This window comes from Chiloscyllium plagiosum, chromosome 33 (assembly GCF_004010195.1).
Source record: "Chiloscyllium plagiosum isolate BGI_BamShark_2017 chromosome 33, ASM401019v2, whole genome shotgun sequence".
NCBI classification, from domain to species: Eukaryota; Metazoa; Chordata; class Chondrichthyes; order Orectolobiformes; family Hemiscylliidae; genus Chiloscyllium; species Chiloscyllium plagiosum.
In genome coordinates this window covers 31,034,234-31,106,322 of record NC_057742.1, presented here as the reverse complement: position 1 = coordinate 31,106,322, position 72,089 = coordinate 31,034,234, and the positions used below count along the sequence as shown (strand labels likewise).

Here is a 72,089-nt window from a genome sequence, read left to right as displayed (position 1 = left end):
CCATTCTACAGCCTTTGATTCTGTTGAAAGACTAATGCAGGCATATGGAGGGGAGTAATGGAAGACCCTCTCTACAAGTACAAGTCAGCCTTGGGGCTCCATTCGAGGAGGCAACAGCTCAGGCTGGTACTTTCCTTATGCATAACGCATATTCCAGACCGCATCTTTCTAAGGTAAGGAATTGATGATACCGCAACAGGTTCTCTATCATTCCTAGTAGTGTTTAACATCTCTTTTAGCCCCAAGGAGAGCCTTGTAATTGAACATGTTTGGTTTCAACCAGCAGCTGCAGAAACCAGAAGGCTCGTTTGACTCCTTTACTAATGATTTATATAAATTGACCAATTCTTGCAGCTAAGTCATGCTAAAAGATGAGTTTATTCAAGATAGAATAATGGACAGTGCCCTCAATCACAAACTCTATATTTTTTGTGATCTAAACAGATGTTTTGAGCAGGTGGTCCATATGCTAGGCAGGTAAAACAAAGATGCTGAATCTTGGATGTGATTAGAGGCAAATTTAAGGCTCTGTCCAGGCCTCTTAGTTATTTAGACCCAAAAATGCCTACCCATTCACCAGAAAGGTCTGCCAAAATGGGAGAGAAGGCAGGGGGTGCTATTTTGAAATGTTGGTATTGCAGCACAAGATGGCAACACAGATAGCAAGATTGTCCAACAGGGAATGCACAGTGATCTCACCGTGGTCGAATTGTCATTTTCAGTAATTCTATAAGTCAAGATCACTTTTGAAAGGCAAATTAACTCAATTAGTTCCTGGTCAGCAGGAAATCTAACAAATTGAATAGAATAAGAAAGGAATATAGCATACACACAGTTTTTAATTAGATGGAAATACATGACTCTTGAAGTAATCAAGATTTGTTGTCAAATAATCTTATAAGAATTTTGATGCAAAGTTTTGTCTTGACTCAGAAGCAGTCATTCCTATTGATATAAGCAGTATTAGATGAGTATATTGTTGCTGTAGTCCCACTACTCTGAGACTATGAGTCACAACGTGAAATAAACTATTTTACCCAAGTTCCAATATGGCCAATTGGATGCTTTATCTGTATTAAATTTCAAATGGAAAGATCCAACAACCAGATTTCCATTATAATTACAAGATGATTCACTTATTATAATACAAAATTCAATTGGTTAAGATGCAGAATTGGTTAAAATACACAATTTGTAATATGAAAGTATAAATTTTTACCCATCTAGATAAACAATGAAAACAATACACTACAGGAAAATGGGAAAAGTAAATGAAATTTTGTCAGACTCTGCTGTGAGGAAATCTAATATTGAGGAGTTCCTTCAGTCAATCTTCCAAAAGAAGAATCAAGTTTCATATTGATCTCACAACACAGGTGTTTCAGGAACAGGAGTGTTGAGCTGGGAATCTGCTTTCCTTTCTTCTAACCTCTTTGTAACTGATTCCAAACAATTAAACACTTTTCAAACTCAAAGTACTTGAAACAAATTCATTTTCCACAATCCTTCGAAACTCAGGTCTTCAAAGAAATGATCAATTTGAGCCAGCTTCAATGCTCTGGCAGATATTTCACAATGGAAGGAACTGTACACCTTCAATCATCAGATAGCAAGACCCAGGGTCTAGATTGCAATACCTTTTCACTTAAAGGTTGTTTTGTATCAACCCTTACTTACAAAGGCAAAGTTATTAATGAGTTTAATTACATCACAATCTCTCTGAAATTCTGCCAGACCAGACTGCGATAGAATTCTTCATCTACTCTGACACTGATGCCAGTTTCTATGCTAACAAAGAATGGTCAAATGCCACTACAGTAATACACGTTTTTTCAATGCGAATTGGCTATAACGTGATTGAAGAATCTAGACCATTATTTGTAGAATGCAAACTTTCCTTACCTGTATTGGCTACAATGTGATTCCGGTCCCATTGCTTTATATCGTGCTGCTAATTCGCGTTTTTCTTATAATGTGGGATCGCACGGAAACAGAACTAACGTATTATATCAGAACAAACTGTACTAAATATGCAAAGGAAGTATAAATGTCTTCAACAGTACAAGGCAGTTACAATGATTTCCTAACTATAGACAGACAGAGTAAACCAGCTTTACATTCACAGAGTACAACAAACACTGCCGATCCTTTGCAACACTGAAGCAAAATATCTTTGTTTTTAACTTTTCCATATAAGCCTAGTACAATTTTTGATCATGACCAACTTTCTTGGGGTTCTGTCAGATCTTTGGGGTGGAGGAACACCCACAGTGCTGTGAGGAAGGGAGTTTCACAATTTTGGCCAAGCGATAGTGAAGGAACGGATGATACAGTTCCATGTCAGGATAGAGTGTGATTTGGAGAGGAACTTACAGCTGGTGGCGGTTCCATGCACCTACTGACTTACCTTTGAGCTGATAGTGGTCACGGATTTGGAATATGCTGTTAGAGGAATTGATAGTTACTGCGGTGCATCTTGCAGATAGTACATACTGCTGCCCCTCTGCGTTGATGATGAGGGCGTTGAATGTCGAAGGTGCATTGGGTGCCAGTAAAGTTGACCGCTTTGATCTGGATGGTGCAAAACTTCTTCATTATTGAGGGAACTGCACTCATCCAGGTAAGTGGATCGAATTCCATCTCACTCTGACGTGTGTCTTGTGGCTTATGGTTAGGCATTGGGGAGACAGGAGGTCAGCTACTTGCTGCAGAATATAACCTCAGACCTGCTCTTGTAGCCATAACATTTAGATTAGATTAGATTACTTACAGTGTGGAAACAGGCCCTTCGGCCTAACAAGACCCGCCGAAGCGCAACCCACGCATTCCCCTACATTTACCCCTATACCTAATACTACGGGCAATTTAGCGTGGCCACTTCACCTGACCTGCACATCTTTGGACTGTGGGAGGAAACCAGAGCACCCAGAGGAAACCCACGCAGACACGGGGAGAACGTGCAAACTCCACACAGTCAGTCGCCTGAGTCGGGAATTGAACCTGGGTCTCTGGCGGTGTGAGGCAGCAGTGCTAACCACTGTTTATGATGCTTGTCCTATTCAGATATTGGTTAATGTTAAAACCCTAGATGTCAATAATGGGGGAGTCAGCAATCGTATTACAATTGAATGCAGTTCCCTCAACAATGAAGAGGTTTTGCACCATCCAGGTCATTGGTTAGATTCTCTCTTGTTGAAGATTGTTATTCCCTGGCATTTACATGGCATACATTTTAGTTACCATTTATCATCATAAGCTTGGATATTGTCCAGGTCTTCTATGTTTGGAGATGGACTGTTTCAGGAGTTGTGTCTGAGGAGTTGTGAACAGTGCTGAATATTGTGCCATCAACACTTTTGACATTATGATGGAGGGAAGGTCATTGATGAAGCTTTTGAAGATGATCGGGCCATGGTTTCTACCCTGAAGAACTCCTGGAGTTGAGATGATGGACCTCCAATAGCCACAATCATCTTCCTTTGTGCCAGATATGACCCCAACCAGTAGAGAGTTTCCCCCTCATTTGAACATTTGAAGAAATACCTGTTTAAAACAATAACTTGACTTCTGATCTGAGCTTATCTGAACAGACAAACCCATTACTAAAACATATCTGTGTCATCAACTTCAATGAGAAGCATTGACATATTTACAGGCTCCAGGCACAGAAGTCATGAAAATCCAGTAGATAGTTAAAAGGATGTAAAAAGCTCATTGAATTGTGGTTTCTATTTCATGAGAGCTGGAACAGAAAGGGATGAAAGTGATAGAGTCATAGAGATGTACAGCACGAAAACAGAGCCTTTGTTCCAACTTGTCCATGCCGAACAGATATCCTAACCTAATCTAGTCCCATTTGCCAGCACGTGGCCCATATCCCTCTAAACCCCACCTATTTATATACCCATCTAGTTGCCTTTTAAATGTTAAAAATCACACAATATCATGTTATAGTCCAACAGGTTTATTCAGGAGCACTAGTTTTCAGAATGCCACTCCTTCATCAGGTGGTTGTGGAGGTTAAGATCATGCTCACAGAATTTGTAGCCAAAGGAGTCCAGTGTCATGGCAATGTGATACAGTAAACAATCTTAGATTAAAACTTCCATCTTTTATAATGGGATATGCTGGTTTCTGTTCTTTGATACAATAATCCCAGAAATTATTTTAAATTACATTCTCAAGTTAGCTCAGCTGTCTTGAGAAAAACGTGTATTAGCAGCACCATTTAAACTAAAGGGACCGGAATCACATTGTAGCCAATATAGGTAAGGAAAGTTCGCATTCTACAAATAATGGTCTAGAGTCATCAATCACTTTTAAATGTTATAATTGTACCAGTCCTCTTACACTTGTTTATAACTCTGGGTACACTGTAGCTGTGATATTGCAGTCATTTCTAGTCATTCCACCTCAGGAAAGATATATTGACAGTGAAGAGGATAGTTTTAGATTCACCAGAGTGATGCCAGGGCTAAAACTGTTAAATAATGAGGCTAAGTTGGATAGTGTAGGGGTGCATTCTTTTGAATATAAATGTTGAAGTACTGATCTAATTGATATCTTTTAATATCATTTTACAATTTGGTAAGATGGATAAGGAGAAACTGTGTCCTCTGCTGGAGAAGTCCCGAACAGGGGATTTCAGATTAAAATTAGAGTTAGGCTGTTCAGGCATGATGTTAGGGAGCATTTCCTGAAACAAAAAATGGGGCTTCTTGAAACAAAAAATGGGGCAGAACAACTGAAAGTTTCTCCCCCAAAAAATTTCTGACATTTGGTCAGTTTCTATTCGGAAAACTGAGATTGGTAAGTTTTAGTTCGGTAAGGGTGTTGAGGGTTATGGAAACAAGGCAGATAATGAGGTGTGAAATATGGTTCCGCGAGATCTAATTTATTTGTGGTAGAGACTTGAGCGACTAAATTATTGATCCGTGTTCTTAAGGGGGGATTGAGAAGCATGCTGAGTTTTTCCTTCTTTTATATTTTGTTGAGATGACATGCAGAGACATTTTGTGACACATCTTCATCAAAGATTGAAAGGGTTCAGTTAAGAGGCTAAAAATCAGAAATTGTACTCCGTGTTCCAGGAACGGGGAAGAGCTGATGGATCAGCTATTGTTTACTGTTCCTACCCACCAATATCTGCCAAGTATGGCAGCTACTGGGACATGGAATTAGAATAGAAGCTAAATCAATTATGATGCCATGTGATCAAATAAGCTGCCTGCACATGTCATACTGAACAAAAAGAAGAAGAGACTTGCATTAGTGTAAATCCTTTCATTATCTGCAGCCAATTTAGTGTTGTTATAATATAGGAAATTGTCAAACCAGAAACATAGCTGATAGGATAAGGTACCAGAACACTGCTGTCAATGACAGAATGATAACAGTTAGTGACTCCAGGAGTAAGGATGAATGTTGACTTACTCTCATCGCAAAGTGATAATTAAATGCATTGATTGAATATCACATGCAGTCATTAAAATATGCAGTGAAAGTATTTTTTCCCTCAGTTTTCACAGTGAAAAGAGTTAAAGACAGACAAATTCAAGCCTCTGCAAGTTGCAGGTGACAGCTGTATTTATTCATTTTTGCTCTTTGACACCACAGAGCTGACTTCATCTCCTGTGTCCAATGTAGCCTTTCTTCTTTTTAGTTTGAGATTTAATGAAATTTATCTTCTCATCTTTGTTTAATAGTAACATGAGTGTCGACATGTGTAGAGACACATTTATCGACTGACTGCTCTTATAGTTAAAAGGAGCTGTGAGTCAGCTTTTTAATAGCCAACCTCTGACACAGTCATGTTCTTGATCTACACAGTAAATCATTGAGAATGGGGAGGCATGAGTTATCTGCCACCAAATACTGCAGGCAGAACCCATGCAGTTGAGAAACAAGATGAGTAAGTAAGCTCAGGAAGTAGAGACTGACTCATCGTTTTACTTTTGGTGTCTCTGAGGGTATTTTGGAAATCTAAAAGAAAACAGAAAAAGCTGAATATATTCAGCAAGTCTGGCAGCATCTGTGGAGGAAGTAACAAAGTTCACTTCTTAGATTAATGATCTTACAGAACTTTTCAGACCTTTCCTGGAAACGCACCTGGAATGAAAAGAAACCGGAAATGTGTTAATTGTTGATCCTCCCAACTTTTGTCCCCATGCTATTTAGTATTCTAAATAGTTCCACTGTCCTGCGTGCCATCATCACAATTGAACCTAACCACCCCCACATGCATACATTTCCCCAAAGGAGGGATCAGCTGTAGGAACATTGGTTTAGTTTCCTGTACTTCCTTAGCTCAGGGATGGTGAAATTAGCAGTAGCACAGCGGTCTGCACATCAGTTTGGCTTAGACAAATGACCAGAGACTGAGAATGAAGCAGTGGGACATCGATGACTTGCATATTAAAACTTTTGGCTAAGTTCCGGTTTATACTGGGGGGGGTGGGAATATTGTCATAGTCATAGAATTGTGCATCACTGAACACATTAGAACAAATCATCCTGTTTGCAGAGTTTATGCTCAACATAAAATTAACTTACACTTTATAATTTGGAGAACTATGTCTTAAATAATCTGAAGAGATGAAATATAAATGTATTTAGTCAAATTAAACTATTGGGGAACGCAGCATTTTGAGGTTAACTATCAATCTCTAAGTGCAAGGAAAGTCTGTGAATAATTTAGTGAACAATTAACTTTTTTAACACACTGCACATACCCTTCTCTTATCTTTCTATCTTACTGAGATACATAGAATTACTAATTAAATACTGAAAACAACCGTTTTAAAAGCAAATTTACAATATATATATTTCTGCTTTTTCTTTAAAAAATGAAAGCGGTCATTAGAATTCACAGAGTAATGTAGGTTCCTCTGCCAGGCCTCCCTGTTTGAAACACAGCCAGTGTTAGGGGAGACTGTAACTAGGCATTATCACCCTGGTGTGACCTGACCTAATTTCTCTGGTAAAGTTTGTAGAGAGGCAAATGAAATAGGATTCATTAAATATGCATTATTCTGGATAAAGATAGAGGGTGAGAATGTCACTACCATCAACTAATAATCAGGTTAATATTGGTATTAATTAATGTTAATAGACAGACATCAGACATTGACTACTTGTGATTCCCAAAGCACTGTTTCCCATCAGTGGTAATCTGTCTTGGAAACACAGCAGGAAGGAATTAACTCTCTCATACTAACTCAATAGGGAAGGATCACACAAAAACCCCGAGTAGTATTCATTCTAACAAACTAAACATTGCTGTCATCTTTTCAAATAATATTGAGAAAACATGCATGCAATTGTGGTTATTATTTTGTCTTGGCCACAAAACTTCTGACCAATGTTGACCAGCAATAGTTAATGAAATAAAATTGTATTTTTCTTCATGTAGTTGATTTTACAGTAGTAACTAATTTTACAGAGTTTATCAATTGTAAAGGAATCAGTTGTAATTTTCCTCTTTAATAAGAAATACTCGGCCATACAACTTGGTGACCCTTGACCTGGAAGCAGTACGAATATGTTATTGCGCTTATTTGATTTATTTATTGTCACATGTAACCTATTACAAAATGCAGTGAAAAGTCTTGTGCAGTGTCATCTCTGTCCAACACCATCTTAAAACACAGAAAAATAAAACAAAACATGGAATATAAAGGCAGAAAAAGGAAAAAATAAAGAAAGTATTCAACTTTGTGGTCATTCTTGCTAAGTCATGGGCCATGGGCCTGGTGGCCAGGTACTAGTGCCCATTACCATGCTGCCATCACTGGATTGAAAGTTGCCACCCTTCAGTGCCATCTCATCTCCGCCAATGCCCTCACCACTAAGCGTCCTCACTGGACCTCACCAATGAAGATGCCACCAATACTGCTGGGTATCACACTGGCCCAAACTTGACCGTGCCAACACCATGAGTCTGCTTCAGGCCCACCTTGCCGCTGCAGCCGCTGTTGATGCATCGGGTCTCATACTTGGGCCCAAACCCGCCACTGCCACTGCCTCCATGAATCTGTGCTGGGAACAGAAGCTGCTGGAAACCAAACCCACCTTCAATATGCCGACTTGCCGATGCTGTCACTGCAATCGAACTCTTCACCAAGAGGCATGAAAAATAAAATAAAGAAGAATAAAAATGAAAGAAGAGAGGAAAAAAAAGTTAAACATGCACAAGAGGACAATGAAGATATGGAAGCTAAGCTGTAGCTATTAGACACAAAGGGGAGGCTATTGATGCAAGGATGAGCTACAAGCAGAGAAGCTGAAGGGTGAAGGTGATCAGTGCAGAGCCTTTGGAACAAAAGAAAAACAAAAGAAAGACAAACACAGAGAATTCCTGTGAGGAAGCAAAGAAAATCTCTCTCAGAAAGAGGTCTAGGATTGCTTATAAGTAAAAAAAAATCACACAACACCAGGTTATAGTCGAAGACGTTTAATTGGAAGCACTAGCTTTCGGTTGACAACCACCTGATGAAGGAGCAGTGCTCCGAAAGCTAGTGCTTCCAATTAAACGTGTCGGAGTATAACCTGGTGTTGTGTGATGTTTATCTTTGTACACCTCAGTCCAACACCGGCATCTCTAAATCATGACTCTTAGAAGTAGCGTGTCATCCGGCTGTAAAGATCTAAAATTTGGAATAAAGGTTTAAAAGCTCTGTGAATAGTTTGAAGGTGCAGCTGGGTGTTTCCCAAGCTGTGGACAAACCATGAAAGGAACTCTGGAGAGCAATCAGGACTGTTGTGACTCAAGAAAAAGTGTGTTCATACAATGTGCCAAACTAATGTGTCTGTGAAACAAGAAGGTGAAAGGTATTCACACCTGACCAAACTTATTTGAGTAAAGAATAGTATATTGTAGAACTATGTAGTAACACAGTACAGTTCCATGTTTGTGGAGAGTTCCTGGTGGTTGAGTAGGATGTGTGCTTGTTGTATTGACTATTTTAAAGTAAAATTTCCCTTTTTGTTTGAGGTGTGGTTTTCCTGCATTGATTCTGATCTACACCAAACTAAGTGTTTTAAAGAGTGAAATCTCGTTGGTTATTTCTTCTTTAGGGGCTATTTCATAAATTTAGTTACTTTTGTTTGTGATTACCCCACAACTCTGCAAGGTCTGCCTTGGAATCTACAGCTGTTTAGAAAATGATGGTAATCTGCTGCTTTGGAAGTAAGTGAGAAAAGAGAGTCCTGATGAAGACCCATCACATGTAATTGAGTAAAATGTGGGATATTGGCTATTATTGCACAAGAAAAGTGGACATTTCACTTAATTCAGCAAAGAACTGGACCATGGATAATCTTAGGGTAAAAATTCCTATTCAAACACAAAATGTGTTGGAGAAATTCAGCAGGTCTTCAGCATTTGTGGAGAGAGAAATAGATTAAGTTTTGAGTCTGATATGACTTTTTCAGATTCCATTGGATTGTTCCAACAGTTATGACTGTTCCTAATTTACAAAAGTATTAAAGCTACTGTTAGATTGTGAATTGTGTTTTGGTGCAATCACTCACTCTCCAAATTATTCGTTCTGATATAAACTTGGTCTCCCTGTAAACTATCTACTCAACGTGGCAATAAACTTACCCATTCTGTGACTGTGGAGTGGGTGTGACATTCTGTGAGATAAAGATGTTCTGTTGATGATAAAATATTGTGTTAGCCTTAATAAAACCATACTAAACAAGAGAACTGTTGGAAATATTCAGTGTGTTGAAGTGTTGAGAAACTTGTCTGCATGCATTTCCATTTTGTTAAAACCACAACTCACTGGAATTAACTTTGTCTTCCCAATTAGCATCTGCGCTATTGAGAAACTCAATGCTTCACTAATCTGACACCAAATGTGACTGGTGACTTGCACTTCTTCATCTACTTCCATGTGGGTGTTTGATGCTTTGCCGTATAGCATTGCATCTTTAAATGGTGGTTACAGTCATATGTGCTGCCACATCTCAAGTACAGTTGGCAGAGGAAGGCAAGTCGTTCGCTGGACCATCTGCAAATTCAATTGACCAATGTCAAACAGTGGGCACCTTCAGGCTAAAGTGCAAACTTTAATGGAAGTGTTGATGGCTGAAGAGCATGGAAATGTGCAAATGATGAAGAGGGAGCAGCTGTGGCTGAACCACATCAAATTACAAGAGTGATGGAGCAAAGGAAAGATAAATCAGGCAGGACCGTGCCCCAGACAGTCCGGGGTCTGACCAAAACACTCTAGTTTGTCTTAGGAGAGGACAAGTTGGTGAAATGGGTGGTCTCCTCTGATGAGGAAGCTGAAGGTGAAGATGCACCAAAAGGGTTCCCACAGAAATGAAGATGACAGGACTGTGCTTAAATGAGTCAAAGAGTCATGCGAGAACCTCATAGCATCTACTTCCAGGGGACTAAGCTACATAGAAATAATTCTTTTAACATTCCAATAGCATGAACCAGCTGGCTGGAAGGCCACTGCACTCATTACTTAAGTTACCGCATTGACTGAGAAACATTGCTTTTTGTACTATTGCTTGCAATCAGGTAATGCTCTTTTTGCTATTTACTTATGATGTGATAATGTTTAGGGACAGGAAGCTTATTTGAGAAATATTGAGGCTCTATGATAACTGTGCCCACCAGTAGCTGCTACACATTAGGGTCTCTTAGGACAGGAGCTCATGGAGATTTCCAATATTCTGGGCCACACCTCCATCAAAGAGAAGGAAGATATGTGTACAGCTAAAGATTATTATAATATATTACAACCTTTTCAGCGTGGGGAGGGGAAGATGTTCTTGGTGCTGGGGTTTAGTTGGAGTTGGCAGAAATGTTTAAGGAAGATGCATTGGATACAGAGACTGGTGGGATTGTAGGTAAGGACCGGGGGACTGTCTTTATTGCACTTGGGGAAGGGTTTAGAACATGGGAACAGGGAATGGAAGTGGTGCTGTGGAGGGCTGTCTGGATGACGGGGGAGGGAAAGCATGTTATTCAAAATAGGTGGGCATCTGGGATCAATTTCGCCTGCAACTTCCACCCCACCCTCAAATTCATTTGGTCCACCTCGGACACCTCCCTCCCCTTTCTTGACCTCACATTTCCATCTCTGATGACAGTCTCCAGACGGATGTTTACTATAAGACTCCCATAACTACCTGGACTACACTTCCTCCCACCCAATATCCTGCAAGAACTCCATCCCATTCTCCCAATTCCTTCACCTCTGCCGATTTTGCTCGGATGAGGAGACATTCCACTCGTGAGCATCCCAGATATCCAACTATTTTGAATAACATGCTTTTCCTGCTCCCATCATCCAGACAACCCCCTACTGCACCACCTCCATTCCCCGTTCTACTGCTCTAAACCCACCCCTCAATTCAAGAGTCCCCCTTGTCCTCACCTACCACCCCACCAGTCTCCGCATCCAATGCATTAATCCTTAAACACGTTCACCAACTCAAACTAGACCTCGCCCGCCACCAAGAACATCTTCCCCTCCCCACCCCTCTCTGCCTTCTGTAATGACCATTCCCTCTGACAGTCCTTGGTTTGCATCACTCTCCCCACCAACCCTCCCCCGAATCCCCAGGTACCTTCCCTTGCAAGCAGAAAAGTTGTAAAACCACACCCCCCGTCAAACCTCCATCCAGGGCCCAAAACAGTCCTTCCAGTTGAGGCAGAGGTTCACCTGCCTCTCCTCCAACCTAGTTTACTGCATCAGGTGCTCCTGATGTGGTCTTCTCTCCATCAGGGAGACTGAATGTAAACTTAGGGAATGACTCACTGAGCATCTCAGCCGGACCCAGGGGCCTGCCTGACGTCCCAGTCACTGCCCATTGAATTCCCCTTCCCACTCCCTTTCCGACATCACCATCCTTGGGCCTCCTCCATTGCCAAATGAACTAGGGACAAATTGGAGGAACAACATCTCATCCTCCGACTGGGCAGCATACAGCCCGGAGGACTCAACACTGAGTTCTCCAATTTCAAATAACCTCCCTCCCCATCCCCTGACCCCTTTCCCAGCCCCTCCTCCTTCCCTTCCACTGCTCCCTGCCACTGACCAGATTCATTCACCCCACTGACCAACTAGGTCGTACCCTCTACTTGTCTTCACCAATCCCCACTTCACCACCCAGCCCCCACCATTTCCTTTATCTGCAGCTCCCCTCATACCCACCCCCACTCCTGAAGAAGGGTTACACCTGAAACGTCGACTTCTCCACATTTTGATGCTGCCTGACTTGCTGTGTTCTTCCAGTCTCCTGCCTGTCTATTTTGGATTCCAGCATCTGCAGTTTTTTGTCTCTAGCTAAGGATAATGATGGAACAGACTCTGATTTCATTCCTGTATATGGCTGACCAGGAATCTCTCCCACTGTCATTACTTGTCATCGATGCATGCTGGAAGGATTTGCATGTGTATTCATTGCTAGGTTAGCTCAATTGGCTGAATGGCTGGTTTGTGATGCAGAGAGACACTAACAGTGTGGGTTCAACTCCTGAAAATGGCTGAACTTAGCATGAAAACCTCTCCATTCAGCTGAGGCATGGTGATCCTTAGGTTAAACCCACACCAGTTGTGCCTCTCTCTCTAAGGAGTGAGGACCCTAGGGTCTGATAGGATTATGGCAGCTTTTCTTCATGACTTGCCCTCAATATTATTCAAAAGGTAGAAGAGGTTAAATAGCAGGTGCAAATAAGCTCCTATGGAAAGGAATATTCAATATTATTTACTCAGTTAGGGAGACTGAAAACTAAATACAGCATTATACTGAAGAGAGATGTTAATTCTGATGCTTATTTACAGCTCAACAAGATCACAAGGAGAGAAATGCTGTGTTTCTGGTTGACAAAGGTTTAGCAAAACTAACCAAAAGTTGAGTTTTCACAAACTCCGTGCAAATCAATCCTGCCTAGTCTCATTGGATGAACAATCAAAATTGCATACTTCATTTGTCTGTTTGGGAGATTATAATTTTAAAAATTCCCATTTAGGATTACCTCAGTCACAGAGAGTTTTTAATGGACTATGTCCAATATTTCACAAGGTCACCTTGCAGCCTTATGACATATTGAAATAGGGGGAAACAGCTGAGTGCATGGTCGCAGAATACCCACTGTCATAGAACCCTTGCAGTGTGGAAGCAGGCCATTCAGCCCATCAAGTCCACATGGAAGAGCATCCAAAGAGCTACCCTAACCCTGTAACTCTACAATGCCCATGGCTAATCCACCCAGCCTGCACATCCCTGAACAATTGGGCAATTTAGCACGGTCAATCCACCTAACTTATACATTTTTGGACAGTGCGAAGAATCTGGAGCATGTGGAGGAAACCCACACAGACATGGGGAGAATGTGCCAACTCCACACAGACAGTTGGCAGAGGTTGGAATTTAAGCTGGGTCCCTGGTGCTATGAGGCAGTAGTGCTAACCACGAAGCAACAGTGCCGAAAGCGTTTACAAACAGAAGGCCTCATTCATAATGATGTGCAAATTCTTCAAGGAATCTATTGTTAATAGTGAAGGCAAAATGGCAGCTCTTCAGAAGTCTAAAGGTATTGTGGAGTTCTCCACTGCAAAAGTTATTTCATGAGCTCCAAAGGTTCGTCGGAGATTGTAAATTGATGCATGAATGTTTTGCCTCATTTAGCACAAGAAGACAAGGATGGTTGTAAAAGCTGCATGAAGATAGTAATTTGCAGAGGGTAAAATGCATCTTGACATTCATGGATGTCTTGGTGCATTAAAATGCATCCTTTCCAAACATCGGAGCAGCCAATGTTTCAGCTACAGGCTTGGGAGCAGTGCTCTTCCAGGGAGGACTGCATGGGTGTTGCAAACTGGTCAATTTGTGATTGAGAAGAAGGCTCTCTCAGTTTTGAGTCAAGGTTAATGTGGTGCTGGAAAAGCACAGCAGGTCAGGCAGCATCCAAGGAGCAGGAAAATCGATGTTTCGGGCAAAAGTCCTTCATTCCTGATGTCGATTTTCCTGCTCCTCAGATGCTGCCTGACCTGCTGTGCTTTTCCAGCACCACACTAATCTTGACTCTGATCTCCAGCATCTGCAGTCCTCACTTTCGCCTTTCTCAGTTTTGAGTTAGGGAGAGACTTTACCTTTGGTGAGAAAGTGGTCATATAAACTATTCATTTATCTCCTGGATGAGATGGAGCTGTTGGGGATGCTTCCAAAGATAAAAAGATTTCAACTTTGTCTCATGAATTTCATCAATGCGACTGTGAAATGCAGGGAAAACTACAGATGGCAACTGATGTGAAACTCCACTCTGGGAGTACAAGTCCACTAGGCGCAATCTAAGTTTGTTCTACAAAATCAAACCATACACTCAGTCACTGAGCCAGATCCAACATGAGTATTTGAAGGTCCACAGATGTCCTATCAACTGTCAACATACTGTTGAAGGGGGCCAATGGGTTGGCCCTGAAGACGCATTTTGAGCACCGGTGTCACCTTATAGTTATAGACTTAGCTGTGATTGCTCACTCCAGCCTCACTTCAGGAGGATCTCCCAGGAAAGCTTCTCCAGGGAGACTCGGGGATGGCCAAGTGCAGAGCCAGAACTCGGTCAATAATGTGGTTGCCTGGGTTCTTTGAGAACGTCGAGGATTTCATTACCAATGTGAGATCTGCACCAAGCACAGAGGACTGGGGGACCTTATCAATATTTTACATCATATATATGCAAAGTCTAATATCTCTGATGTTGGATAACAGGCTACAATTCACTAATTAATGCTTCAGCCAATATGCAGCCAGTTGTGGACTTATAGAGTCAGAGAGATGTACAGCATGGAAATAGACTTGAACACATCACAAGCTGTCTGTGATACCCGCAATCGAATGGAGAAGCTGAGCACAAGGGTGACAATAGTTAAGATGTTCTTGAAGAAGAATACAAACTTCTGCCGGACAATGCTATGTTATAGTCAAGAGTGTGGTGCTGGAAAGGCACAACAGGTCAGGCAGCATCAGAGAAGCAGGAAAATCGACATTTCAGGCAAAAGCCCTTCATCAGGAATTAGTCCTGATGAAGGGCTTTTGCCCAAAACCTCAATTTTCCTGCTTCTCTGATACTGCCTGACCTGCTGTGCTTTTCCAGCACCACACTCTTGACTCTGATCGCCAGCATCTGCAGTCCTCACTTTTGCTTCAATGCTATGTTATAGATTCATTCAGCTCAATGTGTTCGAGTATCATCAGAGTTACAGGATAGGAAACCATAGACTGAGTTCCTTATTCCACCAAAGGAATTGATTCCACATTTACATCTATAAGGCTATCAAAGACATGTATAACAAGGAGCAATCCAATCATATACAACAGCCCATAGACTACAATTAGAACTAACATGTGAGATGGTGTTTACATTTGGGACAGGAGCAACAGGTATATGGCTCAGGGATCTGAACAGAAAGTATATGGCCATCTGAGGAACAGCAATCCAGAAGAGATTGTATATTGTTTGTAATAGGCGAAAGTAAGGACTGCAGATGCTGGAGATCAGAGATGAGAGCGTACTCTGGAAAAGCACCGCAGGTCAGGCAGCATCCAAGGAGCAGGAAAATCGACGTTTCAGGCAAGAGCCCTTCATCAGGAATTGTTTGTATTGTCAAAGGGATCATGAGAAGGAACTGCAAAAACCTTCTTGTGGTATTATGGGTGGCACAGTGGCTCAGTGGTTAGCACTGCTGCCTCACAGCACCAGGGCCCCAGGTTCAATTCCAGCCTTGGGTAACTGTCTGTGTGGAGTTTGCATATTCTCCCCGTGTCTGTGTGGGTTTCCTTCGGGTGCTCCGGTTTCCTCTCACAGTCCAAAGATGTGCAGGTCAGGTCAATTAGCCATGCTAAATTGCCCATAGTGTTAGGTGCATTAGTCAGAGGGAAATGGGTCTGGGTGAGTTACACTTCGGAGGATTGGTGTGGACTTGTTGGGCTGAAGGGCCCGTTTCCACACTGTAGACAATCTAATCTATATCTCGGTGGTTAATCAGCCAATGAACCAATGGTGACCTTAACAACATAAGGGAACTTCAGATCCCAAACTGTCAGAAAGTGAACTAGAGGTGCAATCTTCCACACAGCAATCAAACAGTCTTCTAAGTCCAAGAAAAGTATTCTAGAACCATCTGAATTTATAGAGTCAAAGACTTGGAGGTGAGATAAGATAGTGATAAATATAATTTAAATTTGAGGGGCATGGTATTTTCCCTGGGTTGGGAGAGTCCAGAACTAGAGGCCATAGGTTTAGGGTGAGAGGGAAAAGGTTTAAAAGGGACCTAAGGTGCAACTTTTTCACGCAAAGAATGGTGTGTGTATGGCATGAGCTGTCAGAGGAAGAAGTGGACGTGTGTACAATGACAACTTTTAAAAGGCATCTGGATGTGTATATGAATCAGAAGGGTTTAGAGGGATATGGGCAAAATGCTGTCAAATGGGACTAGAGCAATTTAGGATATCTGGTCAGCATGGAAGAATCGAACCGAAGGATCTGTTTCTGTCGCATATACCTCTGTGACTCTATGTGCAATCTACAGAACACTGTTATCTAATATTTCAAGATGTGACAGGAAAATCGGCATTTTTAAATATTGGTTTGCGAGATGTAGGTTTCACTGGCTGGGACAACGTTTATCAGCCTTTGTTAATTGCCTTCTAAAGATAGTGCAGCTGCAGTCTATGTGATGTAGGTAGATGCACAGTTTTAGTAAGCAGGGAGTTCCAGGATTTTGACCCAGCAACACTGAAATAACAATGAAATATTTCAATGACTGGATGGTGAGAGGATTGGAGGAGAACTTGCAGGTGGCAGGCTGTTCAAACTTATAGACAGCCCTTGTCCTCCTAGATGTTAGTGATTGAAGGTTTGGAAGGTGCTGTCTAAGGAGCCGTGGTGGATATCTGCAGGATAACATAAAGGTGGTACACGCTGTTGCTGCTGAGTGTCATGAGTGGAGAGAGTGAATGTTATTTGGACGTGTAATGATGTTCATCGATGCAATTAGATCACAGATTGATGGGCTTGTAGCTCTGGTAATGTTTCTTTATGAATTACATGACTAGTGCGTGTATGGAATGAGCTGCCAGAGCAAGTGGTGGATGCTGATACAGTTACAACATTTAAACACATCTGGATGGGTATATGAACAGGAAGGGCTTAGAGGATATGTGTCAAGTGCTGGCAAATGGGACTAGATTAATTAGGATAGTTAGTTGACATGGATAAATTGGACTGAAGGGCCTGTTTCTGTGCTGTACATCTCTTTGACTCTATAACTCTACACAAATGTATTTTAATAATATGAAAATAAACTTGTAGTAATGTTGGGTATGGATTAGTTTTGAGGAGTGCCATATTACCATTCATTCTGATGATATTGTATGCACCTGTGGACAGGACAGCCTAAGAGTTTGAAGGAATGAAGTCTTGTATCTGGCTTTCCTCAAGGTCTCCGTAACAATGTCAATCACATCAGTGTAACCTTTAACTAGCTGCTCATATACAATATGTTGCACTGAGCTCGAATGCATGTACAACAACGTGTATCCATGAGTGTAGCTAAGAGGGAATGTTGCTCATTGACCTGCTATATTAGTTACAAGCGGTCAAAATGCATTTCTACTTTATTGTTCATCTTTCACATTCTTAATGGATTAACTTGATTTATAGATTACAACAGCAGCAATGGAATTAGAGTGAATTCAACATGAATAATGTTTATTTACATTTATAAGGCTTTCTAAATGCACTCATGCATTTGCAAAAATGACAGGAGATAAACTAACTGTCCAACTGAGAACATTGGATTTACTACAGTAATATATTGTTAGTGTACTTACATCCATTGTCACACAAATATCACTTACAGAGGTTCCCTACATTATTAAAACACCAAATATTTACAAATGGCCATGTAGGACAATAGAAGACCATTATTCCTCTTTAATTCTTTTTAAGTGGAATATATCCATTAGCAGTATAGGGTAAAATTAAGCTCTGTTGTAATGTGCTATAAATAAATACACATTGGCATGCCGTGAGAGATTGCTATGCAACACATCTTTGGTCCTAGCTCCAGCAAATGATTGAGTTTGTATAAACAAAAGGTGGAATCTGGAGAGCAGGTCAAACAGTCCTGTTCATGTGGAATCATGGGTGAGGTCTGGTATATCCCATTTTATCTGCAGTGGACAGCCTGTGCTGTCCACTGGGACTCTGTATTGGGCTGAACAGATGATGACAACAGCTGCAAAATGCTGTGTAGGACAAGAGATATGACAAAAATTAAAATCTGTTCATTGAAGATGAATGGCCTGTACTTGCATGTTTTGATAGAACGAGTATCCTTGGGAATGTGAGTAGTAGGATAGACTCTGTGCTTCACAAAAAAGTAAATATTTGCCATCCTGAGTTTGCTATTATCAACATTCATAAAGAAGAATGTTGTGGTAATGGGATACGAACACATTCATCGCAGTTTTGCAGTATAAGGCACTCATTACTGGCATTTTGTTGGTTAATCAAAAGCAGATGGTATGCTGGAACATGAAATCTTCTCACTTTTTGAAAATATTAAAACCCTCTTTTTATATGAATATGTTTCCTCTTCTATGATGTTGTAGGACTGGATTAACAGCGTGGGGGTATTGCCATTGCTCTGAGGGACTGGACTATGGGTGTGGAGACTGTAGCTTGGGAGCAGAAGTTTTAGAATTCTCAGATTTCTGTGAGAAGTCGAAATTTGCTTCATTAAAACTTGCATGTGATAAATACAGACATTTCTGTTTGTCTCATGCAGTTTTTATTCTGCTTAGAGATGAAAGCAAAGCTGTAATTTGCATCAAGCTGGTAATAATATATGTATATTAATAAATCACGGACCCAGAGGACAAGCTATTGCCAGAAAACACCAGAATCTTTTAAAAATCTCCAGAAGAAACAGTATCTAAAATTAATTTTAACTTTCAAGCAAACGCTAATGAGTGAGAAAGAATAGGAACTCAAAACAGATGAAGACCACCAGGGAGAGTTATCAGTCGTCCTACCATATTTATGGACACACCCATTCCTGTCAGAATCTGGAAAGAGTCAGCAGGCCATTCAGCTCCAAGAGGCACTACATTTAATCTAGCAATTGTCCTCTCACAATGTTCAAACATATTCACTTTCTAACTAAGGCCATGGTTTATTCAAGGAGAAAGTGAGGACTGCAGATGCTGGAGATCAGAGCTGAAAATGTGTTGCTGGAAAAGCGCAGCAGGTCAGGCAGCATCCAAGGAGCAGGAGAATCGACTTTTCGGGCATGAGCCCTTCACATTTTCAGCCATGGTTTATCAATTCAGGGCAAAAATCCTGACCGATTCTTCCCTAAAGATGTTTTTCTCTGTCTGCTGTCAGCCCAGCTTACATGAGCTTACTTAGCATAACCTAAGGATTGAACTGGGGACATTCCTGGTCTTTGCCATGCTGCATAATACATTTAACATTCTAAGAAGTGAATGGAATTTGAGCTTCATATCAAACACTTTAACAGGAGTCAGCAACAAAATAAATGTCATTCAATTTCCAATTATGTCAACTTTCAGGCTGTGCCTTTCATGAAGCTAAGAAACATTTTAAAAACTCTCGCATCATATGCTTTCAGTGGTTTGGAATTATTGAATATTTTGACAGATTTAGGTGCTTTGTGTTATTACATGGCTTCGGAGTTTTGTTCATAGTAGTTATTTGTGGAATCGGTAATACGGTTGTTAAAAGGTGTAATGGGGTATGTATGGGGATTGAGGGGATTGTGGAGGCAATGAGACTTCCACTCATCATCAGAACTGGGCTGATGTCCCAGTGTACTGAGGTAGCCCTTTTTAAACTGATGGCATTGGCATTGACTTTACTCTGCCCTGCCTCTAGCCTGCTGTGGAAAACAGCAGACCTGGACTCAGTCCATTTCTGTTTCCATTTCTGCCGACCCACTATAAAGATATCTTGAGGGGGGATTACAAGAATGCGGTTATCAGGAAATTCCTGACTGCTGATTTCCATGAAAATCAAGCCTGTTGTCTCTCTTCGGTCAGTTGATGTCATCCAGGGTTGTTAGTGGATGCTTCGATATTATCACTTCTTTTGATGTGAAGAAGAAAGGAAAGCAGCCAGGAGTTCTCAACTTTAAATCAGGAGTCTTGTTTCTGATTTCTAGGGAGAAGTGTATGTATTCGACATAAGCATTACGCAGGTTCAGTTACAATGTTTAAAATACATTTTGTTAAGTACATGAAGAGGTAAGGTTTGGAAGTATACGGGCCAAATGCAGGCAGATGGGACTGGTCTAGTTTGGAAACACAGTCAATGTGGACTAGTTGGACTGAAGGGTCCTGTTTTCATGCTGTATGATTCGCTGAGGCTCTACTTAAACAGGATTGCACCTCCTAAAATAGTCTATCTAATGTCTATTCTTCAGCTTGATGAACTAGGACATGGGTGAGCCTGTGAAGAGCTAAAATCAAATGGAACCAAAGTGAAGATCCTAATGATATAAGGAGAAATATATAAATTCAGTTAATATGTTGTCTCTTTCAATCAATCAAATTGGTTTCCTCATTTGTACTTGCTCAAGGGCTCCATACCAGAAAGACTCACTGGTAATATCAGTCTTTAAATATTCAGAGCTGTGCTATTGCATGTCTTGTTAGTTCAAAGCTTGAAAAATAGCACAAAACTTCTTTCATCCATTTGTTTTGTGGGTGCTGAGGAGGGTGCTACTATGACACGTGGCATCATTAACATCAATTCAATTTTATTATTCAGACTGAAGAAGTCAAGTGGAATTTTACAATCCCTAGAAAACATAGAATACAGTCATGCTAAGTAGATAAGTCATATTTAACTTCAAAAATAAAATCTTACATTTGTATAGCACTTTAAGTTGAATCTAACAATATTTGTTTACAGGCGATGGCAAAGTTTTATGGATTTTGCGGTGTTCATTCATTATATGTTCCTGTCTAGTGGTACACAAGGTTAGAGGGGTTGTGTATGTAAAAGGCACTGAAGTGTTTGGTCACCCAGGATCATACTGAATGGCTGGGCAGCCTTAATGGGCTGAATGGCCTCTTCCAGTTCCTGTAATTAAAATAATAATAGCCGACTAATTCAATGCTCTTTCTTGATATCCTTCAAATTGATTTCAGAAATGGAGAGAAAGAAAAAGGAATTTGTCTTGGGAAAGAAGATGGAGAGAGGAAAATATACTCAGGTGAAGACAGAATATTTTCCTTGATACTTTCACTGCAAGAGGCCAAGATCATTATGTCGATGGTTGATTTACCTTATGCCAATTTCAAAATCAAAATGTAACCCTTTAACCAATGGAATGACCAAGTCCTGGCACAGCTCCCAGTTAGAAATTCATTGAAAAGCATTTGATGATAGCTTTCCTCATAATTCAGATTGTTCATTCCTAAACAGGAAGGGAGAGCTATTGTAATGGCTAGCCAAGATCATCAGAGACATGAGACCTTTCCATGAAGCTTAGTGTCACACTGGAAAATACCTTTAACTGCTAAACCATTGGGGAAACTAACCTGAAATCCTTTTTAAAGATAAAACCCAAGAGAAAGGTACATTCATAGCAACTACAACTTTAAAATGCAGACATAACAATGGACAGTTTTGGTCGCCCTGCTATAGGATGGATATTGTTAAACTGGAGAGGGTGCAGAAAAGATTTACAAGGATGTTACTGGGATTGGAGGGTCTGAGTTATAAGGAGAGGCTGGATAGGCTTGGACTTTTTTTGCTGGAGGTAGGAGTTTGAGAGGTGACCTTAGAGAGGTTTATAAAATCGTGAGGGACATAGATAAAATGAAGAGCAAACTTCTTTTCCCTACGGTAGGGGAGTTCAAAACTAGAGGATATATTTTTAAGGTGAGAGGAGAAATATATAAATGGTAGCTGAGGGACAACTTTTTCACACAGAGGGTGGTTCATATGTGGAATGAACTGTCAGAGGAAGTGGTATAGGAAGGTACAGTTACATTTAAAAAAAACGTTGAGGAAAGGTTTAGAGTAATATGGGCCAAATGCAGGCAAAGGGAACTAGTTCAGCTTGGGAAACTTGGTCAGCATGGACAAGTTGGACCAAAGGCCTGTTTCCATGCTATATGACTATATGACTCAAGTTGCAATTTGTTTAAGCATAATATTTGGGAAAATCAGAAGCTATAAGAGATATGGCAACTTATACAATATAAGTTAAGACAACCTAGTGTGAATCTCTAGTTTGATAATATACTAGATCCATGCACTGAAATGCTGGAAGGACTGCTTGCCTTTGGTCTAATGGAAAAACAAGGTAGAGTGCACTGGATAAAGGACCAGTTGTGATGGCCAAAGCAAAAGAATGAGAAGAATAGAATGGGAAGGGGCTGGATACATTTACAATTTTGCAAATTAATCATGGTTAAATCAATTCGCCCGTTATATACAGCAAAACAAGCTTGAGCTAAATCTGGTCTAGCGTCATAACACATAAGGATGTGATTGCTATCTGCCTGCTCTGGGACAATGGTTTACTTCAAAAAATTGCTCACTTCCAGAGTTTTATAAAATTCCTTTTGTGGGTTTTAGTGAGCAGTTGTTGCCCAACCCCCAATTACTCTTGAACACCCTGGTTTACAAGGCCATTTTGATGTCAACCATATTGCTCTTGATCTGGAGTCAAACATAGGGCTAGACCAGGTTAGGACAGTAGATTTCATTCCCTTAAGGACAATAATAAATCAGATGAGCTTTTCACACCAATTTATTGGAGTTTCATGGTTACCATCACTGAGACTAGCTTTCAATTCCAGACTTTTATTGATTGAACTTGCACTCCATCAGCTGATGAGGCGACATTGTGATGAACCCATCTCTCCAAAGTATGAGTCTGGACCCCTAGGTTACTAGTCCAGTGAGGTTGCCATTTCCTCTCACTTCTCGATTGTCTTGATATATAATCTGGGCCGAAAGATTTTACAAGATTAACAGATATTTTTAAAACTGTTCACAGCATTGAAAATATGACAGGAACCATTTTCAACACAAGTCGCCAGTAGGAAACTCAACTCATGGAAGTTCCTAATGGATACATGAGTATTGCCTTTCCTGCAATTTTTTCTGAAATTAATGGTGAAAAATCAGACAACAGCAAGCTTCCCATGTGCACCTGAAGACCAAAGTGGAATTTGACTCCATGAGTTGTAATAAGATTTGGAGAGGCTGCAGTTTCTTGAGGAGGATAGGAGTGGGTTGCACGTTACAGCAACTCTTCCCTTTCAGTTGGTGGCAGTTTCCGTTTGAAAAATCCGCACTGGAACAAAAAAGGATAAAGGGGAAATAAATAAAACAAAGTGCATTAAACACTCGCTATGCATTCTAATTCTGGAAGGTGAACAGAAGAACAAGATTAAAACCTACAGCCTGGCCGAATCGATAACAGATCAGAATGTAACCTGCAAACATAGGATTAGATCCCAATAATGTGCTGCCCACCACGAATTAGCTTTGTTTAATATTTGGAAATTAAGCACAAATCTAATATTTTAAAATGAGTCTTTTTTTCTCATTTCCTTTTGCTTTAGAAGAGGAAACTCGAACTCCAATGTAGGTGAGTTGCAGTTCCACATCATCCTAGAATAAATGCCATGATTCTTACCCTACAGTGGAATACTTTCAGTCAGTTTCTTTACTTACTACAATTTTAATTTTAAATGGTTTTATGTGTTCATGTATGTACCTCTCAGCTTGACTTGATTGAAAGATCTTTTCAGCTGGTCACTACAGCTGGATGTTGCTACATGTTGATTGTAAGTGCAATTCTTCAGCAACCCAGATGGCCACATGCACCAAAGTCACAGACACCTGCCCTAATGTGAAGTAACATCCCACGTTTCCTCCTCACTACCCTCTGGTCCAATGAAGACCTGTCCACATTTAGGTTAAAAGCAGAGGTTGGATAGCCTGGGACTTTTTCCACTGAGTGTAGGACTGACCTTATAAAGGTCCATAAAATCATGAGGGGCATAGATAAGGTAGATAGCCAACAGCTTTTCCCCATGGTAAGGGAGTCTAAAACTAAAGTGCATAGGATTAAGGTGAGGGGGGAGAGATATAAAAGAGTCCACAGAGGGTGGTGAGTGTCTGGAATGGGATGACAGAGGCTATGGTGGAAGAGAGTACAATTTCGTCATTTCAGAAATATAAAGGGGATAGCTATGGAGGGATATGGACTAAACACAGGCAAATTGGACTAGATTAATTGTGAAAACTAGGTGTTATGGGCAAGTTGGGCCCAAGGGCCTGTTTCCATGCTATAGACCTCTATGACTCTAATTCAGGGTCAATGAGTGTGGAATACCAACAGGCATCCCAATGCAGCTTATGTATTTGGGGCCTTAAAAACCAAAGGCACGTTTTGTTGTGGAGGGTGACAATCACAAAGGGTGAAGGTCTCAGACACTATGGTAACAGCACAGATTATATTTGTATGCCTAAAAGGAGCACCTTGAAGGATCCAAAAATAATTCACATAACCATTAGCGAGACTCTTCTGTGTTCCAACACCTGTTGAACCCAGTCAGAGAATGCAGTAGGCAGTGTCCAACCTGGGTCAATGTGAACCAATGATCAGGGATCTTATTTATGTTACAGGATCCCAAGTTCCATATTATAGGGACCAATGACCGGAAACAGAGTTTGTACACCCAGCCACATTCTAAAGAGATCCACCTGCCTTGCCAGTGTTAACTTGGCCAATTCGTATTTCAAGGCTATTACCATTCTATTAATGCCAGGTAGTCAAAATTGAATCCAATTTGCATCTTCATTGAACCCCAATTAACATTACACCTGAATTGTAGTTGCGCACTGTAAGTGGATTGCCTGCCTACTGTAAAACAAGCTGAGATCTCTTCATTCTGAGATGAGCTGAGGGAGACAGTATAACAATATTATAAAATACACTGCAGATCAAAATTAAACTCAAAAGGTCACTGAGAAGAGAAATTGAACGGAATAACAAAAAGTGAATCCTGTGCAGCTGTCTTCCCATTGTCAGAAAATTTGACTACATCAGCAGAAAAAAACAATCCTTCTACTCATAGACACATCGGGCTGGATTTGCAACGTGGGTTTGGGAACCAGTGCACAGGTGCAATCTAGGCCCCACTCTTCAAATTGGTGACTCATTAGCACTGCTGCCTCACAGCGCCATGAGCCCGGTTCAATTCCACCCTCAGGTGACTATCTGTGTGGAATTTGCACATTCTCCCCGTGTCTGTGTGCGTTTCCTACGGGTGCTTCGATTTCCTCCCACAGTCCAAAGGTGTGCAGGCGAATTGGATTGGCTGTGCTAAATTTTCCAGAGTGTCCAGGGATGTGTAGCTTAGGTGGATTTGCCATGGGAAATGCAGGGTTATAGGGATAGAGTAGGGAAGTGGGCCAGGGTGGGATGCTGTTCAGAGTGCTGGTGTGGACTCAATGGACCAAATGGCCTCTTTCCATGCTGTGGGAATTCTGTGATTCTATGAAATTCTAATTGTCTAAGTGGCGAAAAAGTGAACTCAGCACCGAATGGGAGAGTATGAGAGAGACAGAGAGAGAATGTGTGAGAGAGACCAGAGAGAGTGTGAAAGAAAGAGAATGTGTGAGAAAGAGAGAGAGTGTGTGTGAGAGAGAGAGCAAGAGAGAGAGAGAGAGATTCAGATATCTCTGGGAAGCAGGCACAGCCTATAGGACACCTATGGCAAAAGGAGATGTTGGGGGCTGCTGCTGCCTTGTTGACCATTGGGAAAGTCATACCGAGAGATGAAGTAGAGAGTGGCCTTAGAAGGGAAGGTTAAGAGGATTCATTATCTGAAACTAATTGGCCTAATGGATTAACCAATCCCTAAAAAGTATACTGAGGCTCCACAGATTGGACAGCTATGCAATAATAGGCATACGACTGTTTGGTCAGCTGGTCAAGAAAACTTGAATATTTTAATTTCAACTGGCCAGGGATACTCAAAATAAACTACTCAAGGACCTTGTGGGATTGAGAATTGGCTTTGACCATGTTTGTAGCTCCTGCCCATTTGCTATACAAGCTATGCTGGAGTGTCAGCAACACAGGGCAAACTCTGGGAACAGGATTTTTAATTCCCCTGAGCATTAGGTTCCCAGCCCTTGTGGCTGTTTGAATATTAAGTCTATGATCCCTCCCTTCCGAGGTCCTTTTCAGCTAACTCACTTCTTCTGGACTGAGCTGTTGCATAAAGGTACAGTTTGGATTACTTGCTCTTGATCGCTAGAATTTCCACCATTTTAACCACCCAAACATTTTTTATAAGATAAATTTGTCAGCAACAAATTATTTTCTTTTTCCTTTCAATTTTAATCTCTCTTCCTTGTCCCCACATCAGATGAAGCAGATGGTAATTGTCACCTTCATCACTCAGATGATAAGCCGGCAGCGTGAATTGATCTGATTTTTTGATTTGATTTATCATGTACCTAGATACAGTGAAAAGTTTTGTTTTGCTTGCAGTGCAGGCAGTTCATACCATACAAAGTGCATTAGAAATAGAACAGAGTGAGGAGTACAATGTTATGGCTGAACAGAAAGTACACAGAGAGTGAGATCAACATTAAACTTTAAATTTGAGAGGTCTATTCAGAAGTCTAAACAGCAGGGAAGAAGCTGTTCTTGATTTTGTTGGCACGTGTGTTTAAGCTTTTGTATCTTTTGCCTGATGGAAAAGGTTAGAAGAGATTATAACCGGGGCAGGAGGGGTCTTTGATGATGTTGGCTGCCTTTCTGAGTCAATGGTTGCTCATCCATGAGAGAGGGAAAAGCATCAGAAACGGAGATCAGAACATTTTTCTTTTAACAGAAAGGCCAACAGACTCTGCTCGTTTATCAACCGTGATGAAGGTGAAAATTACACATTGTGCTTTATTTATGGATCAAACATGGATCTGTCAATGATTCTGAGGCTTATTTCAAATGGATCTCATACTCATTCTCACTATTGTACATGCTGTATCATCAGCAGCAGCATAGATACCTTCCAAAGGATGAATACCATCAGAGCCACAAGGAGCAGACCACCAAGAACAGCAACTATAATGCACCAGACAGGTATGGGTAAAACAACCTCAGGACCACTGCGGTCAATTCGAGTTACTACCTGAGAAAAAGAACCACATAATATAATTGATATTATTGTAATTGATGGTATTTACATAGTAGAAGAGAAAGCAGCACTAATGGATTTACCCAACTGTCAATCATCTCATTCACTCTTTTATTACCAGTTGGGTTTGAGCTCCTTCAAAATTCGCACAACCCCGATGCTTAAATGAATTGTAAAGAATGTTGTAGCTATAAACATAAATATTTCCTAATAGCTAGAATTGAAAAGCAGTTGAATTGAATTTTTTTTTCCTTCAAATAAGTGTAGCTGCAAGACAAAATCTTAAAATTAAGTCCAATGATAATGAATAAATTTTTTAAAACAAAAAACAGATCACTGTTTTCCAATACAATATTCAATAGGTGTCCAACTGGGAAAATTAAATTATTCAATCAAGTGAAACATGACTGGTGAGAATAAAGAGCTCAATTGTCATTAGTTTTGAGGTTAAGGGTGTTTCTGAATTTTGCATAGAATTAGACTTCCCTCCCTTTTTGAGGGATGAGATGTTAAAATACTGATACCTATCTCCATGTGGAAGGAAGACGCAGTGAGTGTGTAGCTCATTGGTACCTCATGTTTAACATCTTAGGGCTCTTTCTATTTCAGAAATCTGACCTAGAGGCTTGTGTTTTTGAGGGGACAGAGAGGGAGGGGCCTAGAATCAAACCCAGCACACACCATTTTCATGAGGGACGACCATGGTTTGCATATCAATGATTCAGTTGCACATGTTAAAGTGAAGCTGCCTTTAGTCAGATCCAACGGGATGTCCAAAGCATGATTTGTATACTTCAGATCAATCAGGAGAAGGTCTGAAGTTATTTTTAGAATCTTAGTGTACCCTTTTGGAGGTGTAAGGTACCTTTTTTGGGTATGTCCAGGTTGACCTTTGGGAGCGTTAAGATTCCCTTTACGATTGTTAAGCAAAGACATGAATGTGTGTGAAAAAGTGATTGGAGCAGTTTAGCTGTCATGCGAACTGTCAAGCTGTCAAGACATTTAAACCCCTGTTCTTTAAATTTAAAAATAAACCCATCTGATTAAAAAGAAATAAATGCTCGCTATTTCATGCTGAGGGCCGACATTTAAAGAAATGTGCTGCATGACTGATTTCACAACCTCTCATTAACATAGCGCTCTCCTGTTGGTTCAAAGATTTAAGTGCGACGTATGTTTTTGAATTGGGACTAGAATGCAAATGTTTATTTTTGTGAGGAACTTTATGGTTGAAGAATGCCAAACCAAATCAGAGGATTTAAAAAATGACTTCATTTAAAAATAGTGAATTCATCAGTAGACACTGAAGAACTCTATTTCATTTTGCCACAGCATGGACCCTGAGGTCTTTCCATACTGAGTGAATGTCATGGAGGCTGTAAGGGCAAGAATGAGGGACATGGATTGTGCCTTGATTGGCATAGGGATTATAAAGACCCCTGGGTTTAAAGGAAAACATATAGGTTGAGTTGCATGAGGGTTCAGGTGGCAGCATGCATTGACATAGATGGAGCACAGGGAACACATGGGGAGTGAGGGCTAGAAGGCCATTTATTGTTTTATTTTTAAACAGCTCGGAAACAATTGTTAAACACATGTTAGGTCTTTCTTCACACCCGACAGATCTTATGGCTGCCTCCGACCTCTTTCTTGGGTCAGCAGGCATTGTCCCAATACACTGGAACATCTGACTAACACTCCACAAAAATAGCAGAAAGCTATGCACTGCAGCAACCACTAAATCACCCCCCCCATCGCAAATTTCCTCATAGAATTGTGCCCTTTCTCAGTTGGAGATCCTTTGATTCCCTCTGTGTTGTTCAGTGGTCATTCTCTTGCCCCTGAATCAGAATGGGTTGTGGGTTCAAGTCCCACTGCAGAAATGGGAGCGCATAATCTTGACTGATATTCCAGCGTACTGAGGGATAGCTGCACCTTCAGATGTGCCATCATTTTAATGGGGTGTTAAACAAATGGTCCATCTGTTTCCGCAGGTGGATATAAGAGATCCCAATTCACCATTCAAACAAGGAGAGTCAGGTGCTCAATATTTATCTCTCAATAAGCATCAATTTTTCAATAGATTATCCGAACATATCTCTTTGCTCAGGGACCTTGCATTTTCTACATTTGCGACTGAATTTCTTATGTTCCTCATTAACACATTAAAAGTGCTTCAAAGGTTGTAAAGCACTTTGCAATGTCTTGAGGTCATGATAAACATGTTGTGTACATGAACCTTTTCCTTTGCATAATGACAAACACCTATGTTAACCTCTCATGCAATAATTGTATCCTGCTTTCAGTGAGTGCTATGCAGAATCTTAGTGTTGCATGTATCAACTTCTTTTGTGAACAAGGTCTGCACTAGCTGTCTAATTTGGGAAGTTAAATCATTTAGTTAAGTGTACTATGACTGGTGAGAATAAATAGCTCAGTTGTCTCCAAATGTAAATCCCTCTTTGGGTTTCTCATTGACCTTTCTCCTCCTTTTACCACCCATTTCTGTTCACTGTATTGATAAAATACATTGGAATTTCCTTTGGTATTGGCTGCCAGCAACATTCCCTGCTTCACTGCTTTGTGGCCCTCTATCTAGTAGATCCAGGAAGCAGAAGCCATTTATCAGCTCACTGGTGTTTGTGGAGGATCCCAGGACTGTGTAGCTGTGCAGTTTAAAGGAAACAAAGACTACAGACTTTTTCATAATCCCTCATTTATTCAGTCTCTCACCTCCCTTCTGTATTCAGCTGGTTCTCAACTTGATTTTAGTACCTGATTCTTGTCTTAAGCACAATTTTTCTTCATTATCTTGAATTCTATCTGCTTTGTCTTACTTTTCCCTTACCCAAATCTTTACCTGCTAGCCCTTGATTTCAGTTTATTTGGCCCAGCTCAGGAATCAATTCTAGCATGACCTCCCTGTGTGTTGGACTGGACACATACTGTTTATGAAACCGTCTGTGCACAATTGAGAAACTCTTGTCCCTTGCTGTCTTTTATATACAGTAACGCCTCGACATACGAATGACCCCATTCACGAACAAATCAGTTTACGAACAGGATTGTACGTAAAATTTTGCTTCAAGGTACGAATGAAGGTAGGAACGCAAAAAGCCCGTGTGTGACCGTGTTTCATTGTTCTGCTTTGCTACGCGCTTGTTGAACGCAAAAGTTCTCGGGCCCCACGTGACCTCATTCAGTTCATCTTTGGCGCGTGTGCTGTGAACAGCCGTCCAAGCATTCCTACACTATCTGAACAATGGGAAAAATTTATTCAGTTCGCGAACTTTTCGGTTCGCGAACCGGGTCCTGGTACGGATTAAGTTCGTGAGTCGAGGCGCTATTGTATCTCAGGTATATACAAGCAATTAAAGTCTCCCACTATCACTATTCTATGATGTTTACCTCTCTCTGTAATTTCCCTGCATATTTATTTCTCTACATCTTTTCCATTAGCTGGTGATCTATGGATTATACCTTCATTATCCCTTAGCTCAAGTCAAATCACTGATGTCCCAGAAACCTCTGAAACATTCTCTTTGTCCTGAACTAAAATGTATGATCACTAACAACATCAAGGTGTATGAAGAGAAAGCAGGAGCTTAGCATGGAGATAGGAATTCACCACGATTGCACTAAATTACAGAGCAGGCTTGAAGGGATTAATGGTCTCCTCCTACTCCTAGCTTCTGCACTGTCCCTCACAAGAAACATCACCCCTCCTCCTTTTATTTCTTTCCTACCTTTTCTGAATATGGTTAGTTCAGTTCAGTTTTTGGTTAACAGTATCCCCCAGGATGTTGATAGTGGGGGATTCAGTAACAGTATATTAAAGAATATCAAAGAGAAATGGTTAGATTTTCTTTGTTAGAGATGGCCATTGCCTGGCATTTGTTCTGCCAGCTATGATGAGTATTTGGTTGAATTTCAGAAGCTCCAGAACTATTTGTCTTTGCATGGGGAGGAACAAGCATTTTAACTGGTAGCTTTCAGAAGTCACTAAAGCAATCTTTGATGCGTGGGAAAAAAGGCATTTATCTGTTCTTAACACAGATTGATCACTTGAAAGGATTTATTTTGAAGATATTCTGAGTCATGACAGTAGTTGATATTAAATAGGGGACAATGAAATATATATGTGGAGCAACCAAGGGGCATGGGGGATTTGGCGACTGAGGCCTACTGCCCTCAGCACTGCTGTATTAGCAGCAGAAAGATTTAGAGAAAGGTAGTTGATTTATGCTCTTCATTTTCTCGAGTTTTCTGTCAATCTTCCATTGAAGTTACAGCAAATGAACAAGAGAACCTTCAACAAAAACAGAAATTCCTGGAAAAACTCGGTGAATCTGGCAGCATCCACGGAGAGAAAGCAGAGTTAACATTGTGGGTCTAGTGACCCTTCACAAGAACTCAGTTAAACAGCTCTTTGTGAATCTTTGTGGATATTACAAGGCAATGGCCTAGTGGTATTATCACTAGACTGTTAATCCAAAGACCCAGGTAATATTCTAGGGACCCAGGTTTGAATCCCACCATAACAGATGGTGAAATTTGAATTCAGCAAATGTCTGGAATTAAGGGCCTAATGACCATGAATTCATTGTCAATTGTCAGAAAAAGCCATCTGGTTCACTATTGTCCTTTAGGGAAGGAAACTGCCATCTTTACCTGGTCTGGCCTACATGTGACTCCAGACCCACAACAATGTGGTTGAGTCTTTACTGCCCTCTGGGCAATTAGGGATGGGCAAGAAATGCTGGCCCAACTGGCATTGCCTTCGTCCCGTGAATGAATTAAAAAAAGTCCGTAATATCTGAAAATATTGGCCTATGACTAGAACGGACCTCCCAGTAGCTGAAATCTCCAATTCTGCCATATCTCATCTTGGTGTCACTTACCATCGTGTTGTCACTGGGAAATTCTACAGGCTGTACTTTGTATGGCACTTCTTGCACAATGTATGATGCTTTGGACTGGAATGTAAACTGTTTCTTATGGTTCTGTAAGACAGAAAAGCGATTTTGTTTTAATTCCTTTTTATTTCCTTCCCACCTTGCTTGCAGGTATTGTCCCTTGTTGGGAGATGACTCCACAGGTATTGGCAGCTCTCAATGAACATTGACTTTAAAGCACAGGGCAGTTGAAAATCGCTCATGGAAAACCAGGAGACCGAGGATCAAGCCCCACCAGCCGAATTTACCAGCAGTAGGATCCTGCCAATACTCTCAACCTCCACTATATATAAAATTACCTCTTTCAGCTGTCTTCTGGGCAATGGGCAGTGGCCTGCCCCAAAATTTTGAGGCCTATTCAAACAACTGCATCATTCAGACCATACTTTATACAGTGTAATTGTAAAATTATCTGAGTCAATGTTACTGATGTCACATTGAAAACTGGTCGGTAAATCTAGAGGAAAACTTGGCTCAAGAGTCGAAGGCATTGCCTTGATAAATTTTGCTGGGAGTAATTCATTGGATAACTGTAACCAAAGCATTAAGTATAGAATAAAGAACATTATGTACCCTGAAGAATACCAGTTAAAGGTACATCAAAGATTCCTCACATTCATCTTGGGGATTTCAGTGAGATTGATCAGCTGTGGCTAGATATTCTCAGACTCAGGAACGTTTCTCCTTCTGGACTATTGGCGCCAATTTTTTGATTAACATTAGAAGTTGTACTAGAGGTGGGTGGGCTGGAAAATTGTCTTGGGAGAGCTGTGTACTGTTTTGCTAATATGTTCCTGCCTCTGGAGTATTTTAAAAACGGATGCTTGGTGGGTGAAGGTTTTACAGCACAAGCAGGTGATCATTAATGAAGGCTCATAAAGGGCCTAATAAGAATAAGCAGCCCAACCCTGGCCAATGATAGAAAGCACCAGGAACCAGTGTTCTAAACAATTGCTCATCACCACAATGGCTGTGACTGAGAGGTGGCCAAGGTTATGGTTATAGGTTGACTTATGAAGGACTTTCTCTTCCAAAATGCAATCTGGTAGCAGTGGTGAGTATGAATTTCCTCTTCATTCACATGTCTTCAGACGGCTTTTCTATCTCGAGGTCCCTTCTTTAGCTCTAATCTACTATGGCAGCTACCTCTTCTCGGAGTGTGGCTGCTGTGCTCTCAGGGCTGGTAGACTTCCATTGGCCTGCCAGTCTTGGAATCCTTACTTAAAGGATGAGCCATTCTCAAATTAGGTCATGCCTCATGCTCCGAATGAAATGCGCTGTCCTCAATCTTTAGGATTGACTCTGAGCTGGAGCCTACAACACCTTAATTCCTAATGCTCACCAGATTGAATATATTGAACTTTGGTCTAAGATGTAAGTGGGTAAAGTTCTTTCTCCCTTGTTCTCCAAATCCTCCTTAAGATGATTAATTATGCTGAGTTATGGTCCCATTAGATACTATTAGGCACAAAAAGTGTGATGCTGGAAAAGCACAGCCGTCAGGCAGCATCCAGGGGACATCCTGATGAAGGGGCTTATGACTGAAACGTCAATTCTCCTGCTCCTCAGATGCTGCCTGACCTGCTGTGCTTTTCCAGCACCACACTCTCGACCCAGCATCCAAGGAGCAGGAGAGTCGACATTTGGAATGTGAGCTTATGCTTAATCAGAAATGTAAGCTTATGCTCGAAACGTCAACTCTCCTTCTCGGATGCTGCCTGACCGGCTGTGCTTTTCCAGCACCGCAAGCTTTGACTCTGATCTCCAACATCTGCAGTCCTCCGTTTCTCCCACTATTAGACACTATAACCAAGTGACTCTTCTTCATGTGGCACATTAGTGAAGAACATTTTGACATAAGTAATATAAGGAGCATCACATTCTCTCAATGATCCTATTCTCAACTAGGTTCCTTCTATTCATTTTCTGATCCTTGGCCCATAATCTGGAATTGGAATTTTGGTGGATCCTCCCTTTCTCTACTTCAAGGATGGGGTGACCGATTGTCATTGCTAGGCCAGCTGTGTTCATAGGCATAGAACTGAACCAGGAACCTAGCTTGGTTGAGTTCCACAATGGGCTGTATCTTTATCAATGCTCCGTAATGTTCTGCAAATTTCTTCCAGCTACCAGTAACCAAAATTATTCAGAAGGAAGACGGTGGGGAGGGCTGGTAACAGAATCTGCTCTGAGATAACAAAGTTCATTGATTTACCTGCACAAAGAACTCCATCCTGAGCTGAGAGTTTATGTTTATCACAGCTCGCTTCTCTTTCTCCAGAAGTCCCACGCGGCACATAATTTTCACACAGGTCACGGTGGTGCAAGTCTGTTAAGAAGACAGCCCAGTTTCAGGTTCAAAGCACATCAAAGCCTCATACAGGGAAACATTTGCAAATGTACTCACAAATGAATGAGTATTAAACTAAGTAGCAAAAACTGACCCTGTCCAAATCAAGTTAAGAAAAATCAAAACTAAATGAAACTTAAATCAACTAAATGAATAGAAAGTGGCAAATTATTGGGAATAACTCAACATTCTATCACAAAACAGCATTCCCATAAGGCAGATTGAATATGAGGGTATTGTTATGGACCAGACCTGACCCCCTCAAAACATTTCATGAAGGTAGCCCAGACCCTAACTTTATATTTTCTTCTGGGCAGATGTAAGTGGATATTCCAGGAGTGATGCAGCTGGTCAAAACACTCAGCTTCGAACAAAACAGAATTTCTTTAAACATTATGAATGAAACACAAACAAAACAAAACAGAATTTAGAATAACTTTAATTTATTTGATAAGCCAACTGACAGGATATCACAACTTAACAAAGCTGTTCCAATTCCTGCAACATCCCATAAACACACCCCTTGGCAAAAGGTAAATTCAAATACAGGCAGGGGTTTTCAGAGAGAAAGTTCAGGAAAGACCTCTGTTGAAACATGGAATTTCTTTTCACTGTAGCCACTTCTCTGCTACCAACAGTTTTCTGACTGCTTGCTAAAAACCAAACTAGAAAAAAAAACTGGCTGAACTGGCCACTCCCCTGCCACTGTTCAAAGTAAGGAAAAAGTGAGGACTGCAGATGCAGGAGATCAGAGCTGAAAATGTGTTGCTGGAAAAGCGCAGCAGGTCAGGCAGCATCCAAGGAGCAGGAGAAGGGCTCATGCCCGAAACGTCGATTCTCCTGCTCCTTGGCTGCTGCCTGACCTGCTGCGCTTTTCCAGCAACACATTTTCAGCACTGATCAAAGTAACCATTTCCAGATAAATCAGTACTTCTGCCTTTACAATCCATCTTGAAAAAAAACCAAGGGTAACACAAAGTTGTTAAAGGGGCAGCATTGTCGCAATATGTTTTCCCAGCTTGAGGCCAGTCTAGGTGAAACGCTTGCATCAATTGTGTCCAACAATTAAAGAATAAACGAGAACTTTCCAGGACCTGAAGCATTTATCAAACGGAAGGGACAGTATTGTTTGGAAATTAGAGTTAACCAATGAGGACTACCATTGTTTCCAAATACTGTTTCATAGGAAATAGGAGCCGATGTAGGTTCTTTGGCTCTTTAAGCCTTCATGGCCAATTATCGAACTCTGTTCCCACTTTCTCACTCTTTGTTCTAGCAAACAAATAATGTAGATTAAGGGACACAGCATCCATTAGAATCAATATTAATTCTGGAACCATTGATTAAAAACCAGATGTAATTTCAAACAATCTGATGAATCCATGCAGTCAGCTTGGAGAACTTGCCAATGACTGACAAAGCCTAAAATCTCCAATTTGTTTATTTGTTCATGAGTTTTTTTTTTCCATGGGATGTGAGCATCACTACAAGGTCAGCATTATTCCTTATCTCTAAGTATCATTGAGAAGATAATGGTAAACAGTGTTCTTGAACCACTTCAGTCCAATTCTATAGTGGTTTAGGAGATTGGAGTGGTTTTCAGAGCATAATTAGGAGTCAACCATATAGTGGGGACTGGAGTCACTAGTGGACCAAATGGACTAAAGGCTTTTGGGAACCAATTAGATTTTAACAGAATTTGATAGTTGCCTGATCATCACTACAGAGATAGGCTTTTAATTCCCAATTTATTAACTCATTGAGTTTAAATTACATCAATAGCCATGGTAGAATTTTAATCTAGGTTCCTATTGTCTCTGGATTACGTGTTGAGTGATATCATTACTACACATCATCCCTGTAAGTTACAGGCAATTCCAACTGACCAGATATTATCTACTTCTAGTAATTACCATTGCACAATCTAAAATACCTTTCAGGTTCATAATTAGAGTTATAGAGTCATTTGGTGTACAGCATGGAATCAGACCCTTTGGTCCAACATGTCCATACTGACCAGTTATCCTAAACGAAGCGAGTCCCATTTGACAGCATTTGACTCATATCTCTCTAAACTCTTCCTATTCTTGTACCCAACCAGATGCCTTTGAAATGTTGTAATTGTATCAGCCTCCACCACCTCTTCTGGCAGCTTGTTCCATAGATGCAAAAAAAAGCCCCTCAGTTCCCTTTTAAATCTTGCTCCTCTTATCTTAAACCTATGACCTCTAGCTTTAGACTCCCCTACCCTGGGAATAAGACCTTGGTTATTCACCCTATCTATGCCCTTCATGACTTTTAAAGCCTCTATAAGGTCACCCTTCAGCCTCCGACACTCCAGAGAAAAATGTCCCAGCCTATTCAGCCTCTCCACATAGCTCGAAACCTCCAATCCTGAGAACACCCTTGTAAATCCTTTTTGAACTCTTTCAAGTTTAATAGCATTGACTGATGTCTACAATATACATTGAAAATACTGGTGGGCTGGTTCAAGATTGGAATTAATGGCATTCGCATTGATGCAGCTAGAAATAGTGCTCAATTTTTGCACAGATAAAAATTGTTGTTCTGGCTAAATGATTCAAATTTGGCTGAACTAACAGTCTGATCAAAAACCAGAATTAGTAAGGGGATATATTGAATTCTGATTTATTTTATTAACCTATTTTTCTTGCCAACGTGTTCAGAAATGTTATTACACACCTCTGAGAAGGTGGGTCTTGAACCCAGGCCTTACATAGAATTCTTAGCTTGCCTTGAGCTCTGAACGTATAAACCCAAGTTTGAGAAACAGTACATCTAACTGCTACACAGTATGAAACTATTGCAATAATAGACATTTATTTGGCAACACATTGCCTCAAGTATGTGAGCAGCATGTGGAAGCCTGTGATAAATAGGTCAGTGTCTTTTCAGGGTGAAGATTTATTTGTGGGCAGGTTCAGTCAGCCAAACACTAAGGCAACAGACTGTGCAAGCTAGAAGTGCCAACATGTTAAATCACATGGAGTAGTGAGACAGTTCTGCAAGGAGTGATTTTACAATGCTGGAGAGGAATGTTTGTTTTTATACAATAAAAATGTTAGGACATCAAGCTGCAAAAACCCATGCAGTTATTCTTCATTTGACTTTTTGAAAAACATCCTTACCAAATTAAAGATGATCTCCTCCATTGTATTTTCTACTTTGCTGACATCTCTTTTATTTAAGTTATGTCGGGAGTTCTCAGTAGTAATAGACAATGGATTCATTGTACTCATTGTTTCTACCTGCAGGTGAAAAGCAATTTCATTATTCATGATTCTTGAATTCTATGTATAGCTGGATCCATACAACTTTGATAAACTCTTTAACGCACATCGCTTTCACATGAGAATAGTTTTGAACATCATTTGTTTGGGGTGAATTAAAGAATCCTCACTCTGCTGGCTCAGTTGATAATGGTGTTGTTTGAAGCTATGTTGCTGAGTCTTATAATCTAAAATAACATCCTGATTCAATTACTGACCTCTGGTCAGCTAGTTAATGGTTACTAAGCAAGGCAATAGAGATGCTATAATCGGAGCATTGTAGGTAGTGAGCAAGAAAAGAAATACAACTTCCTGCTCCACAGGAAGAGGTTAGAACTAGGTGTCATCACCAAACCTATAAATACATTGGACCCTATCCAAGCAACTATTCTTTATCCTCAACAATGATCAAGTAAAAGGAGCAAACCACCAAACTGACCTACTGTGATCCATATAGATTCATAGATTCATTCGGGACGTTGAGGTTGCATCAACAATAACTACCACTGAAGGCGCACTCATCCCAATTTCCTGCACTTGCCCCATATCCTTGAATGTTATTATATTTCAAGCGCTCATCCAAATATTTTTTAACTATTGTAAGGTTTCCAGCCTCCACTATCTTCCCAAGCAGTACATTCCAGATTCCCATCACCCTCTGATTGAAAAAATATTATTTCCCAAGTCCCCTCTGAATCTCCTGCCCCTTACCTGAAAACTATGCCCTCTTGTGATTGACCTTCAACAAAGGGGAACAGCTGTTCTCTATTCACCCTGTCCATACCCTTCATAATCTTATCCATCTCAATCATATCCTCCTTTGGTCTTCCCTGCAGTAAAGAGAACAATCCAAGCCTATCTAGTCTCTCCTTATAGCTCAATTTCTCCATCCCAGGCAATATTCTGGTGAACCTCCTCTGTACCCCCTCTAGTGCTATCATATCCTTCCTGTAGTGAGGTGACCAGAACTGTGCAGACTACTCCAGCTGGGGCCTGACCAATGTTCTGCACAATTTTAACATTACCTCCTTGCTCTTATACTCCAAGCAACGACTGATTAAAGCAAGTGTCCCATATGCCTTCTTAACTATCCTATCCACATGCTCTGTTGATTTCAGGGATCTGTAAATAATTACCACACGATCTCTCTATTCTCCTAAGCTACTTAAAGTCTTGCCATATATTAAATACTCCCTCATCTTGTTTCTTCTAAAATGCATCACCTTGCACTTTTCAGGGTTAAATACTCTCTGCCACTGGTCTGCCCATCTATATCTTCCTGCAACCTATAACATTCACTATTAACCTCTCTATGAATCTTGGTGTTAGCTGCAAATTTGCTTAGCAATCCCTCACATTTTCAGCATATCATTTATATATATAACAAACAATAAGGATCCTAGTACTGATCCTTGTGGCACACCACTGGACACTGGCCCCCAGTCACTCAAACAGCTTTCTTCTGCCACACTTTGAGCGCTATTACTAAACCGATCTATCTCACCAATATCTCCCCATTTCATATGCTTCATATTCTCAATCCATCTCCCATGTCAAAAGCTTTGCTAAAATCCATATTATCAATATCAACTGGACTTGTCTCACCCACACATGATCATATTTTCAAAAATATTCTAACAGATTTGTTAGGCATGACATCCCTCTGACAAAGTTACGTTGATTATCTCTAATTAACCCATGCCTTTCCAAGTGGGTATTAATTTGCTCCTTCAGAATTTTATACAATAGTTTCCCTACCACTGGGTTGTAATTTCTTTATTCGTCTATACCATCTATTATGAAGTTGTAGGTGTGTACTGTACCTTTAAGAGAGAGTGACTGCTGTTCTGCACTGAGAGCTTACAAGCACCTATGTCATTTGACTAACTAGCAGTCCCAGGGTCTACTGGAAAATTGAAATATGTAACATTTGGCTGAGAAATAGATACCTGAGTTGGTTGCTGTTTTGACAATAATTTCAATTTAACCAATCAATTTAAATTATGCCCCAAGATACTAAACCCAACCGAGTTTGCATTTGTAGTTTTGCCAACATTGAACCAATGAGACGATCCAAAATTGGGGGTATAAAAAAGGCAGGCAGTTTGACAGTCAGACAGTGTGACTGCCATTGAAACACTTTCTATCAAAGATACCTTTTCATATGAAACGTATTCATAGTAAAAGAAAGAAGACGACCCAGGGAGTTCCTCAGCCACAAAAAGACACTGACGATGACAGCCGCTGTATGGTTTTGAAATTAGGTTCATATAATTTTAATAAATATTTTATTGGAACAGTACATTGTTATAGAGTTGGAAACCGAAAGTAAGCAGTTAAGAGAAAGGGTGGAGTTTAGAGTTGTGAATAGTTGTTGTTTAATGTTCACCTTTAGAGTTAAAGACTAAATTGATATTATTTTCTTTAAATAGTGGAATTTGGAAGTTCTTTGTCACTCATCTTTTGACAGATTACGAGGTCAGGTGAGCTTTTATGGGTGTTTGGTTTAATTAACAGAGGGGTTCACCGCCATGTCATAACACACTCCGCTTAAAACGTGGAATCACATTGGCCATCCTCCAGACCTCCGCATCTCTCTCGTGGCTAGAGAGGAATTAAAAATTTGTGGCAAATTCCTGCCTTGCCTCCCATAGTGACCTGGGATGCAATTCCTCTAGGCCAGGGGATTTGTCTGTGTTTAAGCCCAACAAAGCCTCCAAAACCTCCCTGTGTTCTATGTCAAACTGTGCATGTTCCTCACAGTCCCTTTTCCCATATTCTGTATCTGTGTTCTCCATTTCCAGAGTGAAGAATGAAGTATTCATTTAATACCCTTCCAATATCCTGTGGCTTCACACAAAGGTTCCTTGGTTCCTATTGTGTCCTAATCTTTCCCTGGTTAATCTCTTCCCCTTAATGTATTTATAAAATATTTTAGGATTCTCCCTAATCCTGTTAGCAAGTCCTTTCTCATGCTCCCTTTTTGCTCTTCTAATTGTTTGCTTAAGTTTCCTTCTGTACTTCATGTGTTCCTCTATGGCTGCAGCTGAGTTGTCTACTTTGGACTTGCTAAATGCCCCACTCTTCTTCCTCCTCCAGTCCTGAATTGTCCTAGACATCCAGGATTCTCTGAACTTATTGCTCCTACATTTCCCTCCCTGGAGTAAATGTTGCACCTGTACTGTCCCCAGCTCTTTTTTGAATGCGCCCCATTGCTCTGCTGTAGACTTACCCACAAGGAGTTAGCCCAGTTTATTGTGGCCAGATCCTGCTTCATTTTAATAAAATTTGCCTTCCCCTAGTTCAAAACTGTCATTTGCAAGCCATCATTTTTCTTGTCCAGAACAAATTTGAACTGAACCATGTTCTGGTCGGTATTGCTAAAATGTTCCCTCACTGCCACATTGAACATCTGGCCAGCTTCTTTCCACAGAAACAGATCCAGCACTGTGCTGTCCTTTGTTGGGTCTTTTATATGTTGATATAAAAAACTCCCATGGATACATTTTAAGACATCTGCCCATTCTAAACCATTAACACTATGGCTATCCCAATTTATATGGAGAAAGTTGAACTCCCCGAGTATATTTACCCAATTATTACTCCTACACACCTCTGTGAACTATTTACAGAGTTGCTCCTCTATTTCCTGCTGACTCTTTGGGGGCCGTATAACACACTCCCAGTAAACTGCCTCCTTAATATTCCTAAGTCCTACCCACAAAATTATCATCTTTCCTTACTGCAGTAATTGACTCCTTAATTAATAGTGCTACCCACACCCTTCTTACACCCTCCTCTGTCTCACCTAAGAATCCTATAGCTCAGAATGTTAAGTTGCTAGTCCAATCCTTCCCTCAACCATGCTCCTGTGATAGCAACAAGATCATACACCCAATGTGCCAATCCATGCCACTCACTCATCAGTCATAACTATTACATCCCGAGCTTTAAGGTGAAGTCCATCCAGCCTTGTCTTACTCTCTTGACATTCAACATAGAACTCACTATGGCTTACTTCCCTTGCTGTAACATGATATGTCTCCATTTCATTGATATTCTGTGTCCCCTCCCTCTCCTAGACGAGATAAAACTCCATTCTGGGGTCACATCTTTGGCGGCAGAAACACCTGTCTGCTCCCCTAACTAAAGAGTCCACTATCACTCTTACTTTCCCTCCACACCTTCGTTTAGTCAAACTGCTTGTGATGCCAGAAGCTTGTCTCTGACTGCATTCCTCTGAAAGACTAGCACCCTCATCAGCTTCCAAAATGGAATACCAGTTAGTGTGCGAGACCCCAGGGGATACCTGCGCTACCTGCCTATTCTTTCTGGTCTGTCTGGTGGTCACCCATTCCCTTCTTTTCTCTAATCACTTCAGCTGTGGTATGACTCTCTCTAAATGTTGCTATCCATATAACCCAGCCTCACGAATGAGCTCTGGTGTCTCCAACCGCTGCTCAAGCTCCGAGACTCGGAGCTCCAGCTTCTGCAGCTGGGAGCATTTCCTGCATATGTGCTCACCATCTGTGGTCATACGGCAATCCTAATAATAATGAAAAGTCTCTATTAAATAGACAACAGTCACAATATCATAGCATACTTGTCCTAACTATAATAATAGTACTTGAAGAAGATCAAAGTAAAACATAAATATCATTATTCCTTTAATAATAAAATCTTTGTTTTAAATTAGTATCCTCAAAAGAAACTATAAATTGTTAGTTACACGATTCACAAATTCCTGAACAGAACATTAATACAGTATGCAATACACTATAATATGCCGACAATAATGATTTTCATCATCTTATCCCTTATTTCCTCACATGATAACTTGCACATTTTAAAAGTGCAAATTCTTACCCAATTTTCAGCATTGGAAGTGTTCACTGTGCAGTTGATTTGGCCCCATGGAATGATCTTCGATTTGAACAGTAGACTGTTACCAAGGAAAGCTGCAGGCCAGTCAATTTCAAGTACAGCACCACTAATTGCTGATGGACCATTGTTACGTAGCTAGGGTGAGACACAGAACGGATTATATAACACCTTTATTTCATAACCATTTGATCATTTTCAAATTAACTAACGTACCGCACCATGATGAGTTAACTTCTTTTACCTCTTGATGAGAACAAGAGGTCACTGCTCTGCCAATTTGTTCACTAAGAAGTTTGTAATGATTATAATTCCCCTGTTTATTGAATACCCTTACTTCTTAAGTATCTGTCTCCGTCAATTGTTTTTGCAATCACAATATTTTGGGATTATGCATTAGACATTCTTGTGGTCATTTGAGTTTTTTGAGAATAAGCTTTTAGCCTGTTTAGTTCTAATACTATGAATGTCTTCCCCTGTTTTGGACTCCTTTGCAAACTGGAAGAGAGACTTCTGATTGTTTCTGATTTCTATTTTCACATGTTCAATAACTTTCAGGTTGACATTGCAAGTTAAATGAACCCACTTTTGATAAAGTTCTACTGAATTAGAGCTGTTAACCTGGAGCTCTGGTAGTTTTATAGTTGACATATTCCCTAACTCTCAGCATCAAATGCACCATCGAGTCTGCAACTCAACTTGCAAGGTGATGCAAATGAGAGTTTGCATTCTGACAGTGCACACTATTCTGAATCTGTTCCTCCACCTCATCGAGCAATTGCACCACCCCTGGGGTCATTTGGATTTATCCAGTCTCACAAAAGAAAAGGACTCTATTTTTCATCAGGCCCTTCTTCGTTCAGGCTCAGTCACAATCCTAGTGTATCACCAGAAAACTGAGGCAAAATCCTGTATGGTCATAGCTGAGACACTGATTCCGAAAGAAAGATAAGAACAAATGAATTTGTGTGTCAGGACTTAAGGTGGGATTTTCACTAATGAGTCAGATAGCACAAATTGGGAAATTTCCTGACGCGCAGATCTGCCTCAGTTTAACATGCTTATTATCTCACAATTTTCACTCCAAGGCAGAGTGAGGGATATATTGTGAGATAGAGTTGGGTCCAGAAGCAGATCTTAGATGACCATGGGCGCTGGCGAGACAGGCTAATAAGGTGTGTTGTGGTTCTCTGCGAATTCATGTCAGTTGTAATAAAAGTTGCCTTCCAGCCTTTACACTTCATGCTGCCCAGCAACTCCCCATAGCACCTCATACTCTCCATGCCAACTCATTTCCCATTCATGCTCATTCACCCACAATGCACTATGTATATAATAACAATGGCATGTGTGGAACTGCTGCGAAAGAAAAGAACACTCTTCGGAGATATTTTAAAAAATTATTGGCTGTTCCTACAACTCTATAAATGTCAATCAAACAGACCATTAAAGTATCAACAACAGAGGTTTCAAACACTTTATATCTCTTAATCGAGTCTGAATAAACAATTATTCCTTTGTCAACGGCTCACAGAAAGAACAACTTATTTTCACTGTGTAAAAGTGTCATTCGAACAAAGCCAAGAATTTGGTTTGCTTGTTAAAACAGATTCCCCACTGAGTTATTGCTTTGATGGTCTGGGTTCTCAACTGAGCTTGCATAATGGGGAATACCTTGTGAAAGTGCAGAAAAGGAGCATAAGTTGGAAATGGGTTAGAATGGAAGGTATTGGTAGGAAGGAATTGGTAATGAATGGAAGGAATGGAAGGTAATGAATGGGCCACAAAGAGTGGATAGGTGTTATAGATTTAGCATTTTCAATGCATTTTTCAAATGGTTCCAGAATCCAGACTATGTTTCATGATGCCTCTGAAGGGCTATGAGCCATGGAAAAGCTGACTTCACAGGAATTGGGGCCTAGGTGATATTATCTTTGCAATGGAGCTAAACAGGTCCAGAATGCAGAGCATGGATTCGCTACATGCTTCCTTATCTCATGCCAGCAAAAAAATTGTTGTTGTCAGCGATGTGATAGAAATCCTGGAATCTGACCATCCCCACTGTTTTTAAATGACTCCAGATTTATTCCAACCCCACGAAGGTCCAGCCCTTAGGTCAATAAGATTTATTCCCCTCACATGCTGCCCATGTTGTCACCAATCAAAAATGCTATTTTATATCAACTTTGTCCAATTAGTATTCATGATTCAATTTAAATTCACTTCTTATGTGGTTTTCCCATCGAAAAACATCTGTGTCTCACTGAAACTTAATACAGCAAGATTGTATGCCAGTCTACATCATAAGGCTTTATCAACTACCATACCACCTTCAAAAATGCATGTCCAGTTTAAAAAGTGCATTTGCTGCGATTTGTTTTTTCAACATTGAGTCCATTGACATTTCTGAGAAAATTGTGATCATATTTCTTCTATTAAGCAACTGACCCACACAGGGAGGAGACACAACATATGTAAATTTAGTGGCTCACTGGAAACTATATATGGTATTGTTGCTATCATGTTGTTTACTGGATAAAAGCACCCACAAAGGATAGCTGATGTACATTGGTTCACCTTGAACATATGACACAGAAACAGATCATTCAACCCAATTAGTCATTCCAATCCACATTAATCTCACCCGAGTCCATCAACTCAGTTCAGCCTCACGGAATTTTATTTTCTTCTAGTTTTCTTTTGGAAGTATTCTATTCACCTCAATGACTTCCTGTAGTACTGTGTTTTACATTTTAACTACACTCTGAGTGAAGTCATGTCTCTGTAGACTCTATTAGGGAGCAGAAGTCATTTGGTTCGATTCCCATCTTGCACTCCCATCAGGGCTCCTGATGAAGGGCTTATGCCTGAAACGTCTATTTTCCTGCTCCTCGGATGCTTTTCCAGCACCACACTCTCGACTCTAATCTCCAGCATCTGCAATCCTCACTTTCACCTCTATGACCTTAGTCCAATCAATAATTTGACAATAATGAGCCTCGTGTTAGGTGGGGAAATGTGGTCAAGGGGTCAATCTGACATCTGTTCGGTGACCATGAAAAGACATTCACAGGCAGAAAATTGGTTTGAAGCTGACTATCTCCTAAGCCCTCCCCTCAGTCATAACCCACTAACGGTGGGCTAAATCCACCCATTACTCAGGGGCAAGGCCCACCCTTGGGTGATGCTAGTCAATCTGAATGGTCAGCAGCCCCCATTACTGCTGGCAGTGCCAGAACTTAGTTGTGGGCACTAGGAATCTTCAGAAAGGTGTCCAAAAAAAGATCATGGCTGACCTGTGAAGGCAAGCTCTGTATTTCATGGTGGTGAAGACTCCGAGAGAGAGTTGGGTGAAGAGATGGAGGCAGGTTCTGCTGGGCAGGTGTTGCTGAATTCTACGTGGGTGGCATCTGGTGCCCTGATATACTTAGGGCATCCCGGAATAAACTCCCCCTACTATTCTTCCCACATTTATTCATGTAGGTATTTAAAAACAGCTTGCCCATTCCTGTCTGACTGTCCACACCAGCTATATTTTCGCATGGGCAGAATATTAAACGAGTCAAGGAAGAGGAGAGGAGGAGAAATTTCTAGACAGTAAATGAACTGTGGAATTCTCTGCCGTAGAAAGTGAAACTATAACATTGAATGTTTTCAAGAAGGAGTTAGGCATGGTTCTTTGGGGTAAAGTGATTAGAGGGTAAGGGGAGGAAACAGGAACAGGTTACTGAGCTGGGTGATCTGTCATAATCATAATGAATGGCAGAGCAGACTCAAAGGGCTGAATGGCCTACGTCTGCTCCTATTTGCTTTGTATCAATGTTTCTAAGTCAGTTGAGCTTTTAATAATCTGAGAGGCCACCAACAAGCTCAATTAACCCTTAATTAGGTATTTGCATAAGTGGGTCTGCCTGAATTACGGGCTGAAATTGGAGGTGGGTGGGTAGGTAATGGGGGGGGGGGTGGAGGGGCACCCTGGGACATATCGTACACACCCCCACATAGCGGGTGCATATCTCCCAGTGTTGATGTATAGTGGGGACATTGCTGATCTCAATTCTGGTGTCCATTATACTCAAAGAGCCTGGTAACTGTAAAATGTAAAGAAGGATTAATTAGGTGAGAGATTCCGATCAGAGGCAGTTGGAATACAATAAGATTAATGTGGATTAGAAACACTGTTACTGACTAACCTGTGAAAAGATCTAATTCTCTGCTCTGTATTCCACAGAAACCTAATTATATGGGTAGTTGTCACTCGATTAGTTGAACCTATTAACTGAGCATCATTGTAGCCAAAATTTCACAACTGGGAGACATGGTGAAGATTGGCAAATGTTATTGATGCAAAGATTCAATGATCTGTGACGAGGGCTCAAATCTCACCGTGAAGCTGGCAGAATTTAGGTTCATAAATCTGGAATTGAAAGTTAACCTAATTAATATTGTGGCACAGTGGTTCAGTGGTTAGCAGTGCTGCCTTACAGCACCAGGATAAAACAAGGATGCTGGAAACCAGATTCTAGATTAGAGTGGTGCTGGAAAAGTACAGCAGTTCAGGCAGCATCCGAGAAGCAGGAAAATTGATGTTTCTGGCAAAAGCCCTTCATCAGGACCTGGGTTCAATTCCATCTTCGGGTGACTGCCTGTGTGGAGTTTGCACATTCTCCCCGTGTCTGTGTGGGTTTCCGTCGGGTGCTCCAGTTTCCTCCCACAGTCCAAAGGTGTGCAAATTCAGTGGATTGGCCATGCTAAATTGGCCATAGTGTGCAGGGATGTGTAGGTTAGGTGCAATAACCTTGGGAAATTCAGAGTGAAAGGATAAGGGATGTGTTACTCTTTAGAGGGTCAGTGTGAACTTGTGGGGCCAAATGGCATGTTTCCACACTGAAGGGATTCTATGGTATTCTATTCTACAGTAATATTGACCAAGAAACTATCACTGATTTGTTAAAAAAACCCATCTAGTTGGCTTTAAAGAAAGAAATCTGTTAGCATTACCTGATCTGATGCGTGTGTGATTTCAGACCCATAGCAATGTGACTGACTCTTAAATGCCCTCTGCGATGGCCCAGCAAGCCATTGAAATCAAAGGCAATTAAGGATGGACAATAAATGTTGGCTTAGCCAATGACACCCACATCTTATGAGAGAATCAAAAAGTAAAATAGCTGCCAGCATGAGATCAAATTAGTGTAGTAAATGCCGCCTCTCTGTCCCAAGATGTGGACGCCGATCAAGACATGAAATTATTTGCTCAACCAGTACGCATGCATATAAAAATGGCAACATCAAAAGCAAAAGATGGCATATCAGATAACCATCAAAATGCAGTACCTTTAAATCTGACAGGCGCTGTACCTACCTCATAGGTGTGCTGTATCATTGGCAGAGGCTCATTCTTCACTTCTAGATCTGCAGATGACTCTAGATCAACATAGGGGAGGACAATGTTCTCAGGTAGTGAAGCCCTGACATTAAAAGACAACAAGTTATGAAGAAACTCCAAAATCTTTAATTTTAAATAATTTTGTTCCTTTGATCAATTTTCTCACAACATGCAACCATTCCCTGGTTTGCCTCCGATTAATTATTCAACTTCTTTGATTGAAGGGTGATTCCTAAATGCTGGGGTCGATATGCCATTTTCCTCTGTTTATCATGAATAGAGATTATAGCTCACATTAATAGTTTGACATGTTGGGAGAGGGGTGTTGCATTGCATGTTAATAACAGCGACAGTCTTTCAACGAATAGAAAGCAAGTCAGTTCCGCAATGCAACACCATCTGCTTGATTTTCCTTTTTGTGCACCGTTTAGGTGATACCCAGTGTTCAAACAGTGAAGAAAGGTATTATATGTGCTGACTTGTGATTCAATTGCCTGAAGATGTCATTCTCCGATTTTGCAGACTGGTATAGCAATCACTGTAGCTCTAAACAGACGGGTTTGTGAGAGTATTTTTAAATCAGTGAAGAAGACCAAAGAACCAAGTCAAGGAGCGTTTCCCTGGGGATGGGGGAGTTCAAAACAAGGGAATATATTTGAAAGGTAAGAGGAGAAAGGTTTAAAAAATACACGAGGGGCACCGTTTTATGCAGAGCCTTGTTTATGTGTGGAATGAACTGCCGGAGAAAATGGTAGATGCAGGTACAGTTAAATGTTTAAAAAGTGTTTGGATAAGTACATGAATAGGAAAGGCTTGGAGGGATATGGGCCAAATGCAGACAGGTGGGATTTGATTAGTTTGGGAATGTGGCCAGCATGGACTGGTTGGACGGAAGGGTCTGTTTTAGTGCTGTATGACTCTATGACTCTAAGCTGGGCATCTGTTCACATCAGTGACATTGGATGATGAAGGCTGATGAGAAAACCTTCAAGCTTTCCTCCAAATCACACCTTATCCTGTTCATTGTTGCTGAACGAAAATTCTGAAACTCCTATCTAACAGCGCTGCAGGAATACTTTCACCACACGAACTGTAGCATTTTAGGAAGAAGGCCTATATCAATTTTCTTTGAGGAAAATTAGAAATAGGTCATAAATACCAGCCTTGCCAGCAACATTCACAATATAGAAATTAATCTAAAATCATGATCACTGTTCTATCCTGTCCTGGCAAAGCATACCTCATGCTTCCCTGCATAGGTACAGATGGTTTTCTTTGTGTGGTAAGGTGAAGGCTATTTGTTTGATGCTGACTGCACATCTTCGGCTATTAAGCCCAACAAGCAGTGCAAATAATTACTTCTCTTATTTCCACAGTCTTGAGAAAGAGTCAGTGGGTCATTATGGACAAGGCAGTTCAGTGAATGCATATTGTACTGTGGGTAAGCCACATTTGCAGTGAGTGCACGTCAGAGGTAGAGTTATATCAGAGATGGGTTCATCCTGCCAGGAACATGGGAAGGCAGGATTACTCCTACAGTTCACAATACCACACATTAAAGACAATAAAAATAAATTTGAAAAGATTAACAAGACTGATTCTTACCCTGTTAGATAAATCTGGGTCACAACTTGAACAGGAAACGTCAAATAGATCTCCTCACTGCTGGAATTTCGTATGTTTTTACTGGAAAATTAAATTGATATCAAGTTACTGAAGGATAAGAGTAAGGAGCCAATGTTCTATGATTGAATTTGTTCCATTATCTGAACCTTGACAATAAATCACAATCTCTTACTCACATTTTCTCATGACTACATGAATTAAAATCAATGCAGATAGAAGTGGAGGTGAAATGGTACTGATGACATTATGAGATAGACATTGAATAGCTAGTTCAATGTGATGGTATAATGAAGAGAGCTGTTGGATGTGATGAGGCAGCGTTCTCAGTAAGAGTGAAGCCACAGTCTTTCATAGAACCAGAGGCTTTCCCCCATGGGATTAATCAAGGTATCCTTCTTCATTAATACATGATATATAATGGACTGCAGTACTTAGGAATGATTTGATTGTATTTGGGTCCAATATGTTTTTGTGTTAGAACATCAATGAGATGCATATTTTGCATCTCAACTTTTCTGTTTTAGCTCATACACTATTATACTTGTAATTATTCTGATCATTGAGTGTGCATATTGTGTAATTAATTAATTTTTCTTTCAATTATAAAATCATGAGCCATACCCTTCTCTCTGAGCCAGCCTAATCCCTTACAAGATGAGTCTAATCTGCTCAGAATTTTTAGAAAACAGCTAATGAAAAATATGTTTTTCCCACCAAAATTAAGGAAAATATGTTCTAAAGGAGGTAGCAGTGTGAGGAATGTCCCTCAGACTCAATGATATTTGTGTTCTCTCTACCTCCACTCTCTATTTCACCACTATTTCACTCTAACCTCAGCTCCTGAGATTTGTCTTCAGGTCACTGAGATTGAGGTAAGTGGCATAATATTCATTAGACTCAATACACAAACTTCCTGTGGAAGGCTGACAGGAGGTTAAAGGAGCTCATATGTGAAATGTCAGTGAGGCCCTAGGCCCAATTTCCACTTCAGTAATTTAGACATGACCTGAACAAAACCTATCACAGACAAAGGATAAAATTTCTGCTTTTGTATTTACTTGTCTCAGAGATAGATCCAAACACCCTTTTTTAGTTTTATGGCAGCCTGGTAGCATTAGTCATAGACCTTGAAAGATTCATGCATTCCAACATCTAGGATATTCCTCCTTTTTAGCAATTTTGAATATCAAGCCTTGCTTGATATTCTTTGTAACTTATTTATTTGACCCACAGTTCCTCATCACTATACATTATTTGCCAGTAATTGTAGACAAATTGAGGGTGGTATGGTAACTCAGTGGTTATTACTGCTGCCTCATAGCACCAGGGACCCAGGTTTGATTCCAGCTTCAGGTGAGTGTCTGTGTGGAGTTTGTACATTCTTTCTGTGTCTGCATGGGTTTCTCTGGGTGCTCTGGTTTCCCTCCTCAGTCCAAAGATGTGCAGGTTAGGTGGATTGCCCAGAGTATTCAAGGATGTGCAGACTAGTGGATTGGCTATGGAAAATGCAGGGTTACAAGGATAAGGTAGAGTGGGATGTTCTTCAGATGGGCTAAGTGGCCTGCTTCTACTCTGTAAGGATTCTATGACACATTTCCTCGGAATTGTCTCCTATCTGAGTTAATTATATCACTTATACCTTTTTAAAAATGTTCTCCTATTGTATCTGCATTTGCCTGCAACCTGATTCCCCCCCCCCCCCCAAATCATTGATGAAGATGATGAGGTTCAACAAGCCCAGATGATCTTGTGCTACTTCTCTGATGCTAGGCCCCTGAGGCAAACTCCTTCCCAAAACCGTTAATGACAGCTCGCTATTTATCAGAATACAATTTCATATCTAGTTTCAAATCTGCCCAACAATCCCACAGGATTCATCTCTTTGAAAAACCTGGCCAACAAAGTTTTCAAAATTAAGATATTCAAATAACTGCACAGAGGCTAGTATCCCATCACTAAATCACCCTTTATTTACATGTGTATTGTACATGGACTGAGACCAGCCAACTCAAAGCCAGTCCCTAGACTGTGGAGACATTCTGAATCTCCTGTTTATATCAGTCAGCCAGGGCTCCCTGATTGGCCCAGGGTTAACAGCCACGATCAAGAATCTCACAGTCAATGAGATCCACTTGGCCCTGGTTCTAATCACTACAGATATGCAATGGCAACCAGCCTCTTACATCCTCATCTCACCCATTCCTCACCTCAGGAAGTTACCCTTATCTTTCAAACTTGTAATCAATCCACAAATAAACACTCTTAACACTTTCTGACAGTTAAGTCTCATTCCTGAGCTCATGGTCCAATCAAAGATCTTGGAAGAACTTGCACCTCCAAAATCAGTGGCAATCTTTTCCCAGATTGAATCTCTCCAATGGTGGGGCATTATTCCATTTTGTCCTCTTTTATGCTTCAACATAGAAGACCACTCCATCATTATTTAATGTTTCACCTCCATTCCCTATTCTGTAGCTAACTGGGTCTGGCTTCTTCTCATTTCACATTGACCTAGCCAAGTATTATCAGTTTGTCTTCACCCTCAACCTCACCTATGTGCTTCAATTCTGTGGCATCATCTCAAACTATGGCGTCAGCTTTCTCTCTATATACAAATACACTCAGACTTTCTGGCAGTGAGTAGAGAGAAAAAAACATCAACACTCACTATCATTCTTTCACTGAAACAGAGAGCAACTCCTGAAATTCACACATTCACGGTGAAAAGAGGAAATTCAGGAGTTCCTGTCAGCGATTAATGTTGAGGCTCATCCAATTTTCAATCAATTAGAAATCACTGAACTGATGGAAACTTCACACTATTAGTTACACAGAAGAAACCTTTGAATAACTGACATCTTATTGAAAATTTTATGGTTTCATAATTGCTACTTATCAGCATCACTGGCCCTGCAATTTAATTTTATATTTGTGAAATATCAAATTTCTCCAATAATTAAAAATTAGACATTTAAGGTTTTTTATACAACTAAAGAATTTGTTTGTGGTATTTCAACTTCTACTTTGATTGTGTGCATACCCAATTATTTATTTCACTCCCTGTAAAATGTTATATTTAAAAAAGTGCATCTTCCTTTCCGGTTTGTTGTCTGTGAGGATTATCTTGTTTAAAGACATTGTTGTTTCTGGACAGTGGGAGATCCCTTGGACTTGGTCTCAGATTTAAAAATCAAAACAGGGGACACCAATGCCACCAAGACTTCCAGATGTTTATGGGAATCTTTCTTTGTGTCCAGAGTATGCATCGTCAATTCATTGACCACAGACACCAAGCCATTGCATGTTATTGTACTCAATGTTATTGGGCGGCACGGTGGTACAGTGGTTAGCACTGCTGCCTCACAGCGCCAGAGACCTGGGTTCAATTCCCGCCTCAGGCAACTGACTGTGTGGAGTTTGCACATTCTCCCCGTGTCTGCGTGGGTTTCCTCCGGGTGCTCCGGTTTCCTCCCACAGTCCAAAAAAAAATGTGCAGGTCGGGTGAATTGGCCATGCTAAATTGTCCGTAGTGTTAGGTAAGGGGTACATGTAGGGGTATGGGTGGTTTGCGCTTCCGCTTCCGCGGGTCGGTGTGGACTTGTTGGGCCAAAGGGCCTGTTTCCACACTGTAAAGTAATCTAATCTAATCAATGAGGTGACTTGCATCAATCCTTGCAAGGGACTGACTGGGTTGTACAAATGTACCGTCAATCTGAGAAGTTTTTACCTCATCAAATATTGTTCAACTTCTCACATACAGGATACCCTCTTCACACTTACAGGACATATTTCTGACCAGTCCTATCCTCAGTAACCCCATCTGCAGCTGCCTCCTGTTCTATCACAAGGCAACAAAAGGTATGACAAACCTTTCCCTATCTGTTAAGAGTTATTTAGAATCATTGATTCCCTACAGTTTGGAAGCAGGCTTTTCAGCCCATCCTGTCCACACCGCTGCTCTGACAAGCATTTCTTCCCAGACCCTCACCCCCTTCGCTATCCCTGTAACCCTCTATTTCACATGGCTGATCCACCTAGCCTGCATATCTTTGGACTGTGGGAGTAAATTGGAGTACCCGGAGGAAACCCATACAGACACTGGGAGAACTTGCAAACTCCACATAGATAGTTACCTGAGGCTGGAATAGAACCTGGGTCCCTGATATTGTGAGGCAGCATTGTTAACTACTGTACCGCACCCACTTACTGCGTGGTTGGATGCACCACCTTCTCAACACAGGCCAAGCTTTCCCGAGACATTATTTTCTTGCCTGGAGAACACTTTTATAAATATTGGCCAGCGTGGGCTGCTTTGTGGCCTTCATAGATATTTGTCATGGGGCTTTGATCAGATTTGCATGTTTTAGCCCATTCAAGGCTTTGTAATATTTACCTTTTAATCTGCATGCTGAGCGTGATATTCTCCACCTGGTCCAAGTTGTGAACCATGAAATGGAACGTTGCCGATATCTAAGGAGAAGCAAATTAAACAAAGCTTTTCCATTGTCTTCGTCATTGGTGCAGTAAAGTGACTAGCTGTGTACTTATCAAAAAGTCAAGCAGCAATTACTAATCAATACACAACAAAGCAAATATTCCAGGTCTGGATTAATATATTAAAGTAACAAGCCAGAATTTATTTTCTACAGCCAGCGTTCTGGCCCTTTGAGCAGTTGATTTGTCATTACAATATGAAGCATGAGGTGAGCTGGTTAACAGTGAGGTCGTGAGGACATGCGGGATTAATGTCTAACATGCACCTGATGAGCATAATCTGTAGCATTCTCACACAAGAATAAACTGACCTTCAGAAGATGTACCGAAAAGGTTGATTAAAATGTATACTTCCTGTCAAACCTCAGTAAGCAGCCAGTCATGAGGTGGATGGTTCAGTGTCAAACATACTGCCTCATGAGTAACATAGTTCAGGAAGGTCTAGGGTCAGACCCTGGTTTCCTCTGAGAGAGTGCTTTGTGGGTTGGGTGGAAATGTCCCTGTTCCAATCAGGAGAAGCAAGTGACAAGAATCAACCCCTGGGGTTTTATTTAGCTTATTCTTGAGATGTGGATGCCATTGGCATGTATTGCTCAGCCATAGTTGGCCTTGAAAAGATGCCAGTGGGTTGCTTTATTGAAGAGCTGTAGTCCGATTGGTATCTAGTGAATTGTCTGAGAAACAGCATGTGTGAGCATCAGTCATCAGCTGTGATGTATATCCCTTTCCCCTCACCTCTTCTGATCTGAAACTCCCACAGTCTCTTAGCTGTCATGCCAGATATAGGCGGGAGGATGCCAGTACTATGGCAGCATGATGGCTCAGTGGTTAGCACCAGGGACCCAGGTTCAATTCTAGCCTTGTGTGACCATCTGTGTGGAGTTTGCATATTCTCCCTGTGTCTCTGTGGGTCTCCTCTGGGTGCTCTGGTTTCCTCCCACATCACAAAGATGTGCAGATTAGGTGAATTGGCCATGTTAAATTGTCAATAGTCTTCTACGTTAGGGGCATTAGACAGGGGAAATGAGAAGCAGTAGGGTAGAAGCATGGGTCTGGGTGGGTTACTCTTTGGAGAGTTGGTATGGACTTGTTGGGCCAAATGGCCTGTTTCCACACAGTAGGGTTTCAATGATTCTCCTGTGGAACCCAACCCCAGAAAAAGTAAAGGAAAAACAAATAGGGTAAATATTGGGTAAATTATACATCCATATATTGCGATATTGCTATATCATACATCGTCTCTTGAATTCACCCTTCAGTTGTAGCAGTACTTTGTTACACTGTGATCTGTAAATACCACCATTTAGATATTCTTTGGAGCTCACCTGTGCACCACTTTTCATAGGATTACCGAGGTCACAGATCAAAGTTTTTGTGGCATTCTCCGCCTGCACGTTACAGCTCAGCTTTGTGGTGCCCTTAAAGAAAAACATGTACAAACTTATGGAAACAGCAAGGAAATATAACCTGTCAACATCAAAGAAGAAAAAGTCCAAAATTGTATTATACAGGAATTGTACGATCATAAATGTGAGATTCCAAGCCCAAGAATAGCACCATCCCTTGGCTGAGATGAAAGAAAAGGTGGATCAAACTTGGAACTTTGTATAGTTATATCCCACAGTGAGGGTACCCTGAACTGATTTTCAAGTTGTCCTGAGTGATGTGTAAAAGAGGTCACTTTAACATTGTGTTTTGTATAGATCAAACATATTTTCCAGCAGGATTTAAACTAACCTAATGATAGGGGCCTTTGAAATCATAGAATTCCTACAGTGCAGAAGCAGGCCATTCAGCACATTGAGTCCATACTGACCCTCTAAAGAGGATCCCACCAGACCCATTTCTCCTAATCTAATCCTGTAACCCTTTATTCCCCATGGCTAATCCACCTAACCCACACAACCCTGGGAACTATGGGCAATTTAGCATAACGAATCCACCTAACCTGCACATCTTTGAACTGTGAGAGGAAACCAGAGCACATGGAAGAAACCCATGCAGACACAGGGAGAATGTGCAAACTCCACCCAATCACCCGAGAGTAAATTGAACCTGGGCCCCTGGCACTGTGAGGCAACAGTGCTTACCACTGAGCCACCATGCTACCCTCAATTCATCCACAATTACTGGAAAGAAATGTGTAGTGGGAAGGAACTATGGGTTAAATAAACAAGTTACACATTAATAGAGGATTAGTAGAGGACTCTGAGGTCAGCACAATCAGGGCCAAGCCAAAGAAGGATCTAACTTTTACTTAACTTGAAAACAAATCTCTCTTCCACATTAACTCCAAAGTAGCAGCAGCAGCAGTGTGTGAGCTGGCGGTGCTCTGAGGATATGAGCTGGCCACTTTCACATGATAAGGACTTTTGAGCAGAGTGGCTTCCCTCTGCAAGTAGGAAGATGATCTCAATAAGGGCACAACTAGTTCCCAAGGACTCCATGTTTTTAAAATTGCTGACAGGAAGGTCAACAGACCCAAAACCGTCAGAGGTCGGTTGCTGCTTCTATTCTCTGCTACTTTTACTTTGATTTGAACAGGAGTAATTTGATAGCACATGTAGTGTATTGAAAGATTGTGTCACCTTGCTTTTCCAAATGGTGAGGTGTCAATAGGTTTACTTCAGTGATGTTAGTTTGTGGTTGACCATACATTAGTTGTACTCAGTGCAATACACAATGGCAAAATGGTGACGACGCTGGAGTAGATTTCTATTTCATGTTTAATTTAAGAAATTAAGAACTGAAGAACATTGTTCCATGTTTTTGAAATTCCGAAAGTTGGTTTTGAGGAAAATTGGGCAATTTGAAAGATTGCTCTATCTGTACATTGTACTCAGGTACACAATGAGTCAGCGTGCAAAGTATTTAAAAGAAAAGAATATATATGGGCACAATGAAGGAATTCAAACCTAACAAATTAAGCTGGTGTAACTATGACAAAAGTTATACATTTGATCAAAAGTGAGTAAAGTTGGAAATGAGGATAAAGCAAATGATGGGGTCAAATGTCTTTGAGGTGTTCTCCAACCTATGTTACCTGCAGAACCCAGTACTCTGGAATATATTCCATTCTGGTTGTGGAGACTTTGGAGAAGATTTGTAGCTCAGGTTGTGGACCAGGTTGTTGGTTTGCTCACTGAGCTGGTGGGTTTGTTTTGAGATGTTTCATCTCCGTGCTAGGTAACACCATTAATGAGCCTCTGGTGAAGCAGTGGTGCTCTGTCCCACTTGCTACTTAAGTATCTTGGTTTGTTGTGTTGAGTGATATCATTTCCTGTCCTGATTCTGAGAATTCTGGTAATTCTATTCTGCACGCTTTCCAATATGTTCACTCCTTCTTTTCACTCCTTCTCTCCTTCCTTGTTTATTTTATTTTTTATTCACTTGTAGGATGTGGATGTCACTGGCTGGGCCAAAATGTCTTGTCCATTTCTAGTTGGCCTTGTGAAGGTGGTGGTGAGCTGCCTCTTAGGGTATTGTCTATATTCCTATATTTCATCCTCCCAGTTGTTCCTATAAATGTACACAATACTCCAGTTGATTCCAATAAGTGTCTTATACAAATTCAGCATCATCTACTTGGTCTTGTACTATACACCCGTATTGATAAAGCCCAAGATACTCTTTGCTTTATTTACTGCTGTCGCCATCTTCCATAACCTGTTCACATTTGTACATAGGTCCCTCTGTTCCTGTAACCTTTTTAGAATTGTATTCCTTTTATTTATATTCTCTTTTAATGATTTTCTATCAAAGTGCATCACCTCACACTTCTTTACACCTATCCATCCACTTCACCAACTTGTCTATATCCTTTTGAAACACTAGTTAGAATAATCAGAAATATGCAGAAAGGAGAAAAGAAATAAGTGAGTCCTTACATCATTTCTGGTCCAATTATAATATTTTGTTCAATATATACTGCCGTTAAACACGTTTTTACGAGTAACTTTGGCAGTATCAGTTATGTGTGCTTCGTTGTGACTCTAGTAAATTCAGTATGCAATCCAACCAGGGTCTTGGGGAGTGTTGCTGAATAAAGAGACCTTGAATGCAGGTTCATAGCTCCTTGAAAAGTGGAGTTGCAGGTAGATAGGATAGTGAAGAAGGTGTTTGGTATGCTTTCCTTTATTGGTCAGAGCATTGAGTGTAGGAGTTGGGAGGTCATGTTGCGGCTGCACAGGACATTGGTTTGGCTGTTTTTGGAATATTGTGTGCAATTCTGATCTCCCTGTTACAGGAAGAATGTTGTGAAACTTGAAAGGGTTCAGAAAAGATTTACAAGGATGTTGCCAGAGTTGGAGGGTTTGCGCTTTAGGGAGAGGTTGAACAGGCTGGAGCTGTTTACTCTGGGAGAGTCGGAGGCTAAGAGGTGACCCTATAGAGGTTTAGATTAGATTAGATTACATACAGTGTGGAAACAGGGCCTTCGGCCCAACAAGTCCACAACAATCACCGAAGCGCACCCACCCAGACCCATTCCCCTACATTTACCCCTGCACCTAACCATACGGGCAATTTAGCATGGCCAATTCACCTGACCTGCACATTTTTGGACTGTGGGGGGAAACCGGAGCACCAAGAGGAAACCCACGCAGACACGGGGAGAATGTGCAAACTTCACACAGTCAGTCGCCTGAGGCGGGAATTGAACCCGGGCCTCTGGTGCTGTAAGGCAGTAGTGCTAATCACTGTGCCACCGTGCCACCCAAAATGATGAGATAAGGTAAATAGACAAGATCTTTTCCCTAGGGTGGAGGAGTCCAGAACTAGAGGACATAGATTTAGGGAGAGAGGGGAGAGGTTTAAAAGGGACCTAAGGGGCAACTTTGTCACACAGAGGGTGGTGCGTATATGGAATTAGCTGCCAGAGGAAGTGGTGGAGGCTCGTACAATTACAGTATTTAAAAGGCATCTGGATGGATACATGAATAGGGAGGGTTTAGAGGGATACCGGCCAAGTGCTGGAAAATGGGACTAGTTTAGGTTAGCAAAGGTAAAAAAAACAATATTTGGAGTTATATACAAGCTTCCAACAGTGGTCAGGAGCTGGGGCACAAGATACACCAGGAGATAGAAGAGACGTGTAGGAAAGGCAAAGTAATCATGGGGGATTTCAATATGCAGGTAGACTTGGAAAATCAGCTTGGTAGTGGACTGCGGAAAAGGAATTTGTGGAATTTTCCACAAGATGGCTTTTTGGAGTAGTTTGTGTTGGAGCCCACTAGGGAACAGGCAATACTGGATTTCGTGTTGTGCAATGAGGCAGACTTGATAAGGTTCCTTACGGTGAAGGAGCCCTTATGAGGAAGTGGTCATTATATGACTGAATTTACTCTGCAATTTGAGAGGGAGAAGATAGAATCAAAGGGAATGGTATTACAGCTGAATAAAGGTAACTACAGAGGCACTAGGGAGGAGCTGGGTAGAATTCACTTGGAGAGGAGTCTAACATAAAAACAGTGGAATAGCAATGGCAGGAGTTTCTGGGAGTAATTCAGGAAACACAGCAGAGATTCATCTTGAGGAAAAAGAAGCATGGTATGGGGAGGATGAGGCAACATGGCTGATTAGGGGCACCAAGGATAGCATGAAAGCAAAAGAGAAAGCATATAATGTGGTGAAGGGAAGTGGGAAACCAGAGGATCGTGAAGCTTATGAAGACCAACAGAGGACAACAAAAAAAGAAGTAAGGAGGAAGAAGATTAAATATGAGGGTAAGTAATATACAGGAAGACTGTAAGAGTTTCTTTAGATATAGGAATGGCAAAAGAGAGGCAAAGGTGGACACTCGGCTGATGGAAAATAACGCTGGAGAGATAGTAGGGGGGAACAAGGAAATGGCTGAGGAACTGAATAATTACTTTGCGTCAGTCTTCATGGTGAAAGACAGGGATAATATCCCAAAAACTCAAGAGAGTGAGGGGGCAGAGCTACCAAGCTGATTTTCCCAGTCCATATTGAAAGCCCCCATGATTGCTATAGCTTTGTGTTTCCTACACATCGCCAAGGAGAAGGTGCTAGAAAAACTGAATGGCCTGAAGGTGGATAAATCATCTGGATCAGATGGACTACACTCCAGAATTCTAAGAGATATAGGTGAAGAGATAGCAGAGGCGTTAGTGATCTTCAGAGTCTTCACAAACCTTCACAAACCTTGCAAAGATCTTCAGAATGTTCAACGGCCTGTCACAGTTGAAAATGGATATCCCACCTTGCATTAAATACCAAATGCAATTTTCATAAAATAGCAGCAGCTGCTTGCATTTAAAAAGCAGCTTTAACATAATAAAATGACCTATAGCACTCTACAGGGGCTTAAGCAGAAAGCAAAAATTACACTGAGCCACAGAAAGAATATCAGGACAGGCAACCAAAAGTATGGTCACAGAGTGAGGTACAACTTCACAACAGAGGGAACAGAATGGGTGGCACGGTGGCTCAGTGGTTAGCACTGCTACCTCACAGCACCAGGATCCTGGGTTCAATTCCAGCAACTGTCTGTATGGAGTTTACATGTTCTCCCTGTGTCTGTGTGGGCTTTCTCCCACAGTCCAAAGCTGTGTGGGTCAGGTGAATTGGCCAAGCTAAATTGCTCAGGGATGTGTGGGGTAGGTGCATTAGTCAGGGGAAATGTGGGGTAATGGGTCTGGGTGGGTGATCTTCAGAGGGGTGATGTGAACTTGTTGGGCAGAAGGGCCTGTTTCCTTGCTGTAGGAATTCTAACTTGATGAAGGAGAGAGAGAGACAGCAAGGTTTATGGGTAGAATTCCAATTCCCCAAGAAAAATCACAAAGCATCCTAAAATACATTTTACAAATGTGATAAACCTCTGATTTGACTCACGAGATGTTTATTAATGGCAATTGGATTGTGTGACCTTGAACAGATCAAGTGAATAGAAATTAATCTTAATCGTTGAAGAATATGGTGCAGATTCAGTCCTCTCACTTTAAATCAATGCAACCTTTAATGTACGAGGAGAAAGTGAGATCTGCAGATGCTGGAGATCAAAGTTGAAACTTTATTGCTGGAACAGCACAGCAGGTCAGGCAGCATCCAGGGAACAGGAGATTCGACGTTTCGGGCACAGGCCCTTCTTCAGGAATGAGCAGAGAGTGTTCAGCAGGAGAAGATAAAAGGTAGGGAGGAGGGACTTGGAGGAGGGGCGTTGGAAATGTGATAGGTGGAAAGAGGTCAAGGTGAGGGTGATAGGTCGGAGTAGGACGGAGGCGGAGAGGTCAAGAAGAAGACTGCAGAAGACTGCAAGAAAGTGAGGTCTGCAGATGCTGGAGATCAAAGTTGAAACTTTATTGCTGGAAAAGCACAGCAGGTCAGGCAGCATCCAGGGAACAGGAGATTCGACGTTTCGGGCACAGGCCCTTCTTCAGGAATAAGACAAACCAGGGCAAGACTTACATTGTTAATGGTGGGGTCCTGGGTTGTGTTGTCAAACAGAGAGATCTAGGGGCGCAGGTGCATACTTCCTTGAAAGTAGTGTCAAATGTACACAGGGTGGTGAAGAAGGCATTTGAAGTGCTTGCCTTCACTGGTCAGAGCATTAAGTGTAGAACTTGGGACGTCAGGTTGTACCTGTACAAGATATCGATGAGGCCACTTTTGCAGTACTGCGTGCAATCCTGATCACCCTGTTAAATGAAGGATGTTAGTTAATTGGAAAGGGTACAGAAAAGATTTACAAGGATGCAACCGAGACTGGAGGGTTTGAATTAGAAGGAGAGGCTGGGTAGGTTGGCATTTTTTTTCCCCTGGAGCATTGACTTTATAGAGATTTATAAAATCATGAGAGGCATAGATAAGGTGAATAGCCAGGGTTTTTTCCGAAGGGTAGAGGAGTCCAAAACTAGAGGGTATAGATTCATGTGAAAGAGGAAAGATTTAAAAGGGACCTGAGGGACAACTTTTTCACTCAGAGGGTTTTGTGTATATAGAACCAACAGCCAAAGGAAGTGGTAGAGGCGACTACAATTACAACATTTAAAAACTATTTGGACAAGTACATGAATAGAATGTTCTATTATGGTTGTATGGTATGATCTGCGTGTACTGCACGCAAACAAAACACTGAAGCTAGGTACACGTGACAATAAAAAAAGGTTTAGAGGGATATGAGCCAAACGTGACTAATTCAGATATCTGATGAAGAGCAGTGCTCCGAAAGCTAGTACTTCCAACAAACCTTAGATTAGGTCAGATCCCCTACACCTCCAAAGAGTAACCTAACACTATGGGCAATTTAGCATGGCCTATTCACCCCTGACCTGCACATCTTTGTGACTGTGGGAGGAAACCTGAGCACCCGGAGGGAACCCATGCAGACACAAGGTGCAAACTCCACACAGACAGTCGCCCGAGACTGGAATACCCACTGCAGGATGTAACATGACTCTGAGATGCACACAAGTCAGAGAAAATTAAAATGAAAGGGCTAAGTCATAGATTCCCTCCAGTGCAGATACAGGCCATTCAGCCCATCAAGTCTGCATTGACCCTCCAAAGAGCATCACCACCCGGACCCATCCCCCAACCCCATTCCTGTTACTCTGACTTTACACTGGCTAACCCACCTAACCTGCAAATCCCTGGACACTATGGGCAATTTAGCATGGCCAATCCACCAAAACTGCACATCTTTGGAGTGTGGGAGGAAACTGGATCCCCCAGAGGAAACCCACACAGACACAAGGAGAATGTGCAAACTCCACACAGACAGTGGTCTGATGGAATCAAACCTGGGTCCTGGTGGTGAGGCAACATCGCTAACAACTGCACCACCCTAAGGTAGCCATAGTCTTACCAGATCAGGAGGCTGTTCTGTCATTGGACAGATAGAATCAATGAAGAATCATAGAATTCCTACAGTGTGGAAGCAGGTCATTTGCCCCATCAAGTCCACATTGACCTTCCAATAAATTGCAACAAGGTCAGCCAGGTGGACCTCACAGAATGTGAGTTCTCTGATTGGGGCTGTTAATCTGGTTCAATCAGGGAGCCCTGACTGACAGATAAACACAGGAGTCTTAGACATCCTGTTCACTCTGAGGGAACTGGATCAGTGTCAAGGTCTCTCACACGTAAATGAAAGGTGACTTGGTGACAGGATACCAGCCTCTGCGGAGTTATTTCAGGTTCAGCACTGTCATAAAGGAGTAAGGAGAGGTAGGGAAGCAGAAAGAGTGTTGGGGAGGAATTTGCAGAGCATAAGACATACTCAACTGAAGGGACAAGCCACTGGACATGGCACAAAGAAAATGCTCACAATACATTTCATATTTGTTTACTTTAAAAGCACGGCCTATTTACACGTGAGCACGTTGCATTTCTTCAGAAACACATTCAAGTCCTTTTCAAAACAACGATTATAGAAGACCACAAAGAAATTTTGCTCATTCTATAATTAAAATCTTCCCACTTGATCCTTATTATACACTGTAAGCCTCAACCCCATTCATAAAAGTTTGATCAAAGATTCCTTGACAAGACAGACATTTCTGGTCAGTAATTATTTATTTCTTTAGGGAAGGAGATTATTTATGAATATTCTCAGTAAGGATGAGTACAAACCGAAACATGAAACAGACTTACACTGTTGCATTTAATTTGAGATCTGGGATGCATATTCCATCATTTCCACAGTCCAGAAGAATGCGAGTCTACAACAGTGAGAGAGAACTATTATGGTCAATTTTCATTTCTTTTCCTGATTTTTGACCTTTATGATTAGAATTGTGAGGCAATTTGGCAAATAAAAAGAGTACAATGGATGGGGACAAGGTTTAATCATGCGAAGAACAATAAATATAAAAAAAAGCTCATTATCAGATTGATTGATGCATGTATAGCAAGGCAGATTTAACCAGTGGCAAAATAGCTATGATAACTACTACAAAGATACAGTTATAAGTTGTTCAAGACTGGGAAACAAATATCTTAGTGTATAACACTTCCAAGAGACAACCAGAATAGCAAAAAAGAAGCTATAAAAGGATTACATAAGGACAGTCATAAGAAATGACTTTGCAACAGAAAGTCAAGAAGTAAATTTACTGAAGATTCGTGAAACCAAGGGTCAGAAACTGTTGGTGAGAATCATTTACAGTGCTCCTTAAAAGTAGTTGTACAATTGAATAAAGCATGAAGCAAGAAATGCTTGGAGATTAGAATAAAGGAGTTGTGATATTCATGGGGGTCCTTAATCTACATTTAGACTGGACTATCCAAATGGGCAAAAGGATTCTGGAAGATTAATTTATTGAATGCTGTGATAGCTGGATCTTTGACCTGACAGACAATCAAGAGATCCAGGAAGAGGGCCAGCAAACATTGTAATAAATGATGGAGCAGGGGACTCAATCCCCAAAAGCTTACATTTTCCTAAAAGGGTCCTCTCAGATTGCAGTCTTGGCTTTCTCATCTTGAATCAGCAACTAGCCCTCAGGGCATCAGCTGACTTGAACATGGTGGTGGGGTGGGAAAAACATGGATATTCTTGGACCTAGTTTCTTAGTGAGCAATGTATTTATCCATTGAGTGACAAGATGCATTGTTATAAGTTGCTGGTAAGAGACCAAATGTATTCCTCTGTTACAATGAGCCAGGTTTTCAATAAGTCAAAACTGGGACACACTGAAAAGTCTTGGTAAGGAGGGGGGTTCTATAATGCTTGAGATGGTGGGTAAACGATGGCAGGAGTTTGTAGGAGGGGCAGCTGAAGGTGGGAGATGAGTGATAGGATCTCCTGAAATAGGTCCAGCCAGAATTGGCAATGCCACTCCTTGGACCATTTTCAAAGTCATCATCCAAAACTTGAGCCACTGCTGCCAAAGAAAACGTAGTGACAATTCCCTGAGAGATGTCAAGAGGCAGAAACAGACGTCTGCACGTAGTGGCGCTTGTGGTGCAGTGGTAGTGTCCCTACCTTTGAGTTAGGAGGCCTGCGTTCAAGTCCCACCTGTGCTTGAGGTGCGTAATAATATCTCTGAACAGGTTGATTAGAAAATATCCGCTGTGTGCAGTCCATAGGGATGTGAAAATGTTGTAGAGGAGGAAGGAAAATTTCACAGATTCCTTAGGCTCAGTTCATATTTAATGAATGGTGAAATGTGGGCTTTTTGAACAAGGAGATTGCTTCGACGTTTACTGAAAAATCAGGATGTCTGGTCACCCTATACTCCAGTAAGTTTTGCAACAATTACGTCCTGCCACTTTACCTTTTTAGTCACCCAGGTTTGACTGCGGGGACTCAGCACTGGCTTCAGTTTGCCAGAACCCAGCTGTTGCTCCTCAGACAGACTGCAGTTCACAGTCACAACAATCGGACTGAGCTTGTCTTTAAACTCCGTTTCTTGCTGTGAAAGACAATGACGATAAGTTCACTTATCTGGCCCAGGAATTCATGGTGTTATGACAGTCCAGTCCCAACCTCCCTCTGAGCGTCCCCTTCGAGGTCCCAGTCTCCAGTAGATAATCAGATTACTGGTGCCTCGGAGATTCAAGAGGGAACAAAATGATCATTCTTCAACTGATGGATTCACAGTAACATCTTGAGGGGCAGTTGAGCAGGTTTTAGCATTGTAACATAACCTGCACATTTCATCACATGAACTCGAACTCCCTCTTCCAGTCAAACTATCTTTGATCACCTCCAACAATACGTTTCAGCACTAATAAACTGAAAAGGTCAGAGATGGTCGGCATGGTCAAGCTGGGCTGAATGGCCTCCTTCTGTGTTGTATTAGTTCTATGGTTCTATGTCTTTGGTAGTCCAGGAAACTGATCTCTAATTCCTAGAGGTTTTTGGACAAATCAACCCTACAATTTAGAGCACCATGCTATTTGTGGCACAGGACAATTCCCCCAAACTGCAAGATCCTGATTCGAGGGTGGGCAAATTATTGGAGAGGATTCTGAGAGATAGGATTTATGATTATTAGGAAAATCATAGTTTGATTAGAGTTAATTAGCATGGCTTTGTGAGGGGAAGTCATGCCTCACAAATCTTATCGAGTTATTTGAGGATGTGACAAAACACATTAATGAAGATAGAGCAGTGGATGTGGTGTAAATGGATTTTAGCAAGGCACTTGATAAGGTTCCCCATGGTAGACTCATTCAGAAAGTAATGAGCATGGGAAATTTGACTGTCTGGATACAGAATTCCCCATGGTAGACTCATTCAGAAAGTAATGAGGCATGGGATACAGGGAAATCTGACTGTCTGGATACAGAATTGGCTGGCCCATAGAAGACAGAGGGTGGCAGTTGATGGAAAATATTCAGCCTGGAGCTTGGTGACCTGTGGTGTTTCACTGGGATCTGTTCTGGGACCTCTGCTCTTTGTGAATTTTAAAAATGACTTGGATGAGGAAGTGGAAAGGTGAGTTAGTAAGTTTGCAGATGACAGGAAGGTTGGTGGAGTGGTGAATAGTGTGGAGGGCTGTTGTAGATTGCAACGGGACATTGACATGATGCAGAACTGGGCCGAGCAGTGGCAGATTGAGTTCAACATGGAAAAGTGTAAAGTGATTTATTTTGGAAGGTCAAGTTTGAAGGCAGATTACAGGATTAAAGGCAGGATTCTTGGTAGTGTGGAGGAACAGAGGGATTTTGGGGTATACATCCATAGATCCCCCAAATTTGTCACCCAAGTTGATAGGGTTGTTAAGAAAGCGTATGGTGTGTTGGCTTTCATTAGCAGGAGGATCAAGTTTCAGAGACATGATGTTATGCTGCAGCTCTATAAAGCTCTGGTTAGACGACACTTGGAATACTGTGTTCAGTTCTGGTTGTCCAATTATAGGTAGGTCGTGCAAGCTTTAGTGAGGGTGCAGAGGAGACTTACCAGGATGCTGCTTGGACTGGAGGACATGTCTTATGAAGCAAGGTTGAGGGAGCTCGGGATTTTCTGATTGGAGCGAAGAAGGATGAGAGGTGACTTGGTACAGGAGTACAAGATGTTGAGAGGCAGAGATAGAGAGAATAGCCAGAGACTTTTTCCCAGGGTGGAAATGTCTATCACAAGGGGGCAAATTTTAAAGGTGATTGGGGGAAGGTTTAAGGGAGATGTCAGAGGTTGGTTCTTTACACAGAGAGTGCTGGGTGCGTGAATTGCACTGCCAGCAGCCAGTAGAGTCAGATACATTAGGGACATTTAAGTGACTCTTGGATAGGCATATGGAAGATAGTAAAATGTAGGTTATGTAGGTTAATTTGATCTCAGAGTAGGTTCAAAGGTCGGCACAACATTGAGGACTGAAGGGCCAGTAATATGCTGTACTGCTCTATGTTTTTGTTCTATGTTCTTTGTGTGGTGGATGCAAGGAGATGTATCCATAAGACCATAAGACACAGGAGTGGAAGTAAGGCCATTCGGCCCATCAAGTCTACTCTAGGGGGATCAAGTTTCAGAGACATGATGTTATGCTGCAGCTCTATAAAGTCCTGGTTAGACCACACTTGGAATACTGTGTTCAGTTCTGGTTGTCCAATTATAGGTAGGTCGTGCAAGCTTTAGTGAGGGTGCAGAGGAGACTTACCAGGATGCTGCTTAGACTGAAAAACATGTCTTATGAAGCAAGGTTGAGGGAACTCGGGATTTTCTGATTGGAGCGAAGAAGGATGAGAGGTGACTTGATACAGGAGTACAAGATGTTGAGAGGCAGAGATAGAGTGGATAGCCAGAGACTTTTTCCCAGGGTGGAAATGTCTATCACAAGGGGGCAAATTTTAAAGGTGATTGGGGCAAGGTTTAAGGGAGATGTTAGAGGTTGGTTCTTTACACAGAGAGTGCTGGGTGCGTGAAATGCACTGCCAGCAGTGATAGTAGAGTCAGATACATTAGGGACATTTAAGTGACTCTTGGATAGGCATATGGAAGATAGTAAAATGTAGGTTATGTAGGTTAATTTGATCTCAGAGTAGGTTCAAAGGTCGGCACAACATTGAGGACTGAAGGGCCAGTAATATGCTGTACTGCTCTATGTTTTTGTTCTATGTTCTTTGTGTGGTGGATGCAAGGAGATGTATCCATAAGACCATAAGACACAGGAGTGGAAGTAAGGCCATTCGGCCCATCAAGTCTACTCTACCATTTAATCATGGCTGATGGGCATTTCAACTCCACTTACCCGCACTCTCCCTGTAGCCCTTAATTCCTTGCGAGATCAAGAATTTATCAATCTCTGCCTTGAAGACATTTAACCTCCCAACCTCCACTATGCTCAGTGGCAATGAATTCCACAGGCCCACCATTCTCTGACTGAAGAACTGTCTCCTCGTTTCCATTCTAAATTGACCCCCACTAATTGTAAGGCTGTGCCCATGGGTCCTAGTCTCCCTGCCTAACAGAAACAATTTCCCAGCGTCCACCCTTTCTAAGCCAAGCATTATCTTGTAAGTTTCTATTACATCTCCCCTTAACCATCTAAACTCTAATGAATACAATCCCAGGATCCTCAGCTGTTCATCGTATAGTAGGCCTACCATTCCAGGGATCATCCGTGTGAATCTCCGCTGGACACGCTCCAGTGTCAGTATGTCCTTCCTGAGGTGTGGGACCCAAAATTGGACACAGTATTCTAAATGGGGCCCATTTACAGCACTATAAAGTCTCAGTAGCATATCATTGCTTTTATAGTCCAACCTTCTTGAGATAAATGACAACATTACATTCGCTTTCTTAATCATGGACTCAATTAATCTTTAATCATGGACTAGCACTCCCAGATCCATTTGTACTTTGGCCTTATGGAGTTTTTCACCGTTTAGAAAATAGTCCTTGCCTGTGTTGTTTTTTCCATAGTGCAAGACATTGCATTTGCTCATGTTGAATTTCATCAGCCATTTCCTGGACCACTCTCCTAAAATGTCTAAATCTTTCTGCAGCCTCCCCACCTCCTCAGTATTACCTGCCTGTCCACCTAACTTCATCTCATCAGCAAACTTCACCAGAATACCCCCAGTCCCTTCATACACCTCATTTATTTATATAGTGAACAGCTGCGGCCCCAACACTGCACCCTGCGGGATGCCACCCATCACTAGCTGCCATTCCAAAAAAGAACCTTTTATCCCAACTCTCTGCCTTCTGTCAGACAGCCAATCCTCAATCCATACCACCATCACCTCAAACACCATGGGCCCTCACCTTACTCAGCAGCATCCCATGAGCCACCTTATCAAAGGCCTTTTGGAAATCTAAGTAGATAACATTCACTGGGTTTCCCTGATCTAACCTACTTGTTACACCTTCAGAGAATTCTAACAAGTTTGTCAAGCACAACCTCCCCTTATAAATCCATGCTGACTTGTCCTAATCCAACTCTGCACTTCCACGTATTTAGAAATCTCTTCCTTAACAATGGATTCTAGAATTTTACCAACAACCGCAGTTAGGCTAATCGGCCTATAATTTTCCATCTTTTTTCTTGATCCTTTCTTGAATAAGGGGTGACAACATTGATTTTCTATTCATCTGGGACATTCTCTGACTCCAGTGTCTTTTGAAAGATCACAACCAACACCTCCACTATTTCCTCAGCCACCTCCCTCAGAACTCTAGGATGTAGTCCACCAGGACCAGGAGATTTATTAATTTTTAGACCTTTTAGCTTTTCTAGCACATTCTCTTTTGTAATGGCTACGATACTCAACTCTGTCCCCTAACTCTCCTTAATTCTTGGGATATTACTCATGTCCCTTATCTCCCAGCACTAGCCTTCCTGCATCTATTTGGAGTGGTCCAATGTCTACTTTTGCATCACGTTTGTTTCTTATGTATTGAAAGAAACTTTTACTATCATTTCTAATATTACTGGCTAGCTTACCTTCATATTTGATCCTCTCCTTCCTTATTTCTCTCTTTGTTATCCTCTGTTTGTTTTTGTAGCCTTCCCAATCTTCTGATTTCCCAGTGCTCTTGCTCCGGATAATTTTCTTTTCTTTGGGAAGAACTCCTGTCTGTGGCCTCAATTACACCCAGAAACTCCTGCTATTGTTGCTCTGCGGTCTTACCCACTAGGCTCTGCTTCCAGTCGATTTTTGTCAATTTCTCTCTCATACCCCTGTAATTACCTTTATTTAACCATTACATCTGACTTTGCCTTCTCTCTTTCGAACTGCAGACTGAACTCTACCATATTATGATTGCCACCTCCTAAGTGTTCCCTTATTTTAAGATCTTTTATATAGTCTGGCTCATTAGATAGCACTAAGTCCAGAATAGCCTGCTCCTTTGTGGGCTCCATCATAAGCTGTTCCAAAAAGCCATCCTGTTAGCATTCCATGAATTCTTTTTCTTTGGATCCACTGGCAACATTATTCACCCAGTTCACCTGCATATTGAAGTCCCCCATGATCACCGTGAACTTGTCTTTCTGACATGTCCTATCTATATCCCGGAACATCTTGTGCCCCTGGTCCTGACCACTGCTGGGAGGTCTGTACGTAACTCCCATTATGGTTTTCTTTGCATTTGTGGTTCCTCAACTCCACATCATCTGACCTTATGTCATTCAATGCCATAGATTTAATTTCATTCTTAACTAACAAGGCAACCCACCCCCTCTGCCCACCTCCCTGACTTTTCAAGATTGTAAATCCTTGGATGTTTAACTGCCAGTCCTGAACCCCCTGCAACCATGTCTCTGTGATGCCTACCACATCATAATCACTCACGAATATTTGTGCCGTTAATTCATCCACTTTGTTACTAATACTACGAGCATTCAGGTAAAGTATCTTAATACTAATTTTCTTATCCTCATGATTTCCAACATCTCTCCTAATATGTCCTAAGTTATCCTTCCTTTTTGCTTCATTCCCATCTGCCTTGAACTTAAACCCTGCACACATGCTAACCTGCCGCTTATCTTTCTACCTGACTCCATCTCCCTATCGCTTTCCCTTTCCCTTCCCCCCGACTCACAAGTTTAAAGTCTTAATGACTACCCTATTTATCCTTTTCTCTTGAACACTGGTTCCAGATGGTTTAGGTGGAGACCATCCCATCAGTACAGATCCCCCCCCAAAACTGATGCCAATGTCCCATGAAATGGAATCCGTCTTTCCCACACCAATCTCTTAGCCATGTGTTTACATCCCTAATTTTCTTATCCCTATGCCAATTAGCACATGGCTTGGGCAGTAATCCAGAGATTATGACCCTCGAGGACCTGTTCTTCAATTTCCTTCCTAGTGCTTGATAATTCCCAAACAGGTCCTCCACCCTAGCCTTGCCTATGTTATTGGTGCCAAGGTGGTCCACAACAACTGGATCTTACCCCTTCCGCTCAAGTCAAACCACATCCAGATTTTGTGGCAGTCAGTGTGCGATATTCTGAGTTACAAATATCTAGCAGCGCATCACATTGACAAAAGTGGGGAGATACATGTGGAAGGTAGGTGTCAGATTAGGGGGCCAGCTGGGTTAAGGGTGCCAGTTAAGTAGGCTATCAAGTAACTCAAAAGCCAGGTAGGCAGGGTGCCATGTAATTAGGATGCCAGTTGGGTCACACGCTTACTGAGAAGCCTGGATAGAGTGGAGATGGAGAAGACTGTTCCAAAAGTAGGAGAGACCAGGCCCGAGAGGGCAAGCTCAGAGTGAAGGCCGAACGCTTTAGAACTACAATGAGGAGGATGTGGAACTCTTTGCCACAGAGGGCTGTGGAGGCCAAGTCACTGAGTGGATTTAAGACAGAAATAGATAGGTTCTTCATTGGTAAGGGGTCAAGGGAGAATGCAGAAGAATGGGATCAAGAAACATATCAGCCATAACCGATTGGCAGAGCACACCTAATCGGCTGAATGGCCTAATATTGCTCCTATATCTTGATATCTTATGGTCT

The 72,089-nt window shown here is 41.3% G+C and overlaps 2 protein-coding genes across 2 annotated transcripts in view; both read right to left on the bottom strand.

The window, feature by feature from the left end:
- Window positions 1–22,110: 22,110 nt before the first annotated feature.
- On the bottom strand, window positions 22,111–55,667 carry LOC122539985 (integrin alpha-V-like). Its single transcript, XM_043675238.1, has 10 exons — window positions 55,545–55,667; window positions 54,119–54,195; window positions 49,705–49,785; window positions 48,076–48,181; window positions 42,696–42,848; window positions 37,689–37,808; window positions 34,405–34,518; window positions 32,136–32,237; window positions 27,106–27,228; window positions 22,111–23,369 (listed from the first exon to the last, which is right to left on the bottom strand). Exons 1-10 carry the CDS (start codon window positions 55,650–55,652, stop codon window positions 23,316–23,318), a joined length of 1,038 nt encoding a protein of 345 aa, XP_043531173.1. The 5' UTR covers window positions 55,653–55,667; the 3' UTR covers window positions 22,111–23,315.
- Window positions 55,668–63,806: 8,139 nt separating this feature from the next.
- The window catches only part of LOC122539982 (integrin alpha-8-like), a 108,375-nt gene continuing 100,092 nt past the window's right edge, over window positions 63,807–72,089 (bottom strand). The window contains exons 18-19 of the mRNA XM_043675234.1: window positions 65,457–65,594; window positions 63,807–63,899 (exon numbers count right to left, since the gene is read on the bottom strand). Of these exons, the coding sequence (XP_043531169.1) occupies window positions 63,828–63,899; window positions 65,457–65,594 (210 nt within the window). The 3' untranslated portion in view covers window positions 63,807–63,827. The remainder of the gene's footprint in view (window positions 63,900–65,456; window positions 65,595–72,089) is intronic.

Bases quoted from the DNA above. Each gene is read 5' to 3' on its own strand.
- LOC122539985 (XM_043675238.1), bottom strand. From the start codon at position 55,652: ATGTTTTTCTTTAAGGGCACCACAAAGCTGAGCTGTAACGTGCAGGCG. The intron at 42,849-48,075 runs GTAGGTACAGCG...GTCTCACCCTAG, and splicing joins TGATACAGCACACCTATGAG to CTACGTAACAATGGTCCATC. The intron at 37,809-42,695 runs GTAAGAATTTGC...TTTCACCTGCAG, and splicing joins CTTCCAATGCTGAAAATTGG to GTAGAAACAATGAGTACAAT.